Source organism: Hordeum vulgare, chromosome 6H (assembly GCF_904849725.1).
Source record: "Hordeum vulgare subsp. vulgare chromosome 6H, MorexV3_pseudomolecules_assembly, whole genome shotgun sequence".
NCBI classification, from domain to species: Eukaryota; Viridiplantae; Streptophyta; class Magnoliopsida; order Poales; family Poaceae; genus Hordeum; species Hordeum vulgare.
In genome coordinates, this window is record NC_058523.1 from 508,289,094 (window position 1) to 508,361,182 (window position 72,089).

The following is a 72,089-nucleotide window of genomic DNA, read 5'->3' on the forward strand; positions in this document are numbered from 1 at the left end:
CTGTGTCATCTCAACGGAAATACGTGGTGCCCTATTTAAAGTGAATGCGGTTGTCTCTAATGCATAACCCATGAACGATAGTGGTAATTCGATAAGAGACATCATAGCATGCACCATACCAAATAGTGCGTGGCTATGACGTTCAGACACATCATCACACTATGATGTTCCAGGTGGCATGAACTGCAAAACAATTTCCACATTGTCTTAACTGCGTACCAAAACTCGTAACTCAGATATTCATTTCTATGATCACATCATAGACAGTTTATCCTCTTGTTACGACGAACTTCACTCCTGAAACAGAATTGAACTTTTCAATATTTCAGACTTGTGATTCATTAAGTAAACACTCTTGTATCTACTCAAATCGTCATTGAAGTAAGAACATAATGATATCCACTGCGTGCCTCAGCACCCATTGGACTGCATACATCAAAATGTATCACTTCCAACAAGTTACTATCTTGTTTCATCTCAATGAAAACAAGGCCTTGCTCATGTGGTATGATTTGCATGTCACTAGTGATTCAAAATCAAGTGAGTATAAAGATCCATCAGCATGGAGCCTCTTCATGCAATTTATACCAACATGACTCAAGCGGCAGTGCCACAAGTAAGTGGTACTATCATCATTACCTCGTATCTTTTGGCACCAATATCATGAACATGTGTAACACTACGATCGAGATTCAATGAACCATTGAAGGTGATTATTCAAGCAAATAGAGTAACCATTATTCTCTTTAAATGAATAATTGTATTGCAATAAACACGATCCAATCATGTTCATGCTTAACGCAAGCACCAACTAACAATTATTTAGGTTTAACACCAATCCCGATGGTAGAGGGAGCGTGCGACGTTTGATCATATCAACCTTGGAAACACTTCCAACACGTATCGTCACCTCGCCTTTAGCTAGTCTCCGTTTATGCCGTAGCTTACATTTCGTGTTACTAATCACTTAGCAACCGAACCGGTATCCAATACCCTCGTGCTACTAGGAGTACTAGTAAAGTACACATCAACATCATGTATATAAAATATACTTCTTTCGACTTTTGCCAGCCTTCTTATCTACCAAATATCTAGAGTTGCTCCGCCTCAGTGACTATTCCCCTCATTACAGAAGCACTTAGTCTTGGGTTTGGGTTTAATCTTGGGTCTCTTCATTAGTGCAGCAATTGTTTTGCCGTTTCACGAAGTATCCCTTCTAGCCCTTGCCTTTCTTGAAACTTAGTGGTTTTACTAACCATCAACTATTGATGCTCCTTCTTGATTTCTACTTTCGCAGTGTCAAACATCGCGAATTGCTCAAGGATCATTGTATCTATCCTTGATATGTTATAGTTCATCACGAAGCTCTCACAGCTTGGTGGCAGTGACTTTGGAGAACCATCACTATCTCATCTAGAAGATTAACTCCCACTTGATTCAAGTGATTGTCGTACTCAGATAATCTGAGCACACGCTCAACGATTGAGCTTTTCTCCCTTACTTTGTGGACAAAGAATCTTGTCAGAGGTCTCGTACCTCTTAACAAGGGCACAAGCATGAAATCACAATTTCATCTCTTTAGAACATCTCTTATGTTCCGTGACGTTTCAAAACGTCTTCGGCGCCTTGCTTCTAAGCCATTAAGTATTTTGTACTGAACTATCGTGTAGTCATCAGAAACGTGTATGTCGGATGTTCACAGCATCCACAGACGACGCTCGAGGTGCAGCATACCGAGTGGTGCATTAAGGACATAAGCCTTCTGCGCAGCAACGAGGACAATCCTCTGCAAAGTTTGCTACTATCAACTTTCAACTAAATTTTCTCCAGGAACATATAAAATTAGTAGAGCTATAGCGCAAGCTACATCGTAATTCGCAAAGACCATTAGACTATGTTCATGACAATTATTCAATTAATCATATTACTTAAGAACTCCCACTCAAAAAGTACATCTCTCTAGTCATTTGAGTGGTACATGATCCAAATCCACTATCTCAAGTCCGATCATCACGTGAGTCGAGAATAGTTTCAGTGGTAAGCATCTCTATGCTAATCATATCAACTATACGATTCATGCTCGACCTTTCGGTCTCGTGTGTTCCGAGGCCATGTCTCCACATGCTAGGCTCGACAAGCTTAACCCGAGTGTTCCGCGTGTGCAACTGTTTTGCACCCGTTGTATGTGAACGTTGAGTCTATCACACCCAATCATCACGTGGTGTCTCGAAACGAAGAACTGTCACAATGGTGCACAGTCGGGGAGAACACAATTTCGTCTTGAAATTTTAGTGAGAGATCACCTCATAATGCTACCGTTGTTCTAAGCAAGATAAGGTGCATAAAGGATTAACATCACATGCAATTCATAAGTGACATGATATGGCCATCATCATGTGCTTCTTGATCTCCATCACCAAAGCACCGGCACGATCTTCTTGTCACCGGCATCACACCATGATCTCCATCATCATGATCTCCATCAACGTGTCATCATCGGGGTTGTCGTGCTACTCATGCTATTACTACTAAAGCTACGTCCTAGCAATATAGTAAACGCATCTGCAAGCACAAATGTTAGTTTAAAGACAACCCTATGGCTCCTGCCGGTTGCCGTACCATCGACGTGCAAGTCGATATTAACTATTACAACATGATCATTTCATAAATCCAGTATATCACATCAAATCGTTGGCCATATCACATCACAAGCATACCCTGCAAAAACAAGTTAGACGTCCTCTAATTGTTGTTGCATGTTTTACGTGGTGACCATGGGTATCTAGTAGGATCGCATCTTACTTACGCAAACACCACAACGGAGATGTATGAATTGCTATTTAACCTCATCCAAGGACCTCCTCGGTCAAATCCGATTCAACTAAAGTTGGAGAAACCGACACCCGCCGGTCATCTTTGAGCAACGGAGTTACTCGTAGCGATGAAACCAGTCTCTCGTAAGCGTACGAGTAATGTCGGTCCGAGCCGCTTCGATCCAACAATGCCGCGGAAATAAGAAAAGACTAAGGAGGGCAGCAAAACGCACATCACCGCCCACAAAAACTTTTGTGTTCTACTCGAGAAGACATCTACGCATGAACCTAGCTCATGATGCCACTGTTGGGGAACGTCGCATGGGAAACAAAAAAATTCCTACGCGCACGAAGACCTATCATGGTGATGTCCATCTATGAGAGGGGATTTCCGATCTACATACCCTTATAGATCGCACAGCAGAAGCGTTAAGAAACGCGGTTGATGTAGTGGAACGTCCTCACGTCCCTCGATCCGCCCCGCGAACCGTCCCACGAACCGTCTCGCGATCCGTCTTACGATCCGCTCTGATCTAGTGCCGAACGGACGGCACCTCCGCGTTCAGCACACGTACAGCTCAACGATGATCTCGGCCTTCTTGATCCAGCAAGAGAGACGGAGAGGTAGATGAGTTCTCCGGCAGCGTGACGGCGCTCCGGAGGTTGGTGGTGATCCAATCTCAGCAAGGCTCCGCCCGAGCTCCGCAGAAACGCGATCTAGAGGTAAAACCATGGAGGTATGTGGTCGGGCTGCCTTAAAAGTTGTCTCAAATCAGCCCTAATTGCTCCATATATATAGGAGGAGGGAGGGGAGGCTTGCCTTGAGGCTCAAGGAGCCCCAAGGGCTGCGCCACCAAGGGAGGAGGAGTCCTCCTCCAATCCTAGTCCAACTAGGATTGTAAAGTGGAGTCCTTCTCTCCTTTCCCACCTCTTTTTTTTCTTTTCTCTTTGATTTTCTATCCTTGGCGCATAGGGCCTTCTTGGGCTGTCCCACCAGCCCACCAAGGGCTGGTGCGCCACCCCCAAGGCCTATGGGCTTCCCCGGGGTGGGTTGCCCCCCCCCCCCGGTGAACACCCGGAACCCATTCGTCATTCCCAGTACATTCCCGGTAACTCCGAAAACCTTCCGGTAATCAAATGAGGTCATCCTATATAACAATCTTTGTTTCCGGACCATTCCGGAAACCCTCGTGACGTCCATGATCTCATCCGGGATTCCGAACAACATTCGGTAACCAACCATATAACTCAAATACGCATAAAACAACGTCGAACCTTAAGTGTGCAGACCCTGCAGGTTCGAGAACTATGTAGACATGACCCGAGTGACTCCTCGGTAAATATCCAATAGCGGGACCTGGATGCCCATATTGGATCCCACATATTCTACGAAGATCTTATCGTTTGAACCTCAGTGCCAAGGATTCATATAATCCCGTATGTCATTCCCTTTGTCCTTCGGTATGTTACTTGCCCGAGATTCGATCGTCAGTATTCGCATACCTATTTCAATCTCGTTTACCGGCAAGTCTCTTTACTCGTTCCGTAATACAAGATCCCGCAACTTACACTAAGTCACATTGCTTGCAAGGCTTGTGTGTGATGTTGTATTACCGAGTGAGCCCCGAGATACCTCTCCGTCACATGGAGTGACAAATCCCAGTCTCGATCCATACTAACTCAACGAACACCTTCGGAGATACCTGTAGAGCATCTTTATAGTCACCCAGTTACGTTGCGACATTTGATACACACAAAGCATTCCTCCGGTGTCAGTGAGTTATATGATCTCATGGTCATAGGAACAAATACTTGACACGCAGAAAACAGTAGCAACAAAATGACACGATCAACATGCTACGTCTATTAGTTTTGGGTCTAGTCCATCACATGATTCTCCTAATGATGTGATCCCGTTATCAAGTAATAACACTTGCCTATGGCCAGGAAACCTTGACCATGTTTGATCAACGAGCTAGTCAACTAGAGGCTTACTAGGGACAGTGTTTTGTCTATGTATCCACACAAGTATTGTGTTTCCAATCAATACAATTATAGCATGGATAATAAACGATTATCATGAACTAAGAAATATAATAATAACTAATTTATTATTGCCTCTAGGGCATATTTCCAACACGTGCCGGCCATGCGGCATCTCGGGGCGGGCGCGCGAGGCCGACCCGGAAGCCCGGACGAGCGACGGAGTGGCGGTGCGGCCGGCTGGGAGAAACCTTGTTGTTCTTGAGCGTCGGGGGCCGTGGCGGCGTTCACCATGGGCGATGGTGACCGGCGCGCCGGCGGGGCCCACGGGCGCCGTCTGAGCAACGCGGGTGGCGCGGCGGTTGGCGCAAGTCTGGCGAGCGTCAGCCATCGGAGCGGCGAAGCTTGGTGCGGAGCTCGGAGGAAATCTTGACACGCCCCCTACCTAGCGCGCCAAATGTTGGATTTCGGGCTCCGCAAAACCCTAAAGATTCAAACTCAGGGGCGTGTACGAAGGTCTCTTGCGGGCTCGCCTTACCTAACTGGCTACTCATTGGGGATGGCAGAGAAGTCACTCGACGGTGAGGAAGACACAGAACACGGCAGTTTACCCAGGTTCGGGTCACTGAGAAGTGTAATACCCTACTCCTGCTTTGGTGGATTGCCTCTCGTGGAGGTTGGCGGATGAACTAGTACAGTGTTCGAGGGCCTCCGGAGGCTGGGCAGCCTTTGCATGGTGCTAGTGGGCATATGAATCAATCTCCCCCTATGAAGTAACCTACTCTCTATATATATAGTAGCGGCCCCGGTCCTCTTCCCTTATCGTTTCGGCGGGAAGGAATCTCACAACGGCCAATTTTGAAGGGCAACAGGGAAACGTGCTCCCGTGCCCAAAGGTAGTCTTCGCGTGCAAAGTGGCTGCCAGCGCTGCAGGGACGGGTCCAGGGATGACGTATGTCCTGCTGGCGGACGACGATGACCTTGCTGCACCAGAAGGGAAACTTTTGGAAGATGCCATGGGAACCCCGGTCCGTCCTTGCCCCCTTTGTAGTAAAGGGGAAACTGCCCCATCCTGTTGTCTGCTGCTCGCTTGTCCTTCCTCCGTGTCATCCTTGACTCCTGAGGCCGGGTCTCGCCTCGGAATATCTGCCGCTTCGGAGGGGTCCTGATGAGGCCCCCTGCGGGTCTTGATGTTGTTCCTCCTCGCGAGGCTTGGCCCCTCACGAGGACCTTGCCTTGAGTGGTGTCGCGCCCGATTGTGTTTGCTTGATGAAGTGGGTCAGCCTTGGGCTACACGCAGGCAGGTCTGGATACCCCCATTCCGAGAACTCCGACATACTTCATGTCCACAAACATGGATGTTGCTATTTTGCTAACTACTGTGGTAGATAACACGCTTGTTGCGGGACGGTAGACCGAAAACGTGGATAATTTAGATAGATTACGTGAATAATTATGAGAATTAATTTTGATGTGATAACAAATGATTTGGCACTCATGCATATATATATATAATTTGTGATGTGAAAGGATTGCATGCATAAAATAGTTTGGGATGATAGATTAATGGCATGGATGACAAGCATAGTTTGTTGATGTGGCAGCTTTGTATGCTTAGGAAAAATGGTTTGTAGACTGCAACTATTTAAGAATAGAATTTCTTTTCAACATTTCTCAAAAAAAAAATCAACACTAAAACCTTGGCTGCCTCCCACACTAATTATTTAACAGTTAGGGCTGTGGGCTGACATCCACTAAATCCAACCCTCCAACCTAACCCTGGAGGAGGAAGATGCCTCCCGTGTGTAGTTGATGTTAAAACAATACTCGTAATCGTTGAAGACATGTGGCTCTTGTCGGATTCACGATGATTGATCGATGTGTTTCGCGATATGCAAGCATCAACGAAGCACAACCAAGGATTAATCCAGCAAAACCATGGCCATCGACTTGCTCCACGAGCCTAGCATGGATATTACTACTACGTTGCGCAGGTCACCGTCATCCTCCTGGCGCCACTGTTCGCGCTGATGCATCGACGAAGCGGGAAGCCTCGCCGTAAGCTGCCGCCGGGACCCGTCCATCTTCCCGTGGTTGGCCACCTGCACCTCTTCAAGAAGCCGCTGCACCGCACCCTCGCGCGCCTCGCCGCCCGCCACGGCGCCGTGCTGGGCCTACGCTTCGGCTCCCGCCGCGTGGTCGTCGTGTCCTCGGCCCAGGCCGCCGAGGAGTGCCTTGGCGCGCAGGACGTCGCGTTCGCCAACAGGCCGCGGCTGCCTTCCGGCGGGATCCTCTCCTACGACTGGTCCACCATGGGCACCACCAACTACGGGCCGTACTGGCGCCACGTCCGCCGCATCGCCGTCACCGAGATCATGGCCGCGCACCGGGTGGACCACTTCGCCGACGTCCACGTGCGCGAGGCGCGGGCCATGGCGCGGTGCCTCTTCCGGGCGGCTCGTGGCGCCACGGGGCAGCGCGCCCGCGTCGAGCTCAAGTCGCGCCTGTTCGAGCTGCTCCTCAACACCATGATGGGCATGATCTGCGAGGCGCCGGTAGCGTCGACGCGGGGGTGAGCGAAGAGGCGCGGTGGTTCAGGGAGATGGTGGAGGAGGCGATGACGCTGAGCGGCGCGTCGACGGTGTGGGACTTCCTGCCGGCGGCGCTGCGGTGGCTGGACGTGGGCGGAGTGGGGCGGCGGCTATGGCGGCTCCGGGAGAGGCGTGCCTGGACCAGCTCATCCGCTCCCTGTGTATGGTGAGTGATCAGTCACAACTCACCACTCACCACCATTGCCAATAGCTTCGACGAGAACTCATGGCTACCTTGCTTGTTTTCTTACTCCGATTCCAACTAGAGCTCCTTCGAAGCCGGGACGGTCACGTCGGATGACACCATCGAGTGGGCGATGTCGCTCCTGCTAAACAAGCCGGAGGTGATGCTGAGAGCGCGCGAGGAGATGGACGCGTGCGTAGGAGAACCAGCACGGCTGCTCGAGGCGACCGATCTCCCGAGCCTGCCTTACCTTCGATGCATCATCATGGAGACCCTCCGGCTGTACCCGCCGGCGCCGCTTCTCGTCCCCCACGAGTCATCCGCCGACTGCACCGTCGGAGGTTTCTACATTCCCCAGGGGACGATGCTCCTCGTCAACGCGTTTGCTATCCACAGGGATCCTCGGCTATGGCATGAAACAGCAAGCTTCGTTCCCGAGAGGTAGTGATGCTAAATTAATTCGCACGGCAAATGTTGCGATGCTAACTTAACCTTGTATCTGCATACATTTTTGGGCAGGTTTGAGGATGGGAAAAATGGAGATAAGATGGTGATCCCATTTGGCATGGGCAGACGACGATGCCCGGCCGAGCAATTGGGCATGCAAATGGTGGGCCTTGCTCTTGGGACGATGATTCAGTGCTTCGACTGGGAGAGGGTGGAACATGATCTTGTTGACATGACTGAGGGATCTGGTCAAACCATGCCAAAGCACTTGCCTTTGGAGGCTTTCTATCAGCCTCGAGCTTCTATGGTTCTCCATCTTTCCGGGATAGAGTAATTGTTGTGGTGTGATACTTATCCGTTCCGAGATATCAATATCTACAGTACCACCTACTCTTGTTCCTAAATATAAGTCTAAGAGATTTCATTAGTAGACTATATACGGAGCAAAATGATTAAATCTATACTCTAATGTATGTCTGTATACATCCGCATTTAGTTTTCTAGTAAAAAACTTTCAAAAAACTCATATTTAAGAACAGAGGGATTGTGTATTATTAGATCTACCATGAAATCTATTGTGGCGGCGTGTTGACGTGACGGTATTAGAGATTAGATTGGAAGACACCAAACTCTCCTCCAAATGGGGAAAGACGGCTATTCTTCATGATCATAAAAAAATATATTAGGGATTGAGAAGTTGTTGGAGTAGTTTTTCTTGGCCCAAATCTCACAATATCAAAAAAATATTGAGAAAAGGGGAGTCGCTGAAATTTACTTTGTGCCCCCAATGTCCAATGGAGATTTATGTTCTATCAACATTGATGTCCCAAACATTTTTTTGGATGTTCTGCAGTCAGCTCCTATTCGACAACATACGCATAGGAAAGCAAGCAACCATGCACCCGCCCAACGCGCTGCAGCTAAGTGAGCCGGCTCAGTACGCGAGCTAGCATTACAAGTTTCATTTGTTTTCTATTGTTCCTTTTTCTCCTTTTTAACAAAAATTAAAAATGCTAAAGAATTCAAAAAAAAAATCAAGAATTTCAAAAGATGTTCGCAGATTTTTAAAAGGGAAAGTCTATCCTTCAACCGGCGGATCTGCGCGATCCATCCACCACCTGCTCGTCCGTTCCATCCCGCCATCGCGCAATCGTTTCTTGACGTTTTCTGAAACTGGATCGTTGTTTCCGCAACTGGAGCGTTGTTTCGGAAAACTGCCCAGTCCATGTCTCCGCCTCCGCCTCGGCCCCGACAACCTCGTCGCCGCCGGCCTGCTACGGCTCGCCGCCCTCCGTCGTCGGCCTGCCCGCGGCCTCGTGTGCCCTCCGTCGTCGCCCCTGCTCGTCGCCCGCCCGCGGCCCCGCCGGCCTGCCACAAGGCCCGCCACCCCTGATCGGCGGCGTCGCCGGCCTGCTTGTGGCCCCGCCGCACTCCGCCGCCGGCCTGCGTGGCACCGCCAGCCTGCCCGCGGCCTCGCGTGCCCCTCCGTCGCTGCTCCTGCTTCTGCAACGTGACTTTCGTTGCAATTTTTTCTGAAACTCGACCGTTGTTGCAAAAAATTCTTCCGTAAAAATACTTATGTTACAGAAAGACGAAGAAAAAAAATTCCGCAACAAGCAGATTGTTTTTAAAACTCGTCGTTGTTTCAGGAATTAACAGATCCAAAGTTTATTTCTTGCAACAAAGCGAAAGTTTCTGCAACTCGAACGTCGTTTCAGGAATTAAGTACAGGATCGGATGAAGCGGATCGAACGCTACGCGCGAGATCTAACGGCTGTCGAGGCGGTGGATGTTTAATAAATATCCACCGATAGATGTGTAGCAGCCCCCTTTTTAAAAATGCTCATGATATAAAAAATATGAAATTAAAAAAGGTTCATTAATAAAATGCGCGAGCATTACAACGAAACGGTGACTGAGATGGGCCGGCCCACGTGCGGCAGCCAACAGGCTTTTTTCGTTTTTTTCTATTTTTGTTTTTGTTTTTTGCTTTATTTTTGTACTTTTGTTTATACTTAAAATATTCTGAATATATATTACGAAAAATATACTACAAAAAACATTTGAAAATGTTGAAAAATTATTTCAAAAATGTTGAATAAGTATTTGAAAAACAATTGGACAAGTAATTGACCAATGTTGAATAATTATTAGAAAAATGTTGAACATGTATTTGAATAATGTCGAACAAACGTTCAAACAATGTTGAACGTTTATACAAAAAATATTGATCACTTATTAAAAAATGATAATTTTGTTATCATGTATATAAAAATGTCGAGCAAGCATTTCAAGAAAATGTTGATCATGTATTTAAAAAACATTAATCAAACATTTAGGAAATTTAAATATGTACAGTAAAAACGTTGACCGTGTATTAAATAAATGATGAAAAAAATTGATCACATATATAAAAATGGCAATGAAGCATTTAAAAAAATGTTACACAAGTGTTTGAATAATGTTAATCAAGTTTTTGGAAAATGTGAAATTTATATAGTAAAAATGTTGACCATGTATTCAAAAAATGTTTATTTGAAACTAGTAATCAATCATTTAAAGATATTAAAAATGTGTAGATAAAATAGTGACAATGTATTAAAAAAATGTTACAAATGTGTAGGAAAAATGTTAATCTCATACTCGGAAAATGCTAACCATGTATTACAAAAAATGTATAATTTGTATTGAAAAACTGTTAGACGTGTATTATAACAATGTTGTTGACATATAAAAAAAATGTAGAATGATAACCAAAAGAACAAAGAGAACAAAAAAAGGAAGAAATAAAAAGAAAATAAAACAAAGAAACAAAGTGAAAAAGGCAATGAAAAAGAATAACGGAAGAAATAAAAAGAAAATAAAACAAAGAAACAAAGTGAAAAAGGCAATGAAAAAGAATGTAAGGAGAATGGAGAAAACCACAAAAGAAACAAATGAAACCACAAAATGAAACCAAAAAAGAAACGAAATAAACCTTGTTGACAAATTGGCCAAGTTTCTTGCGTGAATTCCTTCAGCGAGAGCAAGCTATCGTCTCGCTTGAAGAAACAAAATAGTTGACAGGGCACTAGTGAGCCACTTGTCTTGGCGAGGCTTGCGAAGGAAGGAGGAGTAACTCTCGCCTCAACTCTGTTACTTGGCCTCTCCACCTCGCTGCAGAGAGCTCGACGTCGCCTCCTTCGCCACTAGATAGCGTTCCTCCACAGTTGCTCTGGCCCAATCGCATCCTAGCCGCGTAGATGTCATGTAGAGTAGAGTGATTCGGACTTTGCCTAGGTTTCTTGGTAATGTTTATTCCCCTTACGTTTTCGAGTTTGACCGAGGCACAGCATGGCAGGCGAGACCCAAGCAAAAGCCCACGTTCCTGTCCTTTATCATGTGCATGTTCCGCTGGAACCTGCAATTTTAGATTTATTTGTTCTTGTCGATTTGGTGCCTTGGGGCTATGGGTTTTTTGTGGTTTTTGGGTCTCTCCCCTCTGCTTTGCGTCTATTTCGATGGACAGGGTTCGTTGAAGGCCCGGGTTGTCCATGCTAGACTTTCGAATCAAAATGCTCGGTTTTGGTAGGGATTCCCCTGTGTTTGGTGGCCATTCCAACAAAAAAATCAACCTTTTGTTGGTTGGTTGATAAGCTTCGTTATTGGAAAGACGCCATCAATGGCCATGTCATGTGGTTCCTGCTTCAGAGCAATCCTTGTGTTCTTCTATCCTTCTCCACGCATAAAACTAGATGCCCGTGAATAATTTATGTTAATACGTCGTATTTCCCCCCTTGTTTTGAGTGGCAACCTAATGCTTTGATAGTTGTGACTTCGACTAATCAACGAGGGAGGAGACAATGCAGAGGCTACGAATCCTGGTGGCACCAGCTCTCGGCTCGTGCTCGCAGAGCTGCCACTCTCGGTTCATGCCTAAGGTTTTAAACACTCAATCACATCTTCAACATGATTATGTGTAGAAGTCTTCAATTGGGTAATGTTGTTCAACTCGCCCTATTTTTGCAGCGTCAAATATGCTCTCGCAGTGGTGGTGAAGTATCTCATGGGAAAGAGGCTTGTGATTCAGGAGGATTTGGAACGATAAGTCTACTAGGTACTACTATATTTTTGTTAGTTTAGGTACTACCATATTTTGATTGATCGAACAAAAAGGAAAAAAAAATAACACCAAGTTTCATACTCAAGACCCGCTAAAAGCAGAAAATGTAGAAAACGGAGAACCAAGAGCCTTTTTCTATATCTTTTGTAACTACAGGAGTAATTTAAGAACAAGTGCTAGGCCAACCGAAGTTATCGGTCCCTCTAGCTCCGTCGGTCATCCAAGTCATCGCGGCAATGCGCGGGATGCAACATTGTATGCTATCAATATAATGACACGAGCCTCGACGAGTTAGCACTATAAAAAAAGTGAGATTTTACCATTCTTTCATCAAATAGGCTTCATTTTGTGTTAAAGTTAGTTTTTTAAAAGACATGTTAAAATTAGTCAAAAGATGATTTGCCCCTTCACGCGAAAAAAGGGTTGCAAACCTGGCCCGGTGGCTAGCGCCGTATGCGTCCCGGGTCGAACCGGACGGCTCTTCATAACACTCCGACCGAGCCACCCAGCCGGCCTCCTCCTCATCGTCCTCCTCGGCCCGCCCCCCCTGCTCGCGGCGCCGCGAAACCCTAGCCCGCCCCCACCATGGATGGCTCCGCCTCCAAGGGCAAGCGCAAGCGCGGCCGCAAGAGCAAGGCGGCAGCGGACCACCGCTCGCCGTCCCCCGACGCCCCCGCCGCCGCGGCCGCCGACAACCCCGCCCCCGCCGCCGCCGGCCGCCGCGGGCGCAAGCCGCGACGCGTCGAGGTCGAGGCCCCGGCCGCCGCGGACGCCTCCACGCCCCGGCGCGGGGACGCGAAGCACCTGGCCAACGGAGGGGACGCGGCGATGGCGGAGCTGGGCCCCGCCGGCTGGGAGGAGGTCGTCAGGGTGGTGCCGTCCATGGACGCGGTCGTCAAGGTGTTCTGCGTGCACACCGAGCCCAACTTCTCGCTGCCGTGGCAGCGGAAGCGCCAGTACAGCTCCAGCAGCAGCGGCTTCATCATCGGCGGCCGGCGCGTCCTCACCAACGCCCACTCCGTCGAGCACTTCACCCAGGTCAAGCTCAAGAAGCGCGGGTCCGACACCAAGTACCTCGCCACCGTCCTCGCCATAGGCACCGAGTGTGACATTGGTGCGCACGCTCTCCCTTTCTCTAGCTTCCTTTGTTTCTTGTATTTACGTTTTCAGCATATAGGTACCTTGTTTGAACTTTCATGTTGTGGAGTAGTTGTATTAATTATGGCGTGAGAGTGAGAGGCCTGGCATATAGTGGCGACCACAATTGGTGGCAAGATTATTTCTTATGGACTCAAATTTTAGGTATTGCGAAGGAAGTTGAACGTATGGATTTGAAAATGCAGAAGCATGTACAGACCTCGTGACTTTGACCATATGTTCTGTTGAAAGTTAAAACGAACTTCTATGTTTGCTTAATTGTTTTATCTTAGCATCAGCTCTTGGAGATGTTGCAATTTTTTATCTTTGAACTTTTAAATGTGAGTGGAGCAGAATTTGTATGTTTGCTTATTTTTATATTCTTGCTCGGGTAATAGATTACATATGTAAGTGCTTAGACGTGATGATACTATGTGTAGATTGTCTTGTCCATATCTTACACGGGCTAACTTGAACTGATCTATTCTATCCATCTCAGCCCTGTTAACTGTCAGTGATGATGAGTTCTGGGAGGGAGTTACACCAGTTCAGTTTGGGTCGTTGCCAGCACTTCAGGATGCAGTCACTGTTGTTGGTTATCCAATTGGTGGAGATACAATATCAGTGACAAGTGGTGTGGTCTCTAGGATAGAGATACTGTCCTATGTGCATGGTTCTACCGAACTTTTAGGGTTGCAGGTATGTTTTCTTCCCATTTCTTCTCTTCCCTCCATTTGACTTCTATGATAGCTATATTTGTACTTTGCCTTTTGAGGAATCATAATTTATTCATTAACCTATCATTAATACCTTTTAAATTTGGACCTTTTCCTGTGGACAGATAGATGCAGCTATTAATTCAGGAAATTCAGGTGGCCCAGCTTTTAATGATAGGGGCATATGTGTTGGTATAGCTTTTCAGTCTCTCAAACATGAAGATGTAGAGAATATAGGTTATGTGATACCCACTCCGGTTATCAAGCATTTTATTCAAGACTATGAAAAATCTGGAGCATATACAGGTAAACAGTCATATTCCATAATTGTATGAAAGATGCATTTGTGTATCTTGTTATGATCAGTGTTTTCATTTTACTGCTAGCCTCGAGTAATCTGAACTTACTCATGACATTCTTTTGAACCATTTAGTTGGTTTATTTGAACTTGTCAAATGATATTATAGGCATTGTTTTTACCAGGGTATGATCTGACTGTTCCTTATGACTTTGCAATTGTTTGTTAATTTTTATTAGTTATTACAATTTTGTCTCGTATAGTGTTTCCCTCTTGTTATTTTCATGTCCTGTGGTCGGATGATTGATATGACTAGTGTAATCGTATTTGTTTAGGTTGGTTAATGACGACATTAATAAAGAAGTAAAGCCAATATATAGTGATAGAGTTGCGTTCAGTGTTTCCTCTTATTAGTTTCTGCAATCTGTCAATTATTTGCTTAGTCATTCTCTTGCCTTGTAGATGCATTATTTTGATTGTTGTCTCTTTTCCTGTATTGTTTGATGTATCTTGCAAATGAAAGCAATCCTTTATTAAGAAAAAGTTCGTTTGATATATGCCTTCATGTCAACCTCCGGTTTAATGCTTAATATATGGTGTCCATTTCTATCTCTTTGACCTTATGCATTTGTTATGTGATTTGATTATTATCTTTTGTGATATTATTGCAGGCTTCCCTATAATTGGGATTGAATGGCAGAAAATGGAAAATCCTGATCTCCGGAAAGCAATGGGAATGAAACCTGATCAAAAGGGTGTTCGTGTTAGGAGGGTGGAACCTACTGCTCCCGAGTCTGGATGTCTGCAACCATCGGATATTATTCTTAGCTTTGATGGTGTTGACATTGCCAATGATGGTACAGGTTAGTGTACTGGAACTTGTTAATTCAATGCCCTATATTGGAACTTGTTAATTCAATGCGCTATATTTTGCTCTACATAGGTCTTTATTATACCTGTAGGAGACCAATTGCTGTAGTTAGTATTTACTATCAGTTCCACAGTCTTCTCGTGCTCTAGATGCGTACCACATTTATCTCTTATTCAACAAATTGTACTTTCTATATATATGGAAGTATTCCTTAAGACTTTGTTATTTTGTTCATACAAATTCTTCCTCCCTGGTTTCCAATGACTGTTCTGACTAAAATCATAATTCACATACCTTGCAACACTTCAATTTCTGATTTTTATACAGCTACCATGTTTGCAGCTGCCAACATGATTGATGATTTTTCTCCATTTGAATCTCGTAGATACATGGATGTTGTCAAATTTTCTTATGTGGTCCTTAAAATATTCTTGCGGTGGTTTATATTGGCGAGCTTTTCTTTCTCTGTATAAACTTTCAAGCACCTTAATTAAACTTAGTTCCTGAGAAAATCAAACATTCTCACTTAAACAATAAGATCACTTATTTTTATTTACTTACCCCTTTTTTTGGTCAATAGTTCCTTTCAGGCATGGTGAGCGAATTGGCTTTAGTTATCTTGTTTCTCAGAAATATACCGGTGACAAAGCCCTTATCAAAGTCCTGCGCGACTCAAAAGTTCATGAATTTAAAATAAAGCTAGCGACCCACAAGCGGCTCATTGCAGCTCATGTAAAGGGCAGGCCACCATCATATTACATTGTTGCTGGCTTTGTTTTTGCAGCCGTCTCTGTTCCATATCTCCGTTCTGAGGTTTGTACCTATCTTCTTTTTATGTCCTGTTTCCAATGCATTGAATAATCAACAAGCAAGAGTTTAATCCTTGTACGCGTAGGCTCAGTGTCTTGAATTTCAGTATGATTTGTTTGGATCCTGATTTTCTTGATCTTAAAGGGAGCCGGTAACGATTCGAGGTCCTGCACACTACTATCAATAGGATTTGATGAAAACTATTCATCTGGAATGTTTCAGTGCTTATACTACTGCGGTGTTAATGTTGTCAATTTATGTAGCCATCAGCTAATAATAACCTCTTTGATATTAGAAATTCACTTGCATACAGCTCTTAGTAGTGAGAGGTGCTTTAGGCAGCTAATTTTGTTTTTTAGTAGATGCATCTAAGAATTTAAAATTAGTGCACCTGTTACAAATTAGAGCTGTGTTTCAGCTGATGTGTATAGTGTAATCTTTGATAGTTACCATGCAAAGAAGTTGCTTGGTTTCTGTTCTGATCTTGCTTGATATTATGAAGCAGAACTAGGGCTTATCATTTTTCATGCAACTTTTCTTCTTAGACAATCTCCCTGGAAAACACCACACACAACTTTTATCAAATCCTACCTTTTGCCCTCTTATGCAGCTGTTTTCATCTCTGTGAACTTAGTTCTATTTAAAGATAGTGCTAAATGGACAAAAAAAGATACTTCATTAAGCTTACTTGATCTATTTATCAGTATGGGAAAGACTACGAATATGATGCACCTGTCAAGTTGTTGGTCAAGCATTTGCATTCAATGGTGGAATCACCTGATGAACAGCTGGTGGTTGTATCACAGGTTAGAAGTTCTTCCCATGTTGTCCGTGACATCTCTGTTCTGATACGACTGAAGTATTCATTTAGCTCTATAATGAACTAGAATTTCTTTTATCTTCTAATATGACTGTATGCATTGAACCCTTCCAGGTGCTTGTGGCAGATATCAATATCGGTTATGAAGAGATTGTCAATACTCAGGTAACAGAAAAGTTCTGAGATCCATTTGCACGTGTTACTTTGGTTGATTCTAGCAGTTCCTTCCACACATTTTGCATTTTTGCTGAAGTATATATACTGACACACTGGAATTCTGCCAGAACCCTATTCTTTACCCCATGCATTTATGATATATTGATGTGGTTTTGTGACCTTCAAATATATTTTTCTGCAGTTAAGTTTGAAGTCTAATATATTTGTCAGATAGGCGCTCTCAGTGCCATGTTGGCATCACAGTTACTCTTTGATTCGGACAGTTGATTCTGAAACTTAATGATTAACACTGCATGTTGGCTATGACTTGTGTGCTTTAGTTTGGTGAGGAGTGACTAAAACCTTTTATTGTCATCTTGTTGATAGGTCCTTGCCGTTAATGGTCATCCTGTGAAAAATTTGAAGGACTTAGTGACAACAGTGGAAAATTGCAAGGATGAGTTCTTGAAGTTTGATTTGGAGTATGACCAGGTAGACCCTGACTCTTTTATTTGGCTATTTCTATTGTAAACATCTGTCATACCAAACATGTTAACCAAGTCCCTGGCTAAATGCGGATTAGTGGTCAGTTTTTTCTCAGATTCTACCAGTAGTTCGTCATGATTAGTCAGAGTTTCTCAGTAATGTTACTTAGATCAAGCAAGTTGGAAGATAGTGTTGACAAGTAGCCCCACATACTGGGTGTTGATTTCTAGTTTATGTATCTCTGCAGCTTTACCTAGCTAATACCCTATTTTAAAAATCTCTGGCTGACTTTTTCTACGCTAAAATCCCCTTGGTATCTTCTAATTGATGATGCGGTATGGTGCAGTATATATAACAATAATAAGAAAAAATAGTCAGTGATGACAAGGCATGACTGCTCTTTTTCTCTTGCAAAATCAATGATAACGAGGTCCCTGTTTAATGCGGTCGCTTTGTTGGCTGATGTTAATCAAGTAACCAATTTTATATGATTTGATTTGACAGATTGTTGTCCTGGAGACAAAAACCGCCAAGGCTGCTACCCAGGATATCCTGACAACGCACTGTATACCGTCGGCCATGTCTGATGACCTGAAGACCTAATGGGAGCCGTCAGGTGGGCCCTGTCGGGGTCACGTTTTTTGGTTGAACACCAGCCCAGCACCGGCAGAAGCCCGAGTTTATTATACACACAAACCTTGGGCCAAAGAGCTTCTTCACCAAAGAAGGCTGAGAGTAAGCGGGCGTCACATGAGCATAAGCTGGAGCGGTGTCCAGCAGCGAGTCGTCATCATGAAAGTGACAGTGGTTAAGTAATAACCATGATTTCATTTTTTTTTCAAAATTAAATTAAATTATTGAGGAGAAGAGAAGTTCATATTTTTGCCCGGGCCTCACCAAAAAGTCCAATACAGCCTTGTCACCTGTTACAATTTATTAGTGATATATGTTCGCATCTGCTCTATCGTTCTCACATACTATGTCTTGTTGGGTTTAGTGGGTGTGTAAAGAAGTGTCCGCCGCCGGCTACTGACATTGTTTGAGCTTTCATTCCCAATCTTTTCTGCTTCGTCTTGTCATGCTGTGGTACTTGGAAGATGAAGATGAGCTCGCTTGCAGCTCAATCAAGTAGGAACTTCCCTGCTGCGTGCATCAGTTGCTGCCAATTGTCAAAATGTTGCGTCTCTTGCTTCCCTTGGGCGTCAGGCTTTGCTTGTCTGGTGGCTCGTCCAGCTCCCGTGCCTTTATTTTGATATGTGGTGACGGAGACGTGACAATGTCGACAGGCAGGCCGGTCCACTGAGGAAGTTGGTCGACTGGTCTTCTGCGTGGTTCGTTGTCGTCCTGGTAGTCAGTAGGTCACTCGGAGGGTCCCGAGTGCTTGATACGTTTTAGTCTCAAAATTTGCTAGCCCTCATCCATGCTTGGATCCAAGTACTAAAGAGACTAAAATCAAGTTAATGAACATTTATTATCCTTCAAACCCTTCAATCCAAAACTTATCTGAAGAGTTAAATGAGGAGAGAGAGTACTAATGCACATTTTAGTAGGGGTACCTCTGACTAAAAGATTTTAGCCTCAAGACTAGTTTTAGTCTCTCTTTAGTCAGGGGTGTTTGGAACTTTAGCCTCTTAAAAAGACTATTTTTAATCAGACTAGTTTTAATTTCTTGGATGCAAGTAGCATCTTTTTTGCGTGAGAGAGAGGATCCACAAGATCGGGATGGCTGGTACGGCAGCATAGCCACTGCCTGGTTCGTTTGGTTCACGAGTCCGGTCGGCTGTTTACAGTTTCGTACTACTCTATTAGTACTGGCTTGTCTGCATTGACTGGGAAACGATACGTGGGTTGGTTGGTTATTTGTTAGCGGCGAAGGCTCGGTCTCATCGGGTACGTGTACCGCACCCACTTTTGAAGCCACGCCTAGTAGTACTATGATAAGTAAAAGCCATAATAAATGGCGGGAGCGGCCAGTGGTTGTGCCAACATTTCGGACCGTACCAGTAGCTGAGCTCAAGTGAAGTGAATACCGCCGCTGCTGCCTGCTCGAGAATAGCCATGTTGGAACCGGGGTACAGTGAAGGAGCGTCTGTCATTCATGCCACCATAGGTAGACCGTACACCCGTGGATGCTGCACGAATGCCGTCAAGGAAGGCGAACAATTCCACCCAGCTTGAAGAAGGCGAACATGGCGCAAACGCACGTACTACAACCAATCTTCTTATAAAAACGCGACGGACGGACGGACGGACGGACAGACAGCCATCGACCCGCCGTCGCAAGCCATTAAAAGGGATGCGCGTGCGCTCAACGAAGAAGGCGACGAGGAGTTACGGGCCGACCCACCGCGACCCACCCCGGGTGGCGACGGGAACAAGACACAAGAGAGACATACGGAGCGCCTTTGAATAAGATGAGACGCACCACGTAGCGAGCAGTGACACGGAGTAGAGACGACGAAGGGAACGGGAGGAAGGAAACAAACGGCACGTGCGACAGTTGTGCACACGAGAGGCGGATCAAAGGAGGAACGTACGTGCGTGCATGCTCCGGTCCAGTGCGCCCACCCTCGACGTGTTGATGGAACTTCGTGGATGGCCCTCCCAGTCCCAGTCCCAGTCCCACCCATCCCCTCCCCTGCTGGTGTGGTGCCCGTGCTGCCATGCCATGCCAATGGCAATGCACGGGGGCACAGACATGACACTGTCACAAGTAGCAACAGTGCTGGTTTTTAATCGCGGGGAGAGGAGGGGGGTGACCCCATTCACTCGGCGCCCGTGGTTGCGGCCGCGTAAATGGCAGCAGGCAGGCGAGCGGTGGGTGGGTGTGATCCGCCGATGGAGTAGGCGGCATCTATTGCCGCGGAGAACAGAACAAAACAAAACAAAACAAGAGACGTCTTCTCCTCCACGGCAGAAACAGCAGCAACCCGAGGAAGGAAGGCTTCGGGATCCATCCGTCCGGCCAAGCCGAGCGCATGCAGCCATGCAGATGCTGGCGAGAGAGAATGCACGGGGGCACAGACATACACAGTGCTGCTGTGTGCTGTGCGTGCGCTGAGCTTGAGCTAGACTTTAGGCCAAGCCTTGGGCTAACTGAACTCGACCTCCTCTTCCACCGTGCTAATAGTAATAGTACTCCTTCCGTAAACTAATATAAAAGCATTTAGATCACTGTTACTATTTTGGAGTAGTACCCTAGCCGACTAACCGAGCTAAAATTCTAATGTGGTTGCAGGATTAGTGGATTATATTGAGGGACCGCGCGCGATGATGGGCTCCGTCGGGACTCGACTCGAGCATGAATGGAACGAGGCCCGGGCCTGGATAGAGCAGCAAGCGCCGCAAATCTTGCACTGCAAGGAACGCTTTGCGGTTGTCTTAGCTCCAGTATACATGTCTCGTGAGACGTGAGTTGTGTGGAAAAGTAACTTTTTCTGTGTCTCGTCTAACTTTAACCCAAATAAGTATCCTTTGAAAGGGTTAGTTTTTTTAATGGGTTACATACATCTAACCAACTATAACCCTTTGTTTGGATGCTTTGGGTCAGTTGGGTTCAATCTAACTAACTTTAACTTTAACCCATGAATCCAAACAAAATCACTGTATGCCGTTCTGGGTAGGCAGACGGAGAGGGGCACGCACATACGGCACGACTCCGCAGAAAGCGCTGCCGATCCGGCAGGGGCACCGCCAGCTGCCATTGCACGCACGCACGCACATCAAGTAAATCCAATTCTTCTTGGTTGGCTCATTGTTCATCCTAACTAATCACGGTGGTCCATCTTTTCTTTTTCAATCACGAAGGCCAGACAACCAACAAAAAGGAAAAGCGTGCGTTTTGTTACAGGAAATCAGACGCTTTTGTCCCCGGCCGTGCCACGACGCCAGTTGCACCAGAAGACCGTTTGGATGGACCTTCCTCACGATCGATCGATCCATGGATGTATCTAAACAAAGTTCCTCGGGAAAAACAATGCCTAAACAAAACGTGGTTGGCGGTTCTATCCAACGTGCACACCGATTTCTATTTCCTGTCCGTTTTATATATAAGTGGACTCATTTTAATCTTAAATTTAAGACTGATTTAAGTCGAAAACGAACATAAAACGAACGTTCCTTGTGCGGCCTTGCGTGCTCAGCCCGCGCACCAGGTAGGTGTACCTCACATACAGCTACCTGGTGCGCGGGCTCAGCACGCAAGGCTTTTTACAAGGCGTTTAAGGACTTGCGTGCTCAGCCCGCGCACCAGATTTTATAAATTAAAATATTGCTTAAAATAAAAAATTTGAGAAATAATTTGGTGACATTTTAAGTTTGACTTGCGTGCTCTTTTCAAGTTTCTTTACAAAAACTTTTCTTTTTTAGTGACATTTTAAAAATCATTTAGTGCTAAAGTCCTTATGTGAGATCATTTTATTTCTTTATTTAATCAAATGGAAATATTCTTTTAAATTTGACCATGTTTGTTTAAATCTTGATTTCTGGTTTTTCATTGGCTTCAGAACCACCCCTTTTCCCTTATTATAAAGTCATACTCCAAGTAGAAGCTTTTGAAAATCATGTTGGGACTTGAGTGCTTACATCGAAACACTTCTTTTCTTCTCACAAATTTATTGTTACACTTTTTTATAAATAATTTTTGCCAAAGTTTCTCTTATTAAAAAATGACTTTTAATTTCCTTAAGGGCCTCTTTTACACTGCAACCATTTGATATCTTCCTCTGAAAATTCTACTAAAATTTGTAGGTAACACGTGATGTCCCTAAATCAATTTTAAGAAAAAACTTATCCAAGTGTTTTGAAAAATTTGAGCACATTACCTTCTTTTCTATTCTGACCAAATTTGGTGTTTGAACTACAACCCCTAGATTTACTCTTTAAAAAATTCTATAAAAATTTGGGGATGTCAAGTGATGCATTAGATTCACTTTTATGCAAAAAAAACCCAACTTGGTGCTTTGGAAACATTTAGCAAAACAACCCTTTTTCTATTCTGGTCCAGTTTGATGAATTGTACTGCAACCCCTATTTTGATTGCCTCAATAACCCTGAGATTTTTCATGCTTGTAGAACACCCTACCAAAAACTTAAGTCCATAAGTTGAGCCCCATTGGTGGATTCTAAATGCATGCCATGATAGCCTCACCTTGCCGTTAGGATTTGCTTTTCTAAAAAAATTGCATTACCAAGTTTTACATTTTTCCAAACTAACTTGACCATCATGACTAACACCTAAGGAGACCATGATCTGGTAATTTTAGGGGCCATAGGTGCTCCCTAGGTTCCCTTGACATTCTGTCGAACAACTTGAGTTCATGTACTGATTTGGCATGGATTTGTGTGTGCATTGTTGAGTTTCTCTCCTCACCCTAGATTCTTGTCTAGTAGCTTTGTTGGGGAACGTTGCATGGGAAACAAAAAATTTCCTACGCACACGAAGACCTATTATGGTAATATCCATCTACGAGAGGAGATTAGATCTACGTACCCTTGTAAATCGCTAAGCGGGAAGCGTTAAGAAACACGGTTGATGTAGTGGTACAGCTTCGTGATTCAAATCACCGTTGTCCCACGATCCGTTCCGATCTAGCGTCGAACGAACGACACCTCCGTGTTTAGCACACATACAGCTCGATGGCGATCCTGGCCTTCTTGATCTAGCAAGAGAGACGGAGAAGTAGATGAGTTCTCCGACAGTGTGACGGCGCTCCGGTGGTGGTGATGATCTACTCCTGCAGGGCTCCGCCCGAGCTCCGCAGAAATCCGATCTAGAGGTAAAACTACGTGCTATAGGTTTGAGTTGCACGTGGCAAAGTTGTGTCTCAAAAGCACTAAAACCACTAGTATATATAGGAGGAGGGGAGGGGCTAGCCTTGGGGCTCAAGGATCCCCAAGGTGCGTCGGCCGAAGGGAGGAGGTGGACTCCCACCCCAATTCGGTTTGGGGGAAGGAGTCCACTCCTTCCTTCCCACCTCCCTCTTTCCCTTTTTTTCTTTCCTTTGGTATTTTTCCCTTGTGGCGCCATGGCCCTACTGGCCTGGCCTCACCAGCCCACTAAGGGCTGGTGCGCCACCCTAGGGTCACTGGGCTCATTCCTGGGTGGGTGGGTCCCTCCCGGTGAATACCCGGAACCCATTCGTCACTCCCGGTACACTGAGGAAATGCCCGAAACTTTCCGGTGACCAAATGAAACCATTCTATATATCAATCTTCGTTTCCGGACCATTTCGGGAACCCTCTTAACGTCCGTGATCTCATTCGGGACTCCGAACAACATTCAGTAACCACACATATAACTAAACATACTAAAACATCATCGAACCTTAAGTGTGCAGACCCTGCGGGTACGAGAACTATGTAGACATGACTCGAGACACTCCTCGGTCAATATCCAATAGCGGGACCTGGATGCCCATATTGGATCCTACATATTCTCTGAAGATCTTATCGGTTGAACCTCAGTGCCAAGGATTCATATAATCTCGTATGTCATTCCCTTTATCCTTTGGTATGTTACTTGCCCGAGATTCGATCGTCGGTATCCGCATACCTATTTCAATCTCGTTACCGGCAAGTCTCTTTACTCGTTCCTAAATACAAGATCCCGTGACTTACACTTAGTCACATTGCTTGCAAGGCTTGTTTGTGATGTTGTATTACCGAGTGGGCCCCGAGATACCTCTCCATCACACGGAGTGACAAATCCCAGTCTTTATCCATACTAACTCAACGGACACCTTTGGAGATACCTGTAGAGCACCTTTATAGTCACCCAATTATGTTGCGACGTTTGATACACACAAGGCATGCCTCCGGTGTTAGTGAGTTATATGATCTCATGGTCATAGGAATAAATACTTGACATGCAGAAAACAATAGCAACAAAATTACACGATAGATGTTTTGTTCAGCTTGCAGAACCAATGGATTATCCGAACTCCGTTCGTGGACAAGAGAAATTCTGCAACGCTTGTGAGGATGCCCAAGTGTTAGAATGCGAGATTCGCTAAACCTTATACAGAGAAATGATTTGGGTGCGGAATGGATTGATCACCATGACGACTTACTCTTATCATTTATCTTGCTATTCGGAATGGTAAATCTGAGAGACTTACCCATAGTGAGAGACGACGTTCTTTGAAGCTTTTGTTTAAGCCTTAGAGTGGTATAAGAAAAGCCCAAGTACATGGCATTTGTTGTCACGCGTAGGAAATTTTACGGTGAGGATGAAGACAAGACCCCTTTCTCTGCAGGATAACCACAAATGGTAGACCACCATGAGAACCATCGATATGTTATTCAGAATTGACCTCGAGACTGTCAGTTAAGAAGACCCAGTGACGGAAGAAGCTTATATCAACGGGAGAGCATCACCAAAGGATTTAATATGAAGACTGTGCGATGTCAGTTGCCAAAACCCCAGAGGATCGTTAAAGCATTTTGAGGGACCAGTATCTCTCATTTTAAGTGTGGTAGCATCTCACCTTGCCGGAGATTGGATTTGTTAGAAGACCCCCAAACCCTAATCTTTCTTTCTAGCCTCTTCGAATCTCGAGGACGAGATTCATTTTATGTGTGGTAGTTTGTAACATCCCAAAATTATAAATTTTGGAATGTTAATACAATTATTATTAGATTGTTTGTTGGTTGCCTGAGTGATTGAAACTTGTGTGAAATTTGAAACTTTTCGAAACTTTTGAATGAGAGGGAATAAAATGGCTTTCCCCTTCTCCGGTGAATTCAAATTCAATCTTTTAGAAGCAAAGAGAGAAGATGACATGACTTCTTCAACTATAAAGAATTTGAACGGAGATATTTGCATTGAATTCTTTTGCATTTCCGTTCGTTTTCTTCGTGCAACAAAATGCTGGAAATACATTGTAGAGAGGAGGAACATGACCCTCGAACCCACGGGCATTTTTAAAGTTATTTGAACCCTCAAACTTAGAGGGTCTTTTGAAAATTATTTGCAAAAGAAAATAAACCTTTTAGGCAATTTTGTGAAAATAATTTTTTCTGAAGTTTTTATTTTTGCCGTGGAAAAATGCTCATCATCTATATTTTATTTTTCTGATAATTTTAGTATAAAAAAACTCTTTATTCCAAATTGATTTGATTTCCTTTTTATCGTTTTAGTTTCCTAGTTTTAAAAATAGGAAAGGAAATCACTTTATTAGGAAATACCTACTGGCCCATTAAGCACTTTCCTATTCTGGCCCAAGAAGATCATCTTCTTCCTCCTCTCTCCCTCACGTCACAGAAAAACTTGCCTTCCATGGACAGAGGATCCCCACCTCCGGGATTCGTGAAGCACATTCCTTCCCGGCGCCTCCCGTCGCCTCTATAAGAACCCTGTGCACCTCCTCGTTCCATTCCCGTTGAAAACTCTCCCTCTCCTCGCCTTTAACTCGCGCCCCACCTCGCCGGAGTCGTCACCAGAAACCTCCCAGGACTCCTCCCATCGCCAGGAACTCCACCACTTCGGCCCCTCCTCCCCCTGCACTCCCTCCACCGCGCCTCCCACCCCTTCGCCGCCCCCCTCCACCGCCCCCCTGCTGCTCCTCCCCATCCCCATCGCCACTGCCAGCGAGCAGCAGCACCACTAGCAGTTTTCACTCCTCCACCTCGCCCCCCTGCAGCCCCCCTCCACCTCGCCCCCTCCCCTCCCAGGAGCGCCCCACCCCTTCGCCCCCTCCGCCGGATCCCATCCCCACCGGAGCTCACCCCCTGCACCCCCTTCCCACCATCGGCCATAGCCAGCCACGGGAGTCCCAACCGAGGTAACCTCTCCTCCCTCTTTCTTTTCTTTTTTACTTGTTTTGTTTTTTTAGTTCTACCGTTAGATCTAGATCCCACGGTGTAGATTAGGAAGTACTTACCCCTTCGGTCTTTTAGATAAAACCGATCGGTTTTTCTTTCACTTAAGTTTAGCCGAAGCGAACTAGTTAAATAGCGGCCGTTTGTTAGTTAACCCCGCAGCACTCACCCCCTTAGCCAATTAGAAAATGCCACGTGGACCCCTGTCCACAAATCAACTTTCCCCTTTTTCTGTTTTAATTCCAAAAACAGAAAAGTTTCAATCTTGTTTAGCCCATAACTTTTGATCCCGAAGTCCAATGATGTTGATTCTTTTTTCATTAGCTCAAAAATTTCGTGTAGTTTTTAAAAACATATAATTTGTCTTTGTTTGAAATTTTCAAATATAAGTTAGATCATATTTAGTTTAAACCTTGTTTTGCTTATTCCAGGAGTTTAAAAATAGATTTTAATTTGATTCCTTTTGGTACTGATCACTAGTGATCTTATTTATCAGTGGTAAAAATTTCAGATTTGTTTGAGTATTTTATCTCACTGTTTCATGTGAAACAATTTCTGTTTCACCTCTTTTAGGATTTCGGCTAATTCCTTTTCTATCTTTGTTTTTTAAAATATTTTCTTTATTATTTCAGAAACATTATTATGTTTTGTTTCTGTTAGATAAACAGTAGTTTTGCAACAAGTTTTTATTTTATTTTTATTTGTTTTCATGAAATCAATTCTAGTTCCGTAGTAACTTGCAATTGTTTTCACCATTGTTTCAAATTCCGTTTGGGAATACTTTCAAATAGTTTTGTGAAAAATATTTTATTTTATCTTAGTTAAACTTATACCTTAGTTCCTTGTTATTATTTTCTGTTAGACAAAACTATTTAGTGTTTGACGTAGTAGAAGACTCCCTAGTCGTATTTGAAGTTTCCTTCGGTTCCCTATTCGCTCTATCTTTTGTTTTGATTGCTAGAATGATTGCTAGCATGAGTGCTTATGTGAATGATATGTTTGTTATATAGATTTCATTGGAGAGTGACGAGTAGTCTATCAAGTTATTTCTCGAGAAATTCTTCTTCGTCAACATCGCCAGGCAAGTCACTTTGATCATACTATCACCTATGTTTTATGCATCGTAGATCTACCATCCTATGACCAATTGCATGCTGCTTAGGTACTTGGAAATTTTAGTATAGATTGTAGTATCATGTGGTAGGCACACAACAACCCCGATACTTGGCCCCGGGACGACAAATTTCATATTGCTATGCTTGAGTAGACGGGATTTCGGTTGAGTGCATAACACGAGTTATGCGAGGTTGATTAAATAATCAAGACCGGTTAAGACAAGATTTTCAAGACCTAGGACGCAATGCAACTCTGGGTGAAGGACGGTTGATCGGCTCCCTGGAGAACCCAGTGGATGACCCGGGATGCTGGAGAGGCCATGACATCCTGCGGAAAGCTTCACCCAGGCTCAAAGAGACGGACGGATATTTTCAAGACCCAAGGCTTACCTGCACAACCACAAGTCATTATGGGCTCTGGCTTGGTTGGACAACGCGGCGACTCTGGACAGGCGGTGCTAGCAGATGTAGAAGAACGGTAGGAATGGATGGGCACCGACAGGGATTCAGAGGGACCCGTTGAAAGACCATGTTTTGATCATCCGGTCTTCAAACACCCTTAAGTGCGAGGACATACTCGGAGGCGATCAAATCTTGTGGGGAACGTGTGCAAAACTCTGCAGAGTACTCAAACCTAATCGATTAGCCGTGTCCACGGTCATGGACAACTTGAGCCAAAGGAACTGAAGTTATCTGGATTTCTCAACACCATTATATATATTTGATGAGGGTAATTATTGACAACTTGGGTACGAGGATTGGTTGGCGGAACCATCTCGTTAACAACCAACAATGTAGTAATATTTTGCTTTTAGCCCTCTCTTGATGTAGGAGAAAACTTGCATTTCGCTGAAAACTTATAGCCACACCTGCCATATATGCATATAGTATAGATGATTACTTTTCACCCCTCTCTTATGTGACTTGCCGGCATATTCAATATGCTGACCTACACGGCTGCAACGTCTTATGTTGCAGATATTTTTCTTCGACGATTAAGAGTACGATTCAGGGTTACGGTCTACACTCAACTTGCCGTTGGTGTTTATTGGGACTCCACTCCCTTGACTGCTTCCGTTGAGATATTTAAGGTATATATCAGTTTTACGCTATTTACATGTGATTGCACTTTGATATATACATTGATGTACTGTGTGTGCCAGCATACTGATCCAGGGATGGCATAGCTACACAGAGGCTTGACTCGTTTTGAGTCGGGTCGCTACAGAGATGGTATCAGAGCACATGTTGACTGTAGGACGTGACCCTAGAAACTGAAAATTTCTTAGGAAAGGATCTCTCAAAATTTCTACTTTTCAAGAACACCTTTTACTTCTCATCTCTTCTGATTTCATCAAACGTTCTCTCTCACCTCAAATAGTTAGACAACGCCCTTTCCCCTTTGACCACATGAAGGACCAACCGACTCCCACTTCAAAGTAAAGAGGATTTCATCATGCAGTTGAAGCTACACCAATTGAAGACTCTCAAGACCCGAAGAACTCGAAGACCCCGAAACGTTCCAATGTTTATTAGAAGTCCAAACCCCAATTATATACCCACGTTAGTTACGATGATTTGTGAGGCGTCATTGGTGTGTGTTTTCCGATGGCCACAAATAAAACCTATTCTCAAAAATATTGTGTGTATCTCCCTCCCTCTCTTACCCGTCTCATCCCCAAAACCTCAACCCTACCAGATGGAGTATGAAGCTGGACTTGTAGTCTCTGGACCAATGACCCAGCTGGAAGCTGAAATATGGATTCAGAACATGGAGAACCACTTCGGGAGTAACTTGATCTCAAGGAAGTATGAAGTGGAACACGCTCTCCAGTACTTTACCCAAAGTGCCGCTATCTGGTGGAAAATGCACCATGCCATACAAGGATTTAGTGGAGTAGAAAGTTGGGAAGAATTCAAGAACACTCTGTTAAGATCCCGACTTATTCAGAAGTGCTATGACAATCCGAAGGAGAAGACTTGTGCATGCAAGATCTGTGGAGAAATAGGACACACCCAGGAAGAACACAAGGATGGATGCACTCATTGTGAAGAAGATCACCCAGCTGAGGAATGCCCAAGTAGTCAGGTGACTTGTTTCTTGTGTGAAGGAACCACCCACTACCCAGCTCAGTGTCACATTTACCCCAAGGTGCAACAAGTTGTCAAGCAGCAGAAAGATGCAGTGAAGGAAACCCTCAAGAAGAAGATTCTAGAAGAACCTGTGATGAACGAATACATTAAAGACTCTGATGGACAAGGTCTGACCAGATTTTTCTCCAATGCATGCTACTCATGTGGAGAAGAAGGACATTATTCACAGGATTGCACGAAGAGAAGCCAAGAGTATCTAGGAAACTTCCCGACGGAAAAAGTGGAGTTTGATCCACTTGAAATAGAAGAACTGGCCAAAATGAAGGAGTCCAGAAAGAAGAAAACGTACCCTCGGAAGAACCAAATCTCTGCAGACATAGACCTGAGTCATGTCAGATGTTACAAGTGTATGAAATTTGGCCACCACAAATACATGTGCTCAGGAAGGAAGCCGGGAACCCAAGGAGCAAAGGCAAACACTAAGACGCCTCGAGACTTGTCAGAACTCATTTGCTTTTGTTGCAAGGAAGCAAGACATTTTGCTAGCGATTGTCCGCAAAGGAAGAAAGCTAGAATGGAGTAGTTAAGTTTTGACCAGGGCAATAAGTGTGATCTGAAGGACTCTTGTTTTTCTTGAGATCATGTAGTAAATTTTTTGTGACAGAAGTCCCTGAGATTGTAATAACATCATGAATAAATGGAATTATTTGTCTCATGATTGCCTATGTTGAAACTGTATGCGTTGTTTCTCTACGAGCAAAGATGTCTGAACATTATGAAGATATGAGAAAATATGGTCTATGCAGGCATGAGAATAATTCATTTTTAAGTGTGGTAGTAATCGGTAAACCCACAGGATCCATTGAGTAGGAGTGTACCATGATTACCAAGGAGACATATACATTCCTCTGAGTACCTATTTACTGACACCTGCAGATGGCAACTCTCTACGAGTCATTCCTCAAGGGCCCAGAAACAATCATGACCCTCACCAGTGAGCATGATTACCCGAAAATCCTGAAGGACATGATGAAGTAAATTCATCTTGAAGGAGATGCAGTCTACAAAGGCTACCCATTCATGGAAAGTGGAGTAGAACTTTGGTATGTGGAAGTACACCTCCACCATGTGAAAGGAGTTTGTCCAAAGACTATGGGGCAATACTTTTTCATTTCACATGTACCACGAGCAACCTTCTTTGATGCTGTTCGTGAAGCTGCCATGGAAGCCATACGTCAGATTGGAGAGATACTTGAAGCAAGACTCCGCCATACCCAGGATTACCCGAGTGGGGTACGTGCGGAGATGATGGAGATGAAGCTCATGACCACCATGATGAAGAAAAAGATGGATGATTTCAAGGAGCACCTCGGAAAGTTCGAGTGGAACTAAAGTACCTCCAAGAGAGGCACATGAATAAAGTTGGCAGAAATGCTCGACCATACCGAACCATGTGGATGGCAGCATTTGTAATAGAGTACTTTTGAATTGGAGTTTTTGATAAGAAATTAAGGATGTAATAAAGGATTGATTATGAAATGGATATGATTTATGGAAAGAAGCTATGATGGATCAGCAAACGTTTTCTTAGGAGCATACGAAAACCTGAGAGTTGTGAAGATACGATAGATGTTTTGTTCAGCTTGCAAAACCAATGGATTATCCGAACTCCGTTCGTGGACAAGAGAAATTCTGCAACGCTTGTGAGGATGCCCAAGTGTTAGAATGCGAGATTCGCTAAACCTTATGAAGAGAAATGATTAGAGGTTCGACATCCTCATCAAGTTCTATCTTCCTCCCACTCAATTCTTTCGAGAGAAACTCCTTCTCAAGAAAAGCTCTGTTCTTTGCAACAAACACTTTGCCCTCGGATTTGAGACAGAAGGTGTACCCAACTGTCTCCTTTGGGTAACCTATGAAGACGCACTTTTCCGCTTTGGGTTCCAGCTTTTCAGGCTGAAGCTTTTTGACATAAGCATCACATCCCCAAACTTTAAGCAACGACAACTTTGGTCTTTTGCCATACCACAGCTCTTATGGTGTCGTTTCCACGGATTTTGATGGTGCCCTATTTAGAGTGAATGCAACTGTCTCTAATGCATAACCCCAAAATGATAACGACAAATCGGTAAGAGACATCATAGATCGCACCATTTCTAACAAAGTACGATTACGATGTTCGGACACGCCATTACGCTGTGGTGTTCCACGCGGTGTCAACTGTGAAACAATTCCACTTTGTCTTAAGTGAGCACCAAACTCGAAATTCAGATAGTCACCCCCACGATCAGAACGTAGGAACTTGATCTTCTTGTTACGATGATTTTCAACTTGACTCTGAAATTGCTTGAACTTCTCAAACGTTTCAGACTTCTGCTTCATCAAGTAGATATATCCATACCTACTCAAATCGTTAGTGAACATGAGAAAATAACGATATCCGCCGCGCGCCTCCACACTCATCGGACCGCACACATCGGTATGTATGATTTCTAACAAGTCACTTGCACGCTCCATTGTTCCGGAGAACGGAGTCTTAGTCATCTTGCCCATGAGGCATGGTTCGCACGTGTCAAGTGATTCAAAATCAAGTGACTCAAAAAGCCCATTGGAATGGAGTTTCTTCATGCGCTTTACACTAATATGACCTAAGCGACACTGCTACAAAAACATGGTGCTATCATTGTTAACTCTACATCTTTTGGTCTCAATGTTATGTATATGTGTATCATCGTTATCAAGATTCAATATGAACAATCCTCTCACATTGGGTGCATGACCATAAAAGATATTACTCATAGAAATAGAACAACCATTATTCTCTGACTTAAACGAGTAACCGTCTCGCAATAAACAAGATCCAGATATAATGTTCATGCTTAACGCACGCACTAAATAACAATTATTTAAGTTCATAACTAATCCTGATGGTAACTGAAGTGAGACTGTGCCGACGGCGATTGCATCAACCTTGGAACCATTTCCCACGCGCATCGTCACTTCATCCTTCGCGAGCCTTCGTTTATTCCGCAGTTCCTGCTTCCAGTTGCAAATATGAGCAACAAAACCTGTATCAAAGACCCACGCACTACTACGAGAGTTGGTTAAGTACACACCAATAACATGTATATCAAATATACCTGATTTTTCCTTGGCCGCCTTCTTATCAGCCAAATATTTGGGGCAGTTGCGCTTCCAGTGACCCATTCCCTTGCAATAATAACACTCTTTTTCACCTTAGGTCCAGCCTTTGGTTTCTTCGTCGGATTGGCAAAAGGCTTGCCGCTCTTCTTGGAGTTACCCTTTTTGCCTTTGCCGTTTCTCTTGAAACCAGTGGTCTTATTGACCATCAACACTTGATGCTCTTTGCGGAGTTCTAACTCTGCGACTTTCAGCATCACGAATAACTCGTCGGGTGACTTGTTCATCCCTTGCATGTTATAGTTTAACACAAAGCTCTTATAGCTAGGTGGCAGTGATTGAAGAATTCTATCAGTGATAGCCTCTTGCGGGAGTTCAATCCCCAGCTCAGCTAGACGGTTTGAGTACCCAGACATTTTGAGCACATATTCACCAAGAAACGAATTCTTCTCCATCTTGCAAGCATAGAATTTATCGGAGGTCTCATACCTCTCGATCCGGGCGTTCTTCTAAAAGATGAACTTCAACTCCTGGAACATCTCATATGATCCATGACGCTCAGAGCGACGTTGAAGTCCCAGTTCCAAGCCATACAAGACTGCACATTGAACTACTGAGTAGTCCTCCTTACGTGTTAAGCACGCGTTCAAAACATCTTGGCTAGACATAGCGGGTGGTTCATCTCCTAGCGCAACATTAAGGACATAACCCTTCTTCCCAGCTTGCAGGAGCAGCTTTAGATTACGAGTCCAGTCTACAAAGTTGCTTCCATCATCTTTCAACTTAGCTTTCTCTAGGAACGTATTAAAATTCAGGGTTGCTACTACGTGAGCCATTGATCTATAACACAAATATTGCAAAGTAGACTTAGACTATGTTTAAGATAATTAGAGTTTAACTAATCAAATTACTGATAAACTCCCACTCAAAAAGTACATCTTGAGAGTAGTTTTAGTGGTAAGCATCTCTATGCTAATCATATCAACTATACGATTCATGCTCGACCTTTTGGTCCCATGTGTTCCGAGGCCATGTCTGCACATGCTAGGCTCGTCAAGTTTAACCCGAGTGTTCCGCGTGTGCAACTGTTTTGCACCTGTTGTATGTGAACGTTGAGTCTATCACACCCGATCATCACGTGGTGTCTCGAAACGACGAACTGTCGCAACGGTGCACACTCGGGGAGAACACAATTACATCTTGAAATTTCAGTGAGAGATCACCTTATAATTCTACCGTCGTTCTAAGCAAAATGAGGTGCATAAAAGGATTAACATCACATGCAATTCATAAATGACATGATATGGCCATCATCTTGTGCTTCTTGATCTCCATCACCAAAGCACTGGCATGATCTTCTTGTCACCGGCGCCACACCATGATCTCCATCATCGTGCCGCCATCGAGGTTGTCGTGCTATCTATGCTATTACTACTAAAGCTACGACCTAGCAACATAGTAAACGCATCTGCAAACACAAACGTTAGTTTAAAGACAACCCTATGGCTCCTGCCGGTTGCCGTAGCATCGACGTGCAAGTCGATATTAACTATTACAACATGATCATCTCATACATCCAATATATCACATCATGTTATTAGCCATATCATATCACAAGCATACCATGCAAAAACAAGTTAGATGTCCTCTAATTTGTTGTTGCATGTTTTACGTGACTGCTATTGGTATCTAGTATGATCGCATATCACTTACGCAAAAACCACAACGGAGATGTGCAAATTGCTATTTAACATCTCTCCAAGGACCGCCTCGATCAAATCCAATTCAACTAAAGTTGAAGAAACAGGCACCCGCGAGTCATCTTTATGCAACGAGTTGCATGTTGGTCGATGAAACCAATCTCTCGTAAGCGTACGAGTAATGTCGGTCCGGGCCGCTTCAAGTCAACAATAACGCCGAATTGAGAAAAGACTAAGGAGGGCAGCAAATCGAACATCAACGCCCACAAAACCTGTTGTGTTCTACTCGAGATAACATCTACGCATGAACCTAGCTCATGATGCCACTGTTGGGGAACGTTGCATGGGAAAAAAAATTCCTACACACACGAAGACCTATCATGGTGATGTCCATCTACGAGAGGAGATTAGATCTACGTACCTTTGTAGATCGCTAAGCTGGAAGCGTTAAGAAACGCGGTTGATGTAGTAGTACAACTTCGTGATTTAAATCACCGTCGTCCCACGATCCGTTCCGATCTAGCGCTAAACGGACGACACCTCCGCGTTCAGCACACGTACAACTCGATGACGATCTCGGCCTTCTTGATCCAGCAAGAGAGACAGAGAAGTAGATGAGTTCTACGGCAGCGTGACAGCGCTCCGGTGGTGGTGATGATCTACTCTTGGAGGGCTTCGCCCGAGCTCCGCAGAAATTCGATCTAGAGGTAAAACTACGTGGTATAGGTTTGAGTTGCACGTGGCAAAGTTGTGTCTCAAAAGCCCTAAAACCACCAGTATATATAGGAGGAGGGGAGGGGCTAGCCTTGGGGCTTAAGGAGACCCAACGTGCGCCGACCGAAGGGAGGAGGTGGACTCCCACCCCAATTCGGTTTGGGGGAAGGAGTCCACTCCTTCCTTCCCACCTCCCTCTTTCCCTTTTTTGCCTTTGGTTTTTTTCCCTTGTGGCGCAATGGCCCTATTGGGCTGGCCTCACCAGCCCACTAAGGGCTGGTGTGCCACCCTAGGGTTACTGGGCTCACTCCCGGGTGGGTGGGCCCCTCCCGTTGAATACTCGGAACCCATTCGTCACTCCCGCTACACTGCCGGAAATACCCGAAACTTTCCGGTGACCAAATGAAACCATCTTATATATCAATCTTCATTTTCGGAGCATTCCGGAAACCCTCGTGATGTGCGTGATATCATCAGAGACTCCGAACAACATTCGGTAACCACACATATAACTCAATTATACTAAAACATCATCGAACCGTAAGTGTGCAGACCATGCGGGTTCGAGAACTATGTAGACATGACCCGAGACACTCCTCGGTCAATATCCAATAGTGGGACCTAGATGACCATATTGGATCCTACATATTCTCCGAAGATCTTATCGGTTGGACCTCAGTGCCAAGGATTCATATAATTCCGTATGTCATTCCCTTTGTCCTTCGGTATGTTACTTGCCCGAGATTCGATCGTCGGTATCCGCATACCTATTTCAATCTCGTTACCGACAAGTCTCTTTACTCGTTCCGTAATACAAGATCCCTTGACTTACACTTAGTCACATTGCTTGCAAGGCTTGTTTGTGATGTTGTATTACCGAGTGGGCCCCGAGATACCTCTCCATCACACGGAGTGACAAATCCCAGTGTTGATCAATACTAACTCAACGGACACCTTCGGAGATACCTGTAGAGCACCTTTATAGTCACCCCGTTATGTTGCGAAGTTTGATACACACAAGGTATTCCTCCGGTGTTAGTGAGTTATATGATCTCATGGTCATAGGAATAAATACTTGACACGTAGAAAACAATAGCAACAAAATGGCACGATCACATGCTATGTTTATAGTTTGGGTCTAGTCCATCACATGATTCTCCTAATGATGTGATCCAGTTATCAAGTGACAACACTTGCATATGGTTAGAAAACCTTAACCATCCTTGATCAACTGGCTAGCCAACTAGAGGCTTGCTAGGGACATTGTTTTGTCTATGTATCCACACATGTATCTATGTTTTCATTCAATACAATTATAGCATGGATAATAAACGATTATCTTGAAATAGGAAATATAATAATAAATATTTTATCATTGCCTCTAGGGCATATTTCCAACAAGCTTTGCCTTAGTATCTAGCCTACTTATGTGTGTTTGCATAAGACCTGGAACTCTTTTGAGTGCGTTGTCATTTTCTTGAGCAGCTGGTGGCCAAACTCTAAGCGCGACCAGAGCGACCATTTTGCATGCAGCGTGCCCGAGCCGCCGCGTCCTTGCCCTTGCCCTTCTGCCGGCTCCTAGAGCCAAGCCATACCACGCCAAACCCCGACCGATTTGTCGCCACCCCTATGCCGCGCAGCGGTTCGGTCGTGGCAGCAGTCGCGGCTTGCTCACGGCAACAACGTCCGCCGGCGCGACGGCAACGCGGCCCGAGCCCCTCGAGTGCGCCAGCTGCCCATGGACATCCCCCTGCACCGCCCTCCTACTGCTGATGCCTCTGTTGCGCCCTGCTACCGCCCCTGTCGCCCCTGAGCATCACCAAGATGGTGTCGCCGACGTTCCTATCTGGAGGCCGCCGCGGAATCGCCTTTGTCAGCTATAAAAAGGAGCCCCGGGCCCCTTGAGCATGGGGTAGCCTCCTTAGACCCGCAACTCCCTCCCCGTCGCCTCAATTCGGCTAGAGCCGGCAACCCTGCTCCCCTCCGACAGCTTCGACCGCCGCCGCCTTCCAGTGAGATTCACCGCAGCCAGAGCCCCTAGCCTCACATCACCCCACAAGCTACACTCCTCTGTAATGCCCCAAGAGTGTATCTTTCCCATTTTGGAACCTTCTTCATGTGGGCCCATCTTGTCATTGATTTGAGAGCTATCCTATGCATATGATTTCATGTGATGTCACTTTGTTTACTCTTCCTTTGCATGCATGTATGCCATATCATTTCATGTCCTTGTGTTATGTGTGATGCCTTGTGATATTATGTGTTGGTGTGATCCATGATGGTTGGTGATGTGATGTGTTAGCTTGTGTGGAGTATGCATGTGATAGTAGGAAAACATGTTGGTTTGCACTCGGGTTTGGAAAACTTTCCCCCTCTCTATTTCATCTCAAGGTCAAGTTTCACTTGATCCTTTTCTGTTTTAAAAATGCCCAAGGTTTAGCATATTTTGTGGTGAATTTGTAGATGTGAAGTTGCTGTTTTGATCCAAGTCTAAAAGGTGTAAATATTCAGAAAACAGAGCAAACATATTCTGTTTTGTAAATATTTAGTTGCTCCTAAAATTCCTTTTCCATTTTTCTTAATTAGGGCATATTTTCTTATGTCCAGGGTAGTGCTTGTTTTATTTTTAGCATCTATAGTTTAGGTTGTGCTTTTATTTGTTTTCCTGGTGTTGCTAGTAAATAGAAAACCCCAGGAGTTTATTCTTCTTATATTGCGCCACAGGTGGGCTCCCTCCCTCCTGTGTGGCCCATTTCCTCTCCACCGCGCGGTAGCCCAGCTAGCGCGTCCCTCCTTCCACCTCGTGACGCCGTTCCGCCCCTGCTCGCTTTCCGTCAGACAACCGAGAGAGAGAGCGAGCGCCGTGAGGGCTACAGACGTCGAGCCCCCCATAAATCATTGGCGTCCGTGCCTTCCTTCTCCTAGGGTTCCGCGCCTCCCTCTTGCGCCGCCGCCACCTCTCTCCATCTCCCTCCATCTCTTCTTCCCCCTGAGGTAAGGCTGTTGTAGTTAGGTTGCAGAGAGAGAGAGGAAGAGCCCCGCCGTCGTCTACCCTGCATCTGTCGTCGTCCGGCGCCGCCGCCATGTCCAGGGGCTCAGGGGGGCACCCCGTGCTCCATTCTCGCCGTTGTTGAGGTCGAGGAGCGACCTCACCGATGGGCAGGAGCTCGCCATCGATGTGCACCCGGTGTTCTTCATCCTCTTCTTCGGTCCTCGACCTCACCGACGAGCAGGAGCTCCCCATCGACGTGTGTGTCTGTTTCACACATGCCCAAGGCATGAAGTGCCTTGGAGAGCACATGAGTAGACTATATGAGTAGGTGTAGAAGTGCTTATGCGAGTGCAATATAGAAGTGAATTGTACTTAGCATGTGTAGGTGTTGTGATGCTTGTGCTTGTGGTATTTGTGTGGGAATGGTGATGTGCAATGGCACACATGCATGAGGTCTAAACCCTCATGTCACCATTGGCCTTTTGAGAGTGTGCAATAGCTTATGTAGTTGTTGATCTAGTGATTTGCACATGTGATGATGCACTATTCACTATATGTCATTCTATGTAGGTTTTCTTTTCTAGTTTGTGCCCAATTGTTCTATGCAAGTACATAGGTTTTATATATGTTTTTGGGGTAGAAACCTCCTAGGAATCCATTGGTGTAGTCAGTTCGGCCTTTGGAATATTTTCTGGAGATGACTTATTTCAGATTTGTTCTATGTTTGAAGCTTGGTCTCATGAGTTGTGGTGAGCCCAAGAGGTTGATTCCTTGTTGTGGCATTAGAGGGTGACCCCCTCTACCACTTGTTGCTTTTGTTTCATGCTTAGGAATTGAATTGTGCAAGTTGTGCTTAGTCAAAGTAGGCATGTGGCTGAAATTCCAGTGTAGTGAAATCTGTGATTTTCACTAAGTCTTAGAATCTGCTTATATTTTCTTCTCGTGTTGTTGTGCTTGTAGAGGTCCATGTATTGTGATTCAGCCTTAGCTATCAACTCGGAAGTTGTAGCTTTCGTGTTTGTCTAGATCCCTGTAAATTTTCATTCCATTTGGAGTCTTGTAGATACTATTTTGGGTGCTGTCAAAATGCTTCAGAGCATAAACAACTAGTGAGAATCTGGAATTTTCACTAAGTCCCTGAAAACTGATGTTTTTGTCCAAGTTAGCAGGTGTGTAACTTTCTGTGTGAAACTCCTTTGTGTGATCTTTTTGCTTGTGCTTGTAGTACTCTTGGATAGTGTCGTGGTTTTGTCACGGTAGATGTCCTCGTGAAAGGACTTAGTGTTGGAGCCATCACACCTTGGTGGCGACTCAAAGGGGTTGATCGGGAGTGAGACAGAGATATACCCAGGTTCGGCCCCTCGTAAGGGGGTAAAAGCCTACGTCCTGCTTGGTGTTTCATTGATAATATTTCCATTACAAGGAGGGCGTAATGTTGGGGAACGTCGCATGGGAAACAAAAAAATTCCTACGCGCACGAAGACCTATCATGGTGATGTCCTTCTACGAGATGGGATTTCCGATCTACGTACCCTTGTAGATCGCACAGCAGAAGCGTTAGTGAACGCGGTTGATGTAGTGGAACGTCCTCACGTCCCTCGATCCGCCCCGCGAACCGTCCCGCGATCCGTCCCACGATCTAGTGCCGAACGGACGGCACCTCCGCGTTCAGCACACGTACAACTCGATGATGATCTCGGCCTTCTTGATCCAGCAAGAGAGACGGAGAGGTAGATGAGTTCTCCGGCAGCGTGACGGCGCTCTCGAGGTTGGTGGTGATCTGATCTCGGCAGGGCTCCGCCCGAGCTCCGCAGAAACGCGATCTAGAGGAAAAACCGTGGAGGTATGTGGTCGGGCTGCCGTGGAAAAGTCGTCTCAAATCAGCCCTAAAACCTCCGTATATATAGGTGGGAGAGGGGGGCCTTGCCTTGAGGCTCAAGGAGCCCCAAGGGGGTCGGCCGCGCCAAGGGGGGAAGTCCTCCCCTTCCAAACCGAATCCAACTAGGTTTGGAAGGTGGAGTCCTTCCCTCCTTTCCCACCTCCTCTTTTTTTTCTTTCTCTTTGATTTCTTATCCTTTGGCATAGGGCCTTCTTGGCTGTCCCACCAGCCCACTAAGGGCTGGTGCGCCACCCCCAAGGTCTATGGGCTTACCCGGGGTGGGTTACCCCCCCCCCCCCAGTGAACACCAGGAACCCATTCGTCATTCCCGGTACATTCCCGGTAACTCTGAAAACCTTCCGGTAATCAAATGAGGTCATCCTATATATCAATCTTCGTTTCCGGACCATTCTGGAAACCCTCGTGACGTTCGTGATCTCATCCGGGACTCCAAACAACATTCGGTAACCAACCACATAACTCAAATACGCATAAAACAACGTTGAACCTTAAGAGTGCAGATCGTGCGGGTTCGAGAACTATGCAGACATGACCCGAGTGACTCCTCGGTCAATATCCAATAGCAGGACCTGGATGCCCATATTGGATCCCACATATTCTACGAAGATCTTATCGTTTGAACCTCAGTGCCAAGGATTCATATAATCCCGTATGTCATTCCCTTTGTCCTTCGGTATGTTACTTGCCCGAGATTCGAACGTCAGTATCCGCATACCTATTTCAATCTCGTTTACCGGCAAGTCTCTTTACTCGTTCCGTAATACAAGATCCCGCAACTTACACTAAGTCACTTTGCTTGCAAGGCATGTGTGTGATGTTGTATTACCGAGTGGGCCCCGAGATACCTCTCCATCACACGGAGTGACAAATCCCAGTCTCGATCTATACTAACTCAACGAACACCTTCGGATATACCTGTAGAGCATCTTTATAGTCACCCAGTTACGTTGTGACGTTTGATACACACAAAGCATTCCTCCGGTGTGAGTGAGTTATATGATCTCATGGTCATAGGAACAAATACTTGACACGCAGAAAACAGTAGCAACAAAATGACACGATCAACATGCTACGTCTATTAGTTTGGGTCTAGTCCATCACGTGATTCTCTTAATGACGTGATCCAGTTATCAAGCAACAACACCTTGTACATAATCAGAAGACCCTGACTACCTTTGATCAACTTGCTAGCCAACTAGAGGCTTCCTAGGGACAGTGTTTTGTCTATGTATCCACACATGTATATAAGTCTTCATTCAATACAATTATAGCATGGATAATAAATGATTATCTTGATACAAGAATTATAATAATAACTATATTTATTATTGCCTCTAGGGCATAATTCCAACAGTCTCCCACTTGCACTAGAGTCAATAATCTAGCCCTCACATCATCATGCGAATTACATTGTAATAAATCTAACACCCATACAGTTCTGGTGTTGATCATGTTTTGCCCGTGGAAGAGGTTTAGTCAGCGGGTCTGCTACATTCAGATCCGTGTGCACTTTGCATATACTTACGTCCTCCCCTTCGACGTAGTCGCGGATGAGGTTGAAGCGTCGTTTGATGTGTCTGGTCTTCTTGTGAAACCGTGGTTCCTTTGCTAAGGCAATGGCACCCGTGTTGTTACAGAACAAGGTTATTGGATTCAGTGTGCTTGGCACCACTCCAAGATCCGTCATGAATTGCTTCATCCAGACACCCTCCTTAGCCGCCTCCGAGGCAGCCATGTACTCCGCTTCACATGTAGAATCTGCTACGACGCTTTGCTTGGAACTGCACCAGCTTACCGCACCCCCATTAAGAATAAATACGTATCCGGTCTGTGACTTATAGTCGTCCGGATCTGTGTCAAAGCTTGCATCGACGTAACCCTTTACGGTTAGCTCTTCGTCACCTCCATACACGAGAAACATCTCCTTAGTCCTTTTCACGTACTTCAGGATATTCTTGACCGCCGTCCAGTGATCCACTCCTGGATTACTCCGGAACCTGCCTGGCATACTTATGGCCAGGCTAACGTCCGGTCTAGTGCACAACATTGCATACATGATAGAACCTATAGCTGAAGCATAGGGGACGGTGCTCATATGCTCTCTATCCTTATCAGTTGCTGGGCACTGAGTCTTACTCAATCTTGTACCTTGTAAAACTGGCAAGAACCCTTTCTTGGACTGTTCCATTTTGAACCTCTTCAAAACTTTATCAAGGTATGTGCTTTGTGAAAGTCCTATCAGGCGTTTTGAACTATCCTTGTAGATCTTAATGCTTAGAATGTAAGCAGCTTCTCCTAGGTCCTTCATAGAGAAACTTTTATTCAAGTAATCCTTTATGCTCTCCAAAAACTCTACGTTGTTTCCAATCAGCAATATGTCATCCACATATAATATTAGAAACGTCACAGAGCTCCCACTCACTTCTTGTAAATACAAGAGTCTCCAACCACTTGTATAAACCCAAATGCTTTGATCACCTCATCAAAGCATTTGTTCCAACTCCGAGATGCTTGCACCAGTCCATAAATGGATCGCTGGATCTTGCACACCTTGTTAGCATTCTTAGGATCGACAAAACCTTCGGGTTGCATCATATACAACTCTTCCTTAAGGAAACCGTTAAGGAACGCCATTTTGACATCCATCTCCCAGATTTCATAATCGAAAAATGCAGCTATTGCTAACATGATTCTGACGGACTTAAGCATCGCTACGGGTGAGAATGTCTCATCGTAGTCAACTCCTTGAACTTGTGAAAAACCCTTTGCCACAAGTCGAGCTTTATAAACGGTCACATTGCCGTTAGCGTCCGTCTTCTTCTTAAAGATCCATTTGTTCTGAATAGCCTTGCGGCCCTTAGGTAGTACTTCCAAAGTCCACACTTTGTTTTCGTACATGGATCCTATCTCGGACTTCATGGCCTCTAGCCATTTGTTGGAATCTGGGCCCACCATTGCTTCTTCATAATTTGCAGGTTCATTGTTGTCTAACAACATGATTGACAAAACGGGATTACCGTACCACTCTGGAGCAGCACGTGGTCTCGTCGACCTGCGTGGTTCGACAGGAACTTGAACTGGAGTCTCATGATCATATCATTAACTTCCTCCTCAACCGGCGTCGCAACGACAGGGGTTTCCCCTTGCCCTGCACCACCATCTAGAGGGATGAGAGGTTCGACAACCTCATCAAGTTCTATCTTCCTCCCACTCAATTCTCTCGAGAGAAACTCCTTCTCGAGAAAAGCTTCGTTTTTAGCAACAAACACTTTGGCCTCGGATTTGAGATAGAAGGTGTACCCAACTGTCTCTTTTGGGTAACCTATGAAGATGCACTTTTCTGCTTTGGGTTCCAGCTTTTCAGGCTGAAGCTTTTTGACATAAGCATAACATCCCCAAACTTTAAGAAACGACAACTTTGGCCTTTTGCCATACCACAGTTCGTATGGTGTCGTCTCAACGGATTTTGATGGTGCCCTATTTAAAGTGAATGCAGCTGTGTCTAATGCATGACCCCAAAACGATAACGGCAAATCGGTAAGAGACATCATAGATCGCACCATCTCTAATAAAGTACGATTACGACGTTCGGACACACCATTACGCTGTGGTGTTCCAGGCGGTGTCAACTGCGAAACAATTCCACATTGTCTTAAGTGAGCACCAAACTCGAAACTCAGATATTCACTCCCACGATCAGACCGTAGGAACTTGATCTTCTTGTTACGATGATTTTCAACTTCACTCTGAAATTGCTTGAACTTTTCAAATGTTTCAGACTTGTGCTTTATTAAGTAGACATAACCATATCTACTCAAATCATCAGTGAAGGTGAGAAAATAACAATATCCGCCGCGTGCCTCTACGCTCATCGGACCGCACACATCGGTATGTATGATTTCCAACAAGTCACTGGCACGCTCCATTGTTCCGGAGAACGGAGTTTTAGTCATCTTGCCCATGAGGCATGGTTCGCACGTGTCAAGTGAATCAAAGTCAAGTGACTCCAAAAGTCCATCGGTATGGAGTTTCTTCATGCGCTTTACACCAATATGACCTAAGCGGCAGTGCCACAAAAAGATGGCGCTATCATTGTTAACTCCAACTCTTTTGGTCTCAATGTTATGTATATGTGTATCACTATCAAGATTCAATATGAACAATCCTCTCACATTGGGTGCATGACCATAAAAGATGTTACTCATAGAAATAGAACAACCATTATTCTCTGACTTAAAAGAGTAACCGTCTCGCAATAAACAAGATCCAGATATAATGTTCATGCTCAACGCAGGCACTAAATAACAATTATTCAAGTTAATAACTAATCCCGATGGTAACTGAAGTGAAACTGTGCCGACGGCGATTGCATCAACCTTGGAACCATTTCCTACGCGCATCGTTACTTCATCTTTCGCCAGCCTTCGCCTATTCCGCAGTTCCTGTTTCGAGTTGCAAATATGAGCAACAGAACCGGTATCGAATACCCACGCACTACTACGAGAGCCGGTTAAGTACACATCAATAACATGTATATCAAATATACCTGATTTTTCTTTGGCCGCCTTCTTATCAGCCAGATACTTGGGGCAGTTGCGCTTCAAGTGACCCATACCCTTGCAATAGTAGCACTCTGTTTCAGGCTTAGGTCCAGCTTTGGGTTTCTTCGTTGGATTGGCAACAGGCTTGCCGCTCTTATTTGAATTACCCTTCTTGCCTTTGCCGTTTCTCTTGAAAGTAGTGGTCTTATTCACCATCAACACTTGATGCGCTTTACGGAGTTCAGACTCTTCGACTTTCAGCATCGCAAACAACTCGCCGGGTGACTTGTTCATCCCTTGCATGTTGTAGTTCAACACAAAGCCCTTATAGCTTGGCGGCAGTGATTGAAGGATTCTGTCAGTGATAGCCTCTTGCGGGGGTTCAATCCCCAGCTCAGCTAGACGGTTTGAGTACCTAGACATTTTGAGCACATGTTCACTGACAGACGAATTCTCCTCCATCTTGCAAGCATAGAATTTATCGGAGGTCTCATACCTATTGATCCGCGCGTTCTTCTGAAAGATGAACTTCAACTCCTGGAACATCTCATATGCTCCATGACGCTCAAAGCGACGTTGAACTCCCGGTTCTAAGCCATACAAGACTGCATATTGAACTACTGAGTAGTCCTCCTTACGTGTCAACCAAGCGTTCTTAACATCCTGGTCAGCCGTAGCGGGTGGTTCATCTCCTAGCGCAGCATTAAGGACATAATCCTTCTTCCCAGCTTGTAAGATTAACTTGAGATTACGAGCCCAGTCTACAAAGTTGCTTCCATCATCTTTCAACTTAGCTTTCTCTAGGAACGTATTAAAATTCAGGGTGACTGTCGCGTGAGCCATGATCTACAACACAAATATATTCAAAGTGGACTTAGACTATGTTCAAGATAATTAGAGTTTAACTTAATGAAATTACTTGCTAAACTCCCACTCAAAAAGTACATCTCTCTAGTCATTTGAGTGGTTCATGACCCACTTACACTAGCTCAAGTCCGATCATCACGTGAGTTGAGTATAGTTTCAGTGGTAAGCATCCCTATGCTAATCATATCATCTATATGATTCATGATCGACCTTTCGGTCTCATCTGTTCCGAGGCCATGTCTGCACATGCTAGGCTCGTCAAGCTTAACCCGAGTGTTCCACGTGTGCAACTGTTTTGCACCCGTTGTATGTGAACGTTGAGTCTATCACACTCGATCATCACGTGGTGTCTCGAAACGACGAACTGTAGCAACGGTGCACAGTCGGGGAGAACACAATTTCGTCTTGAAATTTTAGTGAGAGATCACCTCATCATGCTACCGTCGTTCTAAGCAAAATAAGGTGCATAAGAGGATTAACATCACATGCAATTCATAAGTGACATGATATGGCCATCATCACGTGCTCCTTGATCTCCATCACCAAAGCACCGGCACGATCTTCTTGTCACCGGCGCCACACCATGATCTCCATCAACGTGTCGCCATCGGGGTTGTCATGCTACTCATGCTATTACTACTAAAGCTACATCCTAGCAAAATAGTAAACGCATCTGCAAGCACAAACGTTAGTTTAAAGACAACCCTATGGCTCCTGCCGGTTGCCGTACCATCGACGTGCAAGTCGATATTATCTATTACAACATGATCATCTCATACATCCAATATATCACATCACATCGTTGGCCATATCACATCACAAGCATACCTTGCAAAAACAAGTTAGACGTCCTCTAATTTTGTTGTTGCATGTTTTACGTGGTGGCCATGGGTATCTAGTAGGATCGCATCTTACTTATGCAAACACCACAACGGAGATATATGAATTGCTATTTAACCTTATACAAGGACCTCTTCGGTCAAATCCGATTCAACTAAAGTTGGAGAAACCGACACTTGCGAGTCATCTTTGAGCAACGGGGTTACTCGTAGCGATGAAACCAGTCTCTCGTAAGCGTACGAGTAATGTAGGTCCAAGCCGCTTCAATCCAACAATACCGCGGAATCAAGAAAAGACTAAGCAGGGCAGCAAAACTCACATCACCGCCCACAAAAACTTTTGTGTTCTACTCGACAAGACATCTAGGCATGAACCTGGCTCATGATGCCACTGTTGGCGAACGTCGCATGGGAAACAAAAATTTTCCTACGCACACGAAGACCTATCATGGTGATGTCCATCTACGAGAGGGGATTTCCGATCTACGTAGCCTTGTAGATCGCACAGCAGAAGCGTTAGTGAACGCGGTTGATGTAGTGGAACGTCCTCACGTCCCTCGATCCGCCCCGCAAACCGTCCCGCGATCCGTCCCACGATCAAGTGCCGAACGGACGACACCTCCGCGTCCAGCACACGTACAGCTCGACGATGATCTCGGCCTTCTTGATCCAGCAAGAGAGACGGATAGGTAGATGAGTTCTCCGGCAGCGTGACGGTGCTCTGGAGGTTGGTGGTGATCTGATCTCGGCAGGGCTCCGCCCGAGCTCCGCAGAAACGCGATCTAGAGGAAAAACCGTGGAGGTATGTGGTCGGGCTGCCGTGGAAAAGTCGTCTCAAATCAGCCCTAAAACCTCCGTATATATAGGTGGGAGAGGGGGGGGCCTTGCCTTGAGGCTCAAGGAGCCCCAAGGGGGTCGGCCGAGCCAAGGGGGCAAGTCCTCCCCTTCCAAACCGAATCCAACTAGGTTTGGAAGGTGGAGTCCTTCTCTCCTTTCCCACCTCCTCTTTTTTTTCTTTCTCTTTGATTTCTTATCCTTTGGCGCATAGGGCCTTCTTGGGCTGTCCCACCAGCCCACTAAGGGCTGGTGCGCCACCCCCAAGGCCTATGGGCTTCCCCGGGGTAGGTTGCCCCCCCCGGTGAACACCCGGAACACATTCGTCATTCCCGGTACATTCCCGGTAACTCCGAAAACCTTCCGGTAATCAAATGAGGTCATCCTATATATCAATCTTCATTTCCGGACCATTCCGGAAACCCTCGTGACGTCCGTGATGTCATCCGGGACTCCGAACAATATTCGGTAACCAACCACATAACTCAAATACGCATAAAACAACGTTGAACCTTAAGTGTGCAGACCGTGCGGGTTCGAGAACTATGCAGACATGACCCGAGTGACTCCTCGGTCAATATCCAATAGCGGGACCTGGATGCCCATATTGGATCCCACATATTCTACGAAGATCTTATCGTTTGAACCTCAGTGCCAAGGATTCATATAATCCCGTATGTCATTCCCTTTGTACTTCGGTATGTTACTTGCCCGAGATTCAATCGTCACTATCCGCATACCTATTTCAATCTCGTTTACCGGCAAGTCTCTTTACTCGTTCCGTAATACAAGATCCCGCAACTTACACTAAGTCACTTTGCTTGCAAGGCTTGTGTGTGATGTTGTATTACCGAGTGGGCCCCTAGATACCTCTCCGTCACACGGAGTGACAAATCCCATTCTCGATCCATACTAACTCAACGAACACCTTCGGATATACCTGTAGAGCATCTTTATAGTCACCCAGTTACGTTGTGACGTTTGATACACACAAAGCATTCCTCCGGTGTCAGTGAGTTATATGATCTCATGGTCATAGGAACAAATACTTGACACGCAGAAAACAGTAGTAACAAAATGACACGATCAACATGCTACGTCTATTAGTTTGGGTCTAGTCCATCACGTGATTCTCTTAATGACGTGATCCAGTTATCAAGCAACAACACCTTGTACATAATCAGAAGACCCTGACTATCTTTGATCAACTCGCTAGCCAACTAGAGGCTTGCTAGGGACAGTGTTTTGTCTATGTATCCACACATGTATATAAGTCTTCATTCAATACAATTATAGCATGGATAATAAACAATTATCTTGATACAGGAATTATAATAATAACTATATTTATTATTGCCTCTAGGGCATAATTCCAACACGTAACTCGCCTGACCTAGCACTCGATGATTTCTAACCTAACCTCTCCTTCCCTGGGACTCGCCTTTATATACAGGTCGAACCCTTAGGATTTACAAGAGTCCTTGCCTTTACAAATCGTGATTCTTTCTATCTCTAAGTCGCCTTATTTCCAAGACTTGGAGATCTTTCCAACGATGGATTTCTTCCCAAAGATCTTGAACCGCCATCTAGCTTCCGGCCTTACCAGGTCAGAGCCCGAATCACTTAAGGATGGGTCGCCAGCTTGGTGACCCGGCCCAACTAGGGAGGGTTACCCAGTAGATAATATCCCCAACATTAGGCCCCAGATTGACTTGAACTTGTTCGCGCCAATATTCTTACCTAGTTAGGGGCGACTCATTCCGCTCCTTTTATGCACCATACGCTTAAACCGCCATCTGTTGCGGAGATACCTAAGTCGCCGAACCACTTCTTGTTGGCGTCATCTTATCCTTTTAATCTCGGAAGAGATAATGACGCAATCCCCAACAGATCCTTTGACACAGATATCCCAAAAAATTTGGGCGCCATCATAGCGAATCTTTATCCCATTGGCAGTTCCCGCGCGTGGCGCCTTGATTCCAGCGCCTGACCTAATAAATAGGCGGGGGAAAGAGACAGGGCACATTTCCACCTACCTGTCTTGTCGTCCCCTCCTTCCTCGCCACTGTACCGAGAACTCCGTCGTCGCCCGAAGACCTCCGTCTTCGGTCGCCGCATCCGACGCATCCCGACGCCAGCTAAACGCGCAACACTCGCCGCGGATCTTCCTCGGTCGCCTCCAGTCGTCATCACCAGGTTAGTCCTCCGCCATTAGAGGTAGATCTTAGCCCTTCGAAGTTCATGTCTGCCGGTTTCTTAGAACACCCTAAACGCCTCCTCAACCGCTGGTTAGTTCATGAAGATGACAATAGGCACGGTAGCATCAACCATACCCTTAGTTGACCAGCTTTGGTTTGAAGATCTTAGAAAGGTCTTCGTCAGATCAGCTTCACTGTTTTCGCCCTAGCCATAGGCTGTTTTTTCTTTATCTAGGCTTTTTCTCGTTCATTTTTGCCTGCTCCGTAGATCTATATGTTACTGTCTGTCGTATGAAACCTGTTTGTAGATCCATACTTCATCATTTTAGTGAACATCTCTGAAGCTTTGGGCCATCTCTCTTAAGAAGTAGGAAATTCATAAATCGCCCTGCTATTCTGACCCGGCCCTTTGTTGGCGAGTCAACAAACTCCCTTGGTCACCTGACACACGTTTGGCGAGTCAATGGATCTTTTAACCATTTAATAAGCGCTCGGCGAGTTAATTTACCCGTAATTTCTCCCTTTGTAGCATGGGTACCATTTTCAAAGCCGATTGGCTCCCGACCAAAGTTGATGAAACTCTTCTCAACAACTGTGTGAAGACGGGGAATCTTGACCCAAAAGAGGTTATCGGTTGGCGTTCCGGGCTTGGAGAAGAGATGCCCAATCTGAAGGAAGGGGAAATAGTTGTTTTTGTTGAGCACCTCAAATGGGGATTTAAGCCTCCATGATCAAAATTCCTCAGAGACGCCATGACCTTCATGAATGTCCGCCTCCAAGACTTAGGGCCTAACTCGATGAGCAGTTTATGTCAGTTCCAAGTGTTCTGTGAAGTCTATTTGCGGATGGAACCTTCAGTTCCTTTGTTCTGGTATTTCTTTCATTTGAATTGCCAGACATAATTTTCCAATGGCCCAAGCTTGGAACTTGGGGGCGTCAATGTTCAACGCCGCAGGGACAGTCCGTTCCCGTCACTCGCCATGCCAAGCCATCCCAAAGGCTGGGGCGAGTCATGGTTTTACTGCCAGGAAACTTCTCCTGAGGGTGAGAACAAGCTCCTTGGCTATAGGGAGGAACGCCTTCCGGCAAACTTCAAACTCCCACAGAAGCTTACTGAAGAAGAGGAATCAGATTTTATCCCAGTGCTATCCGAGTTAAGATCTCTGACGAACAACGGTCTTACCGGGGTCGATTTGATCCGCTGCTGGGTTGAATGGCGCATCCTCCCCTTAAGTCGCTGAGATGGCTTAATGTGTGAGTTTGATGGCACCTTGGACCATCCCAAGTGCTACTTCCGTACAACACTGACAGAAAACGACATTGTATCCATCATCAAGAAGTTGACCGGCGAGCCCTTGGCCAAGTGTGGTCAAATAGGTCTTAAACCATTTTGCAAGATCAACCCGACGCTAAAGGTAAATAACTTAACCCGCCTTTACTTTATTTCTTCCGACTTACTTGAATTATGATCTTTATAAAAAAATGCTATTTCAGAAAGGCGACAAATTCTGGTCCAAGAGGCCGAAAAAGATGGCCCTCAAGCAAGCCAAGCCGCCCCAAAGAAGAAATCCAAGGGCAAAGGCAAAGCCGCCGTTACTGAGCCGTCTGACGCAGATGAATCCCAAGTTGGCGACGTACCTTCAGAGGTAAAAATCCATCTTATTTGACTCGCCATTCATTGTTATAGTTTTGTGTTTACGCCTCCGTATCTCTTGTGTAGAATGAGGACAACGAAAGCCAGGAAGACTCCGTAGAGGTAATTTCTGTTTCCTCCGACTCATCTTCTCCTCCACCTAAGCCAGCCAGGCGGATTTGTGGGAAAGTTCCCTTATCTCACCCAAATGCTTGTTTGGATCCTAATTTCCTTTTGAAGAAAACGCAACATGCTTCCAATCGGAAAACTCTGAGTCATTCTGGAGACTTGGTGTCCGGGTTACCAACGAAAACCAAGAAGAGGCAGAATGAGGTATCCTTTTAATAGCATCTCTTTTCATTTCCTTTTGGATCATATTTATAACTCGCTCACATCTTGAGGTGTTATTTTTGCAGAATTCTCCTCCTTCATCAGGCGACTCAGTAATGTCAGCCCTTCCACCGATGATCCGCGTTCCAGGGTAAGTTCTTATAATACTTACATTGTCCTGATGATGATAATCTCTGTTTTTAAGCGTACCCCCTTTTCTTTTAGGGCACAAGCGAAGAAGAGGAAAACTGGCGGGTCAACTTCCATTACCGCTCCGGAACTTATTGAAAAACCGGCGCCGATTCAGGATAATCCGGCCAAGGATAAATCTGAAGACCAAGCGGATCTCCCCAATTCGCCCAAGGAAGGCATGGAAACGCCCAATCCGCCGAGTACGTTGAAAACGGCAGAAGATCCAGATGTTGTGATCATTACTGGCACTCGCTTTTCAAAGCCGGCCTCAGCAGTCTTGTCGAAGCATGTATCATCATCAACTCAACCTTCTTTTGAACATGAAATTTCCAAGGCTAAGATATCCCAATATGAAAATCTTGAATTTAGAGAACTTCGCTCTGGCTTTGCAAGTCGCCTAGAGGCGAGTTATGAAATGGAAAAGAGTCTGCTCCTTATGATGAAAAACAGACATGAGGTACGCCTTACTGCATACTATATTATCCTTGTTAACCCCCAAGGACCGGGTCATCTGTGAAAAGATCTGCCGGGTCTTGATAGTAGAAGAAATCTTTCAACCTGTAACCCCCAAGGGCCGGGTCATGTGTGAAAAGATGAGCCGGGTCTTGATAGTTTAAGAAAACTTTCGACCTGTAACCCCCAAGGGTCGGGTCATGTGTGAAAAGATGACCCGGGTCTTGACAGTTGAAGAAAACTTTTGACCTGTAACCGCCAAGGGCCGGGTCATCTGTGAAAAGATGAGTCGGGTCTTGATACTGTATAATTTCGTCTAAAAAATTATACATTATCCCCCAAGTGTGAGGGATGTTGCTTGCAATAATTCTGAGACTTGCCCCTTGATAATATATTTTGACACGAATCTCTTGCCCAAGCTGAGTCAGCATTTGGTGACTTAAAGAAAAATTTAGCCGATCAGCAAGATGCACGGGCAAAATCAGAAGAAAAATATCGAACAATCTTATCTGAGATGGAGAAGCTGAAAGCCGCCTTAAAAAAGGCTCAAGCTGATCAAGACGCCATGGTAAAGCGAGCAGAAAAAGGTGAAGCTAAATTGGATACCGTGCAACAAGAGCTGGCTGGCTTAAAGCAACATATCTCCAACATGGCACAAGCTGTCTTTGGTAAGAAACAAGGCCCTGACCTTGCACTTTGTAAATAAATAACTTAGCATGAAGAAGTTACTGACCATTATTACCCCTTATATAGGTCTGAGAGCCGCCAACCTTCAGAATGAGTGCGTCCTGATGCTGAAGGCGATTTACACTTTAACAGAGCAACCATATACCGGAAGCGTGCTGACCGTGAAAGCAGTGATGGGTGCCAAGGAACCCATAACATCAATCAAAAAGATGCTTGGCTGCTTATCTACCCTTCCACCTCAGATCGGCGAGCTAACCCGATCAGCTGCCCGAAAGGGCATGCTGACTTTGCTGAGTCGATGCTTGGCGTATGCTCCAGAATTAAAACCCAAAGAAGTAGCAGCAGGCTTTCCCCAGCTCAAGGACGACGGGTCAGAATTTGCTCAAGAGGATTACCAGCGCGTTGTCAAAGAATCCCGCTTGGCGGCGACTCAGCTTGCAACAAGCATGGATTTATCAAAGTATCAGGCTGCCTATGATGATAAGAATAAGAAAGTTAATCCGCCAACCTTTGTGACTACCAGCTTGACTCCGCGTCGACCCAAGAACCCCTTTGATTTGGAGGTGGATCTCTCATCAGTTCTAAACGATGAAGATGAATTTGCCGCCTTATCCAAGTGTAACTTGGTATTGGGCGACTTGCAAATTGAAGTCGGTCAGAGCTCAAAGCAGGCTGACCCGGAGACACCAGCATAGTAATCCTTCATGGATTTGGCCATCAGAGCCATGTAATAAGTCATTCGTAGAAAACAAACCTGTCTTGTGATGTCTTTAAAACCCTTGTGTCGCCCTTAAGGCGCCTTATGATGCTTAACCCGCCCTAAGGGCGTTTTTATAATGCTTGACCCGTCATGGCAAGAATGATTTTGATTCTCAACCTGTTAGGCTTAAAAACATACATCAAACCACCTCAGTGAGTAATGGATGATAAAATAATAACTGACTCCAGATGTTAAGGTGTGTCGGAAAAATTTGAAAAACCTTGTGGCAATGCCAGGAAGGTAAAGGATAAAAATTTCGTCGGCTCATTCAAGTCGCGACAGGATAGGACGAGTTATAAACTCAAGTGCTACCTAAGGGAGAATTTTGTATAAAAAGCTCAAGTATTTAGACCGGCTGATCAGGCACGAGTCAAGCTTCAGTGAAGCAGGTTCAGTGAACCAATGGTTTCTCTATTTTCCATGTGGGGCGCTAGCCGGTACCACACATGTTTTAAACAAGGCGAGTTCAGGGTCCATAAAGCGGAGTAACTCGCCAAGAGTTCATGGGTCCATATGACGATTCAGCCAACACACAGTCCAGTATAACCATTTGTAATGCGGTAATTTTTCGCAGGCCAAATGGGTAGTAAGGTTGATCTCAGTGAGAGGAAGCCCCCAAGTAACCTATGACTAGGGGATAAACCGGTCATAGGATTGTAGAAGCGTATACACTATTACCACAAAACGACTTGGGAACAGATTGTCCCCAAGTAAGCCGACCTAATCCATAGAATCATATAAAGTGCCTATGTTTGAATCGCGCGCTTGTAGCGACTTTGATCCTCTTTGGCTTATCGATACCCGGTTTTGTAATAAGTGCATCATGGCGACTTATGCTCTCTCGTATGGATAGCGTCCATGCTTGGGCGACTTGTTGAAGAGCAAAATAAAAGATCCATACTTTCAATAAGATGAAATAGCAGGAAAGCCCCCGAGCTTGGGGGCATCAATTTTATTGCTTCATAAAAAATGAAAAACTTACAAAAAGCAGAGCTAATAGCTCAAGTGTAATAAGGCCGCAAGTGGGCTATGTTCCAGGGGCGAGTTGACTCAGCCTCCGTGGTTGGCCGATCAGGCCGAAGATCCACCAGATAATATGACCCGTTGCGAAGGCTTTTGCTGACGACGAACGGTACTTCCCATGGTGATGATAACTTATGCATGCCAGTACGATCTTGGATCAATCGAAGCACTAAGTCGCCCTCCTGAAAGGTTCGGCTCTTGACCCGGCGGCTGTGGTAATGCTGCAAGTCCTGCTGATAAATCGCCGATCGGGTGGTAGCCAAATCGCGTACTTCCTCCAAAGCATCCAAAGAATCTTGACACGCCAACTCGTTGTCCTGATCCACATAAGCAGCAACTCTAGGCGAGTCATGCCTAATGTTAGTGGGAAGAACAGCTTCTGCTCCATATACCAGGAAAAAGGGAGTAAAACCCGTAGAACGGTTTGGGGTGATCCTGATGCTCCATACTACTGAAGGCAACTCCTCAACCCAACACCCTAGGGTGCGTTCCAGGGGAACCATAAGTCGGGGTTTGATTCCTCGCAATACTTCTTGATTCGCCCGTTCGGCCTGCCCATTAGATTGTGGATGAGCCACTGCAGAAACATCAAGCCGGATGTGCTCACGATGGCAAAACTCCTGCATCGCACCTTGTGATAGATTAGTACCATTATCAGTAATAATGCTGTGCGGATATCCGAACCGGAAGATCATTTTTTTCAAGAACTTGACCGCTGTCTCCGCGTCACAAGCACCAACAGGTTCTGCTTCAACCCACTTGGTAAATTTATCAACCGCCACCAGCAGATGAGTTTTTTTGTTGGACGACATCCTAAAGGGGCCAACCATGTCTAACCCCCAGACCGCGAAAGGCCAAGTAATAGGTATCATCCTTAGTTCTTCAGCCGGCACATGAGCCTATCGTCCGTAACGCTGGCAACCATCACATCAACGAACTATCTCTTCTACATCTGCATGAGCCGTCAACCAAAAGAAACCGTGACGGAACGCCTTTGAAACCAGGGAGCGTAACCCGGCATGATGCCCACAATCTCCGGCATGGATGTCGTTCAGAATCACGCATCCTTCTTCGGAAGAAACGCATTGTTGGAATACCCCAGAAGTGCTTCGGTTATATAATTCGCCATTGATGGTGACCATGGATTTGCTCCGACAAACGATTTGGCGAGCCAACACTTCATCCGAAGGTAACTCGCCTCGGGCGAGATATGCCAGATACGGAAGAACCCAATCCGGCGTAACACGGAGAGCCGCCACGAACTGGGACTCAGGGTCTGGTATTGCAAACTCCTCTTCTGAGGGCAACCTTACGGAAGGATTATGCAAAGTATCCACAAAGACATTGGGAGGAACCGGCTTACGCTGTGAGCCGAGACGCGAAAGGGCATCAGCTGCTTCGTTAAGGCACGGGTCGATATGATCAACTTGATAGCCATGGAAATGACCCGCCACATCAGACACAACCCTCCTGTAAGCCGCCATCAGGGGGTCCCGAGAATCCCAAGTACCTGAAACTTGCTGAGCCACCAGATCAGAATCGCTGAAACATCTGACCCGCGTGAGGTTCATCTCCTTGGCGAGTCGCAAACCATGAAGCAAGGCTTCATATTCTGCAGCGTTGTTGGTGCATGGAAACATGAGTCAGAGAACATAGCAGAATTTGTCTCCCTGGGGCGAAATCAACACCACGCCAGCCCCCGAGCCTTCCAATTGCCTGGACCCGTCAAAGTAAATAGTCCAGTACGTGAGGTCGGGCCTGTCTTCCTGAATCTGTAATTCGGTCCAATCGTTGACGAAATCAACCAAGGCCTGAGACTTGGTAGCTGTGCGAGGGGTGTATCGCACGTGGTGCGGCCCAAGTTCGATCGCCCATTTGGCGATTCGCCCTGTTGCTTCTCGGTTTTGGATGATGTCTTTGAGAGGAGCGGAGCTAACCACCGTGATGAGATGCTCTTGGAAATAATGTTTGAGCTTTCGACTCACCATAAAGACCCCATAGACCAACTTCTGCCAGTGCGGGTATCGTTGTTTGGAGAGAGTTAGCACCTCACTAATGAAATACACCGGGCGTTGCACCGGATATTCCTTCCCTTCTTCCTTCCTTTAGACGGCCACTTCCACGCTCACCGCCTTGGAGTTTGCCGCAATGTACAAGAGCATAGCCTCTTTTTTAGTCGGGGCGGCCAAAACCGGCGGGTTGACCAGCTGCTGCTTCAAGGCTTCAAAAGCTTCATTGGCCTCGTCTGTCCAAACAAAACGGTCAGATTTCTTAAGCAACTGATAAATGGGAATAGCTTTTTCTCCCAGGTGGCTTATAAAGCGACTTAAAGCCGCGATACGACCCGCCATCCGTTGAACTTGATTGATATTTGCTGGTTTCCCGAGCGAAGTAATCGCCTCGATTTTGTCCGAGTTGGCTTCAATGCCGCGCTCAGACACCAGGAAACCCAACATCTTTCTTGCGGGAACGCCAAAGACACACTCGGTGGGATTAAGCTTCATCTGGTATACCTGCAGATTGTCAAAAGTTTCCTTTAAATCCTCCAAGAGCGTCTCCTTCCTGTGAGTTTTGACCACAATGTCGTCAACGTAAGCATGGACGTTGTGTCCGATTTGGCCACGGAGACAATTTTGGATGCAGCGCTGGTAAGTCGCCCCAGCGCTTTTGAGCCCAAACGGCATGAATACATAGCAAAAAGCCCCGAAGGGGGTTATAAAAGTTTTCTTCTCCTGATCTTCCACATCCATCTTGATTTGGTGATACCCGGAATAAGCGTCCAAGAAACACAAACGCTCGCAGCCCGCCACTGAATCAATGATTTGATGGATACGGGGAAGGGCGAAAGGATCCTTTGGACAAGCTCTGTTAAGATCTGTGTAATCAATGCACATGCAGAAGGTGCCGTTCTTCTTGAGCACCAGGACCGGGTTAGCCAACCATTTGGGGTGGAAGACCTCTACGATGAATCCGGCGGCCAAAAGACGGGCGACTTCTTCACCGATTGCCTTGCATCGATCCTCATTGAACCTCCGAAGATATTGCTGAATTGGCTTTGCCTTTGGGTCAACATTAAGATGGTGCTCAGCGAATTCTCTCGGTACACCAGGCATGTCAGAAGGTTTCCATGCGAAGATGTCCCGATTCTCATGGATGAATTCGATGAGCGCGCTTTCCTATTTGGGGTCCAGACCCGCCCCGATAGTGAACTGCTTGGTTGAGTCGCCAGGGACGAAATCCACTATCTTAGTGTCTTCTGTTGGTTTGAACTTGAGGGGCAGCTCAGCGTCTATTGTTGGCTTCTTTAGAGGTGACATGTCAGCTGGATCAACATTGGCCTGGTGATATTTGAGCTCTCCTGGAGCGCAGGCGACTTCTGCGTAAGCCGCATCCCCTTCTTCACACTCTCTTGCGATCCTTCTGTCACCATCAACCGTGATGGGTCCCTTGGGACCGGGCATCTTGAGTTTAAGGTAAACATAACAAGGGCGAGCCATGAAACAGGCGTAAGCCGGTCGCCCAAACAGCGCATGATAGGGGCTCTTTAGCTTGACCACCTCAAACATAAGCGACTCACTCGTGTAATTAGATGCCGTTCCAAACGCAACTGTGAGCTTAACCCGGCCTATGGGGTATGCCGATTTACCTCAGACAATTCCGTGGTATACCGTGTTTGAAGGCATTAAATCTTTCTCCAGCACATTCATCCTTCGAAAGGTGTCGAAGTATAATATGTTGATGCTGCTACCACCATCCATCAGTACCTTCGATAAGGTATATCCCCCGACATGAGGAGCCACGACCAACGCTAAGTCGTCGGGGTTATCAACTCTGGGCGGGTGATCCTCCCTGCTCCACGATATAATCTGCTCGGACCAGTGGAGGTACCTAGGGAGTACTGGCTCAGATACACTGTACGCTCGGTGATTCACCTTTTTATCACGCCTGCAGGCATTGGTGGTGAAGACGTGGTATTGCCCATTGCTTAATTGTTTGGGATTGTTGCAGAACCCGCCATTATCATCTTGCCCCTGTGGGGGTGGCTGTTGAAAAACCCCGGGCGGGTTATATCGCCGTTGGTTATGCACTGGATACTGGCCGCTGCTTGACTGCGAGCCGCCCTGAGCCCCCGGTTCGGGAAAGCCGCCGAACGGGTTCTGGCGTTGATTAGCTGCGCCGAACTGTTCCTCCGTTGGTCCGGGTCACCGCCTTGTCCTTTTTTGATCGCCTCCGCCCGAAATTTCCGCATAACGTAACAGTCCTCCCAGGAATGAGTCGCCGGTCCGTCCGCCATGGCGTGGTGTGGGCAGGGGCCCTTGAGTATCTCGTTATAATTGTGCGGCTTCTTGCCACTGTAACCCCTCTTCTTCTGGCGCTGGTTGCCATTGTTGGGATTGGTGTTGGTGACTAAGTCCGAGGATTCTTCCTGTTGCCTTCTCTTGCCGTTTGCTCCGTGATTATGGCGAGCGCGTCCCTGAAACCGGGTATGATTTTTGGATGACTCGCCCTTCCTCGGCGAGTTGGCCTTGCCACCATCCTCTCCTGGATCTTTGGTGTCGTCCGCCTCGGCGTACCTAGTGAGGGTGTCCATTAATTCCCCCATATCTTGGACCTTTCGCTTGAGTCGCCCCAACTTCTGTACCAAGGGCTCATAGTGGCAGTTTTGCTCCAAGATCAGCACAGCCTGAGCTGTCGTGATGCCGTCTGACGAGTGAATGATTTCCGCAACCCGCCGCGTCAAGTGGTGGGCCGACTCATCAGGGCGCTGAACGCAGTGCTGTAAATCGACTATTGTCATCGGGCGCTTGCAAGTCCCCCGGAAGTTTTTGATGAAATGCTCTTTCAATTCATCCCAAGTCTGGATGGAGTTGGGGGCAAGTTTTTCAACCAAGTACGTGCCGTTCCCTTGAGCATCATTGTGAAGTACCTTGCGCAGATTGCTTCACTTACATCGAGCATGTCCATGGCGATTTCGTAACTCTCAACCCATGACGCCGGCTCAAGGTCCGGGGTGTAGTTAGGCACCTTTCTTGGTCTTTTAAAATCCTTCGGCATTCGCTCATTACGAAGGGAGGGGGCCAAGCATGGCACCCCTACCTGTCTGCTGCCTCCAGCAAGCGGCGCTAGGACGGTTTGGATGTCCGGGTGATCCCGACCCGGCGGGTCCCGATGATCAGGCGAGTTGACCTGGGGAAAGGGTCGCGGTTCGCTGGTTATGGCGGGCTGGTCCTCTGGCCGACTCCTGGTGCGGCTTGCCTGGGGGGTGGAGTGCAGCCGATCGAGGCTGTGCGAGAACTGGGCGTTTTGAACCACCGCCGTCTTCAACATCTCAATGGCGTTCCTTGCTTCTATTTCAGCTCGGGTGTTGCCATGAATCGGAAGGGACTCTAGATGGCGAGTTGCGGCGAGGACGTTGTCCATCGGGTTGGAAAAGTGACCTCGAGGTGTCTGGAATCGAGGGACGCGATCAACAGCTGGCTGAAGCGGCGGGTTTGGTGGCTGGCCCGACCCTCCTCCCGGAGCGTCTCCTGCCCCGGGAGTTCGTGGAGTGTCGAATAGGCGGGTCGGGTTGAGATCAGGGGGTAAACGCCCCTGGTGCCTCCGCTGATGGACGGCGTCAGATGCGCGTTGATGCCTCTCGAGCCGCCAGTTTTCGGTGTTCAGGCGAGCTACCTCAGCGGTGATTTGAGCTTGCCGGGTCTCGATCCTGGCGGCTTCTACTTCAGCGTCTCGCTGAGCCTTTGCCACCGCCATCTCTTAGCTTTGTTAATTCGGTATTTATCGTGTCCTGGTTTTCCGCTGTTACAGGGGTCGCCATGAGCCTTGTTATCTCTGCCGCCAAGTCCACCAAGATTGTAGCTGGGCTTCTGGACGTTTCGCCAGTCCCGTCGTTGCCTGCCGGGTTTGGCGGGGATTGAGTTGCCCCTGCCATGTAAACGGCGATCTGACGGCGGGTCCGGTCGAGAACCTCGAGATCAATTGCTAGGGACAGGCCTCCGAGGCGGCCCCAATGTAGAGACTGAATTGAATCTAAGTCGCCCATGGACGATTTGTCATCAGTGTTGACCGGCGTGGTCTCCTACGTCGCCGATCGTTCTGGTTCCTCAGATCCCTGTGTGAAACCAACAAAGACCGGGCGGGTTAGATTTGGCGTCGCGACAGGGCGGACGTACCTGGCCGGCTCGACGATGTCGGCGAGGATGTCCGGCTCAGGTATTGGTGATCCAACCATGCCGACAAAGACGTTGATCCTACCGAAGGGGATTCTGTAGCCGGTTTCGATTGTATCGGCCTCGGGCCCCCACAGCAAGTTATTGATGTAGTACTTTCCGTGGCGGCTCCGAGTCATGAGCCCCGCCGCGTAGCTCCCAGACCCTGGTAGGGCTCCCTTTGAGAACTCAACTCCACCGTGCGTAGGCCCCACAGTGGGCGCCAACTGTCGTGGTTTTGTCACGGCAGATGTCCTCATGAAAGGACTTAGTGTTGGAGCCATGCACCTTGGTGGCGACTCAAAGGGGTTGATCGGGAGCGAGACAAAGATTTACCCAGGTTCGGCCCCTCGTAAGGAGGTAAAAGCCAATGTCTTGCTTGGTGTTTCATTGATAGTATTTCGATTACAAGGAGGGCGTAACTCGCCTGACCTAGCACTCGATGATTTCTAACCTAACCTCTCCTTCCCTGGGACTCGCCTTTATATACAGGTCGAACCCTTCGGGTTTACAAGAGTCCTTGCCTTTACAAATCGTGATTCTTTCTATCTCTAAGTCGCCATCTTTCCAAGACTTGGAGATCTTTCCAACGATGGATTTCTTCCCAAAGATCTTGAACCGCCATCTGGCTTCCGGCCTTACCAGGTCAGAGCCCGAATCATTTAAGGATGGGTCGCCAGCTTGGTGACCCGGCCCAACTAGGGCGGGATACCCAACAGATAATATCCCCAACAGATAGCTACTGCCACATATATTATTTGTCATGTTTGGGTGGCTGTAGGTGCTTTGCATGTAGCCCTCAAACTGCTATGATGCTGTTTATGGCAGATTGTACAATTTTGATGTTTTGATGATTGTGAGAGCATAGTTGATGGTGTGGTGATATTCTTTGCACCACCCCATCCATGTTGGTTTGTTTTATGTCTTGGCAACCTGGAAACACCAGAGTTATGCCATTGGAGTGTGTTGTGATGTATTTGACACGTAGCACTTCATTTCTTGTTTCGTTGTTTCCCGTTGACCCGTACCTCCGATTGTAATGTTCTTTGTATGTTTTTGCATCGTTTTCACGTGACGCATCTGATCATGTCATTCTCATGCATGTCAAGATAGCTTAGGGTGCAGTTCTGTCCAGGAACATGTATTTACTTCTCATGCTTGTGCTAGTGAGTAGAGTAGAGATGCATGTTCATATTCATCTCATGCATCATGTGCTTGTTGCATCTTGAGGTGTTGTTGTTCATTGGATGCTATTTTTATGTTGGGTAGCACCGGGATCAAAGAACGAGTACGTGGATTCGGGAGAGTACGTGCAGGACGAACAAGAGCAGTTCCAAGCTGAGGACATCACAGGCAAGATGATATGACCTTGATTCCATCTCTAGACTTGTTATGCTAGATTACTTTTCTTTTGTCATATGCTCGCTGCCTACCACTGAAAGAATTGCCTCCTGAATTGCCATGAAACCCAAACACTTATCCCTTCCTACCAAATCTTGGATGGCTAAGTAGGCTTTGCTCACTAATGTTAGCCTTGCTAGTTGCAGGGGCCTTGTCCCATGTGATAACATGAGTTGATATCATTATGTTAAATCTGTTATTTAATTAATGCACATATATACTTGGTAAATAACGGAAGGCCTAGCCTTTTGCCGGGTGTTTTGTTCCGTTATTGCCGCCATAGTTACCGGCTACCAGTGTTCGATTCCATAACTGATCGCTCTTAACACGTTCGGGGTTGTTATGGGGACCCCCTTGATAAATCGCGTAGTGTTAAGACTTGTCCGGCAGGACCCAACCTTGGTGTTAATTTGCTAAACACTTAATAATAATTTGCATAGGGAATGGCCTCCCCAAGGAATTTAATCAACAACCCGGGCCAGTGCTCCTCATGAGTGTTGGTCCAAACTAGAGCACTGTGCGGTGCCAACTCAGGGTAACTTGAGAGATTTCTATCAGGTCACTGTACGCGTCGCTCATCCGGCGTGTCCTGAGACTGAGATACACAGCTCTTATCAGGGTCGTCGACACGTCGGGAGGTCCTGCTAGTCTTGTCTTACCTTAGAGATATATCTTGCGTATAGGAATCCCGGTGAAGCTTTAGTTCTCCCGAGAGTTGAGGTTTTCCTCTAAGGAATCCGACGAGATCACGAGATTCGTGATAGAGGATTATTTTGCGGCCCGTGTACGTTTGTGATGGACTAGTTGGAGCACCCCTGCAGGGTTTAATCTTTCGGAAAGCCGTGCCCGCGGTTATGTGGCAACTTGGAATATTTGTTAACATCCGGTAATAGACAACTTAAACATAAGCTAATAAAATTGCCAACTATGTGCGTAACTGTGACTGTCCCCTTCGAAGATCTCTCTTCGAACGGGAACACGGTGGGGTTATGATTGACGTAAGTAGGTGTTCAGGATCACTTAGTGATCAGCTAATCATCGACCGCTAGTATAGATCACCTTCATACTTGTTCTACGTAAGTTAGCCACCATATAAAGCTTAGGATGCTGCAACCTAAATACTCCACCTTCCTTACCTAATAACTTGACTTGTTCTGGCACCGAGGTCATAGATTGCTGAGTCCCCGTGGCTCACAGATTCCTTCACAACACCAACAGGTTCAGGTAACCCCGAAACAGGTGACCCCGACGGCACGCAGCTGGCGTGGCAGTACGATGAGGAGAACGACCGCATGTACATGAACTATCCACAAGACTGAGGCGTGGTCGTGATCATGGGCAAGCCTGCAGGGTAGCATAGTCATTTCTCATGTTTTGTAGTCCGTAGCGGAACTACCTGTCGGGACCCCGATCCTAAGCCATAGGAATCCAGCTTGTAACACATCGCATCCCTTTGTGGTCTCACGCACGGTTAACTCCACGGTTGCAGCCTTACCTTAGCCGGGACCATTTGCGTCTTTTGACTCACGTATGCGATAGTGTCGCTAGCAATCCAATGTCAAAGAACCCGGATCGACATGTCTAGTCATAAACCAAAGTAGCAGTTCCACACAAGGACAGGCATACATGACCCAACAAAGCAGGTGTCGGTCATCAACGAACGTAGACGAGTCGTAGCAAGCTACAAGGACTCCATTACGTCGCCTGACATTTCCCCAAAGGGGACAGACACAGCAGCTAAGAAGGACACATGCCGGTCAACCAATGTGTCCGGAGCAGTAGCGAACCACCAAGGCTCGTTGGATCACAAAGGGGCATTTCCTTGTAAGGAGTGCTACTAAAGTTCACGACTAGGTATTCGAATCCCATACATATCAAGTAAGACACACGTACGCATGGCATACCAATATGTATAGATACATCGATGGCATCACAACATAACCATAACCATACAAGCTTTATTTAAGAGGCTCGGAAGAGCCACACACATAATATTACACATTAAGGGTCTCACGACCCATAATAACAGTCATACAATACAAGCCAGCGGAAGAGTTATAAACTGTCTGGGTACAGACAGGGCAACTAGTAGGCACGTGGCCTGACTATACTACAGAGCCGACGTAGGGCCAGATCGTAGCTGGGACACCAGCTACTCGTCGTCGTCGATGTCTACGAAGAACCCTCCATTAGGGTCATTAGCAACCTCTGCAACATTTATTAAGCAAACATGAGTACGAAGGTACTCAGCAAGACTTTAGGAGAACTAACTACTCATGCAAGGTATCAAAAGGTATTGTGGGGTTTCATGCAGGAAGCCAGCATTTGACTCGTGGCTAGACAACTTGCTTTTTGAAATTAGTTTTGACAACTTGATTTCTCGCACACGAGTCCACTAACACCACAACAATACACTATCGTGGAATCATTCCGTCTCCATACGGAAATGCCGTCCACGACACTCACGCTTATCTTGACAATTTTATGAGTAGCCATTGAAGTTATCTATGAACAACATATGTCTCCAAGTAGTCCATATCCGCGGACGCGGCTATTCGAATAGATCATAACCCTGCACGGGTGTACCTCGTCAACACGCTCTCGCCACTTATCGCCATGTGCACGTCATGCACCTCGGCAACCTTCAAGCGGAAGCCCAGCGAGGGAGTCGGCCACGACCGTTAACCACACTAGTACCTAGTCCAGGTTTATCGCCTATCTGAGAGTAACCCATACGGAAGTCCGGCCAAGGTTTCCGCCACGGCCTCAAACGATGTGCGCAAGGTTCCCAAGCCCACCATCTGGGTGCCACTTGGTACACCGTGCCACTGCCTACCGCATCACGGTCCACCTCTCAGGTCAGCACCATGCACGGCCTCCAGCATTACTATAAACACCAGAAACTACTTGCAACTCCTGGACCGAGTACTACGCGATTAATAGGCCGAGCGGGGTCATATTTCAGGGCCCAGCATGTGGTATTATCTAGTCTTGGATTACATACACGGAACTCAGTTCCTAAGGACGGTTCCAATGAAACAACCCGCCATGTACTCCTACACAGCCTTTCACCGGTACCTTTACCAAATCAAGTTCAACACACAACCTTTGCTCACCGAACACATTCCACATTTCTGTTCATCTCCCAGATGACAGACCATACACAACTCTAAGCATAGCATGCATAGCAGGATAAGGCACATCATAGCTCAAGCAACTACCAGGTATGCTAGGTTGCAAGGTTCGGCTATTTACTGTGACAAGGTTAAGTCATGCAAAGGAAGTGGGTCCAACTATCGTGGCAAAAGCAGTTGAAGCATTTGATCCTAATGCAATAAATAGGTGCAGGAGCAAGAACATAGGAGTTATCGGGATGATCAAAAGGGTTGCTTGCCTTGTTGCTCAGAGGAGGAACGATATCCGTCAGACGGATATTCGGTGGAATCCGGGGGTGCAGAGCCTACCGAAATGAATGGCAACATTCAATAACAATCATATGCAATCAGAATGATGCATGAGCATGGCATGAGAATGCAAAGTGATAAGTTATTATAATCAAGATGTTTTAGGTTTAGAGTTGATTTGAATCACATTCGAATAGTAATTCAAACGGGTATTCTCGGATACCGGTTTAATTGATTCGACCTGATGCTCAGATCAACCTAATGTTAACATGCATGAAATGTCATGTTATGGTACTGATTTATATCTAGGGCAGTGTGTGATCATTGCATTTATAATGAAATTTGGATATTTTTGCAAATTCCATTTATAAAGTGATTAAAGAATTGAATTAATCCTTATTTCACAATTTAGGGTCCTGTAACTTTTTGAAACATAGTTGAAAATAGCATAATCAGAATCCTTGAATTTTTCTGATACTTTTTCATATATAATTTATTTTCATTGGAGTTACAGATTAATTTCTATTATTTTTGCAATTTTTAGCAATTTCCTGAATTAGTTTTAAACTGGAAATTCCATTTATTGCATCAGGCCGATGTCAGCAGGTCAGCCGACCTGTTCAGGTCAAACCTGACAGGGGGGCCCCACTGGTCAGCCTCTTTGGGACTAATCCCGCGCTGACCAGCCCTAACTGAGGTTTGACTTGGCCTTGGGCCCACTTGTCAGCGAGTGATTAAGTCACTAATCGGCTGGCTTAGCTTGCCACGTCGACCTCCACCGGCGGCGAGGTCGTCCTCGCCGGCGGGGAGCCTCCGGCGACCACCAGCACGGCGGAGGGGCTCAGAAACGGGGCACAGGGGGCCAAATGCTGCGCGGAGAGCACCAGAGGAACGGCACGTCTCCCGCAGCTTCATTTCTGCGCCTAGCCGGGCTGATCTGGCCGGAGATGACGCCGGCGACGAGCCTGGCGGCGGCCAAGGCTCGGGCGTCATCGGGGTCTTTGAATCAGAGGGATCTACGCTCGGTTCTTAGCTGCTACGGCATCTACGCGTCGTCCTGGAGCTGTTGGTGCCCTCGGAAGGACGAGCTGGACATCGGAGGGCTACCGGCGACGAGCGGCAGCGGCGGTCCTCGTCGGGCTCCGGTGAAACTAGGGCTAGAGGAGGGGATCGACGGGGAAAACTTAGGGGAAACGACCGCATGCTCACAGGGAGTGCAGAGCAGAGCTTAGACGGCTCGGGGAAGGCCTGGGGGCGACGAATCGACGGGAGAGGTCCGGCGGCTGGAGGAGGAAGACGACGGCGTTGCGGGCGTTGCAGGGCTCGAGGAGGCTTCGGCTTCTGCAGAGACGACTAGGGCGACGAAGCGGAGCTAATGGCGTGCTCTGGGAGGGGATCCTATGGCCAGGGGCACGGGCAGCTCGAGCTCGAGCTCGGCTCTAATGGCGGCAGCAGGGAGAAGGAGGGGATCCGGGAGGAGGGGAAGAACCGAGGCGGGGGAATGGATAGGGGAAGCTCTGGGGAGCTTATCCCCGTCGTCGCCAGCGCGAACCGGCGGCCAGGCAGGCACGCAGGTGCGTGGCCGCGCCGGAGGAGGCGGCGGCCACCTCCTGCTGCCTACTGGCGCGAGGGAGGGGACGAGCGGGGAGATGGGCCGGGCCAGGCTTAGGCGACAGGTAAGTCTTTTTCCATTTCCTCTATTTTGGTTTTTCTGTTTTGCTAATTATTGTATTGCTAATTAATTCAGCTCCAAAACAAAAAGTAAAAACTATTTTAGACCTCCCGAAATATTTGTTATAATATCCCCACTCATTTCCAAGGTTTTCAACATTTTTGGAAAATTATAGTTTCTGATTTCAATTTTTAAATTTGAAACCAGTAGCTTTTGCATTTATTAAAAATGCTTAAAGTGTCAAGAAAATAGTTTTCTCCAATGCTCATTTACTTTCATGATTTATCAGAAAGTTTGAACATTTCTTGAGGCCATTTTGGGTTCATTGATTTTGAACTAGTTGAAATTTCCTTTAATTGAAATGGTGGCTAGGGTTTTGAGTTTTTCCTTTGCCACTTTGTTGTTTTTGTTGAAACTTCTTAGATGCAAATGCAAAGAAGACATGAGCACAATGCTATCTTACTTAAGGGTTAGGGATGTGACAACTCACCCCCACTCAAAAGAATCTCGTCCCGAGATTTAGAAGTCGTCGGGAATAACGCAGGATATTCGAGTCGGAGACGATCCTCTCTTTCCCAAGTTGCCTCCTTTTCAGAATGATTTGACCATTGAACTTTAAGAAACTTGAGGTTTCGACGTCGAGTGGTACGCTCAGCTTGATCAAGAATACGCACGGGGTATTCTCGGTAAGAAAGGTTATCTTGTAGATCAAGCGTTTCGTGGTCCACTTCACGGATAGGATCCGAAAAGCAACGCCTGAGTTGCGAGACGTGGAAAACATCATGAACCTTGGAAAGATGCGGAGGAAGTTCCAACTGGTAGGCAACTTCTCCTCGTTTGGCAAGAATGCGAAAAGGTCCAATGTAACAAGGAGCCAACTTGCCCTTGATACCGAAACGATGGGTACCCTTCAAAGGTGTAACCCGAAGGTAAGCCTTCTCGTCAACTTCAAAGGTCACAGCCTTATGATGACGATCATATTGGCTCTTTTGACGAGACTGGGCTGTTTTCAACTTTTCACGAATAATGCGAACCTGCTCTTCTGCATCCTGGATCATGTCCGGGCCAAAGAGTTGCCTCTCTCCGGTTTTTGACCAATTAAGAGGGGTTCGGCATCTTCGTCCATAGAGAACTTCAAAAGGGGCTTTGCCCAAGCTTGATTGATAACTATTGTTATAAGCGAATTCGGCGAATGGAAGGCACTTCTCCCAATTCATACCGAACGAAATAACACAAGCTCGGAGCATATCTTCTAGAATTTGATTCACTCTTTCTACTTGACCACTTGATTGAGGATGGAAAGCAGTGCTAAAAGATAGGTGAGTCCCCATGGCATTCTGAAAACTTTCCCAGAAGCGAGAAGTAAAGATACTCCCACGGTCCGAGTTAATTTCCAGGGGAACACCATGAAGAGACACTATTCGAGAGATATATAACTCTGCTAGCTGGCTAGCTGTTGTACTCTCACGAACAGGAAGAAAATGAGCCACTTTGGAAAGACGGTCAATGACCACAAAGATAGCATTATTTCCTTTCTTGGTCTTGGGAAATCCGGTAATGAAATCCATGCTAACTTTATCCCATTTCCATTCAGGAATAGCTAAAGGTTGAAGGGTGCCAGCAGGCCTTTGATGTTCTGCCTTAACTCGGCGACAAACATCGCAGTTAGCAACGAACTCAGCAATTTCTCTCTTCATCCTAGTCCACCAGAACCTCTGGCGTAGGTCCTGATACATCTTAGTACTACCGGGATGAATGGTGAGAGGGGAATCATGAGCCTCCTTAAGGATTAACTGCCTTAGATGTGGGTTCCTAGGAACCACTAAACGATTCTGGAAGAACACCACACCTTGATCATTCATGGAAAATTCTTTAGCGTTTCCGCTAAAAATATTCTCCTTGATCCGTGATATACCCTTGTCACGCTTTTGGCCAGCTATAATTTGATCCTTAAGAGTAGGCTTCGCCACCAGGGTAGAAAGGAATCCTTGAGGAACAATATGAAGTTTCAACTTCCGAAAGTCCTCATGGAGAAGTGGTTGATCTTGTTGTAGCATCAAATTGTTACAATAAGATTTACGACTTAGTGCATCGGCCATAACATTGGCCTTCCCCGGGGTGTAAGTTATCCCTAAGTCGTAATCCGAGATCAACTCAACCCACCGTCTTTGCCTGAGATTCAAATCCGGCTGGGTGAAGATATATTTCAGACTTTGGTGATCAGTGAATATTTTGCAACGATTACCCAAAAGGTAATGTCGCCAGGTTTTTAGTGCATGGACCACAGCTGCAAGCTCAAGGTCATGTGTGGGATAATTATCCTCATGTGGACGCAACTGTCGAGATGCGTATGCGATCACATGACGATCTTGCATGAGAATGCAACCTAATCCTTGTCGCGAGGCGTCGCAATAGATAACAAAGTCCTTCGAAAAATCTGGTGGTAGCAACACAGGTGCAGAAGTCAGGCGTCTTTTCAGTTCCTGAAAACTATGCTCACACTGTGGTGTCCACTCGAACTTTTTATCCTTCTTGAGGAGTTCAGTCAGAGGCTTTGCAACCTTGGAGAAGTTCTCGACGAAGCGGCGACAATAGCTCGCTAGACCAAGAAAACTCCTAACTTGCTTAACCGATTCAGGTTGTGTCCAATCAAGGACAGCTTGAACTCTCTCGGGATTGACAGCAATACCCTTACCAGAGATTACGTGGGCTAGATAGGTCACTTCTGGTAACCAGAATTCACTTTTTGAAAATTTGGCATAAAGGCGATGCTCTCGAAGTTTCATCAATACCAGCCTTAGATGCTCGGCATGTTCTTGTTCATTCTTTGAGTAGATGAGAATATCATCGAGGTATACTACGACGAATTTATCCAAATACTCCATAAAGATTGAGTTCATCAGCCGAGAGAAGGTGGCTGGGGCATTGGTTAAACCGAAGGACATAACGGTGTACTCATATTGGCCATAACGAGTAACGAAAGCTGTTTTTGGAATGTCCCCGTTCTTAATCTTGATTTGATGGTATCCCAACCTCAAATCCATTTTGGAGAAGACTGAGGATCCAGCGAGCTGATCGTACAGGTCGTTGATCCTGGGGAGCGGATACTTGTTCTTAATGGTGACCAGGTTAACTGGTCGGTAATCTACAACCATCCGATCTGTTCCGTCTTTCTTCTTGACGAAGAGGACGGGACAAGCCCAAGGAGAAGAGCTAGGACGAATGAAACCTTTGTTCAAGGCCTCATCTAATTGCTTCTTAAGTTCGGCTAGCTCTAGGGGTGCCATCTTATAAGGTCTTCTCGCTATTGGGACAGTTCCCGGAACAAGATCTATCACAAACTCTACATCTCTGTCAGGTGGAATTCCTGGCAGTTCCTCTGGAAAAACATCCGGGAAGTCACGGACTACCGGAATGTCTTCAAGTTCCGGAAGAGGGTTGGCATTTAGGGAATAGAGTTGGCATTTGGCAACTCGAGTAGAGACATTTACTATCTCACCCGAGGGATGGGTAAGCTGGACATTTCTAGATTGAGTATCAATCTTGGCATAGTGAGCTGACATCCAGTCCATGCCCAAGATGATATTAATATCCGAAGATTTTAATGCTATCAATGAGGCTAGAAAAACTAGCGTGTCTACTAGAATTTCATTATCATAGGTTATCCTAGAGGTTTGCCATTTACTACCAGGGGTTTGGACAACCAATGGGGTTGGCATATCACAAAATGACATGTTATGCAACTGTGCATAACTTTCTGAAATGAAGGAATGAGAAGACCCAGTGTCAAAGAGAACGGACGCTGCGTGATGATTAACAAGAAGCGTACCCAGCATGACGTCGGGATCCTCTGCAGCTTCTTCTGCTGACACATAGTTCACACGGCCACGTGCAGGAGTTGGCTTCACATAAAAAGCTTTGCCCGACTTGGCCTGCCCGACGGACTTTCCGGGTTGCTTGGCACCCACATTCTGAGGACACTCACGGGAATAATGCCCTGGTTCTCCACACTTATAGCATATCACCTGGTTGGCACGTGGTGCAGCATTGCTAGCTGGACCACCATAAGCTTTTGCTGGAGGGTTGGCCTGATTAGTCTGAGGCGCCACGTAGGATGGCCTCGGAGTGTATCTTGGCGGCAGAGAACTGTTTGGAACCCACAGCCTGCGTTTTGGAAACGCGGAACCAGAAGACGAGCCGAAGTCACGGGAGTGCTTCCTTGTGGCTTCGAAGTCAGAATGACCAGTCTCCGCACTGATTGCTTTGTTGACTAGGGCTTGAAAACTTGCACACTCATGGAGGCGCAGATCACGACGGAGCTCACGGCACAGACCCTTACGGAATCTTGCTTGCTTCTTGGCGTCAGTAGACAGCTCCTCTGTTGCATAGCGGGCGAGGTTACCGAACTCGCGGCTATAGGCATCCACAGACAACTTGCCCTGAGTGAAGGCACAGAACTCCTCTCTCTTTCTGTCCATCAGGCCCTCTGGAATATGGTGCAGACGAAAAGCTGCACTGAAGTCTGCCCATGTGGCCACTGGTTCAGCGGGACGCATAGCTTCAAAATTCTCCCACCACAGATTGGCGGGTCCCTCCAGGAAATACGCCGCAAAGGTCACCTTGTCGGCCTCAGACACATTTGCAGAGCGAATCTTGCGTGAGATGCTGCACAACCAGTCATCAGCGTCGAGGGGTGTTGGGGAACGTCGCATGGGAAACAAATATTTTCCTACGCGCACGAAGACCTATCATGGTGATGTCCATCTACGAGAGGGGATGAGTGATCTACATACCCTTGTAGACCGTACAGCTGAAGCGTTAGAGAACGCGGTTGATGTAGTGGAACGTCCTCACGTCCCTCGATCCGCCCCGCGAACAATCCCGCTATCAGTCCCACGATCTAGTACCGAACGGACGGCACCTCCGCGTTCAGCACACGTACAGCTCAACGATGATCTCGGCCTTCTTGATCCAGCAAGAGAGACGGAGAGGTAGAAGAGTTCTCCGGCAGCGTGACGGCACTCCGGAGGTTGGTGATGACCTTGTCTCAGCAGGGCTCCGCCCGAGCTCCGCAGAAACGCGATCTAGAGGAAAAACCGTGGAGGTATGTGGTCGGGCTGCCGTGGAAAAGTCGTCTCAAATCAGCCCTAAAACCT

General features: G+C 46.2%; 1 protein-coding gene and 1 pseudogene across 1 annotated transcript; both read left to right on the forward strand.

The window, feature by feature from the left end:
• Positions 1–6,580: 6,580 nt before the first annotated feature.
• On the forward strand, positions 6,581–8,422 carry LOC123404092 (annotated as a pseudogene).
• Positions 8,423–12,636: 4,214 nt separating this feature from the next.
• LOC123401764 (protease Do-like 9) lies at positions 12,637–18,387 on the forward strand. Its single transcript, XM_045095617.1, has 9 exons — positions 12,637–13,234; positions 13,757–13,956; positions 14,099–14,279; positions 14,943–15,134; positions 15,723–15,955; positions 16,657–16,758; positions 16,887–16,937; positions 17,316–17,420; positions 17,919–18,387. Exons 1-9 carry the CDS (start codon positions 12,706–12,708, stop codon positions 18,015–18,017), a joined length of 1,692 nt encoding a protein of 563 aa, XP_044951552.1. The 5' UTR covers positions 12,637–12,705; the 3' UTR covers positions 18,018–18,387.
• The last annotated feature ends 53,702 nt before the right edge of the window (positions 18,388–72,089 follow it).

Coding starts and splice junctions, on each gene's coding strand:
- LOC123401764 (XM_045095617.1), top strand. CDS start 12,706: ATGGATGGCTCCGCCTCCAAGGGCAAGCGCAAGCGCGGCCGCAAGAGC. Junction 14,280..14,942: donor AAAATCTGGAGCATATACAG/GTAAACAGTCAT, acceptor ATATTATTGCAG/GCTTCCCTATAATTGGGATT. Junction 15,956..16,656: donor TTCCATATCTCCGTTCTGAG/GTTTGTACCTAT, acceptor TCTATTTATCAG/TATGGGAAAGACTACGAATA.